Source organism: Sipha flava, unplaced genomic scaffold, assembly GCF_003268045.1.
Source record: "Sipha flava isolate LNK unplaced genomic scaffold, YSA_version1 88_pilon_pilon, whole genome shotgun sequence".
Lineage (NCBI taxonomy): Eukaryota > Metazoa > Arthropoda > Insecta > Hemiptera > Aphididae > Sipha > Sipha flava.
Window position 1 is genome coordinate 1795254 of NW_020273630.1, and position 60878 is coordinate 1856131.

General features: G+C 27.0%; 4 protein-coding genes, 1 long non-coding RNA gene and 1 pseudogene across 9 annotated transcripts; 4 read left to right on the top strand and 2 right to left on the bottom strand.

Moving 5' to 3' along the window:
* The first annotated feature begins 12078 nt into the window (after positions 1–12078).
* LOC112693558 (zinc transporter ZIP3-like) lies at positions 12079–15934 on the top strand. Of its 3 annotated transcripts, XM_025568674.1 has the most exons (6): positions 12079–12170; positions 12270–12453; positions 13109–13370; positions 13435–14050; positions 15317–15541; positions 15597–15934. In XM_025568674.1, exons 3-6 carry the CDS (start codon positions 13233–13235, stop codon positions 15671–15673), a joined length of 1056 nt encoding a protein of 351 aa, XP_025424459.1. In that variant the 5' UTR covers positions 12079–12170; positions 12270–12453; positions 13109–13232; the 3' UTR covers positions 15674–15934. The 3 variants fall into 3 exon arrangements, with proteins under 3 accessions (XP_025424459.1, XP_025424460.1, XP_025424461.1); XM_025568675.1 differs by lacking the exons at positions 12079–12170; positions 12270–12453 and adding an exon at positions 12547–12689; XM_025568676.1 differs by lacking the exons at positions 12079–12170; positions 12270–12453 and adding an exon at positions 12804–12886.
* Positions 15935–18321: 2387 nt separating this feature from the next.
* LOC112693595 lies at positions 18322–19429 on the bottom strand. Its single transcript, XM_025568726.1, has 3 exons — positions 18927–19429; positions 18657–18855; positions 18322–18583 (listed from the first exon to the last, which is right to left on the bottom strand). The coding sequence occupies exons 1-3, from the start codon at positions 19329–19331 to the stop codon at positions 18351–18353; spliced, it is 837 nt and encodes a 278-aa protein (XP_025424511.1). The 5' UTR covers positions 19332–19429; the 3' UTR covers positions 18322–18350.
* Positions 19430–19537: 108 nt separating this feature from the next.
* LOC112693594 (trafficking protein particle complex subunit 13) lies at positions 19538–22688 on the top strand. Its single transcript, XM_025568725.1, has 9 exons — positions 19538–19785; positions 19878–20046; positions 20110–20319; positions 20393–20501; positions 20583–20679; positions 20740–20966; positions 21486–21586; positions 22301–22454; positions 22518–22688. Exons 1-9 carry the CDS (start codon positions 19734–19736, stop codon positions 22611–22613), a joined length of 1215 nt encoding a protein of 404 aa, XP_025424510.1. The 5' UTR covers positions 19538–19733; the 3' UTR covers positions 22614–22688.
* Positions 22689–22969: 281 nt separating this feature from the next.
* Positions 22970–32775, bottom strand: LOC112693596 (kinesin-like protein KIF21A). 3 transcript variants are annotated; one of them, XM_025568728.1, is made up of 22 exons: positions 32297–32775; positions 31370–31592; positions 31051–31305; positions 30773–30991; positions 30418–30712; positions 30161–30363; positions 29592–30066; positions 29143–29385; positions 28515–29058; positions 28243–28447; positions 28021–28176; positions 27459–27625; positions 27210–27362; positions 26955–27092; positions 26610–26763; positions 26419–26524; positions 26178–26355; positions 25220–25366; positions 24870–25158; positions 24596–24795; positions 24375–24497; positions 22970–23457 (listed from the first exon to the last, which is right to left on the bottom strand). In XM_025568728.1, the coding sequence occupies exons 1-21, from the start codon at positions 32338–32340 to the stop codon at positions 24401–24403; spliced, it is 4491 nt and encodes a 1496-aa protein (XP_025424513.1). In that variant the 5' UTR covers positions 32341–32775; the 3' UTR covers positions 22970–23457; positions 24375–24400. The 3 variants fall into 3 exon arrangements, with proteins under 3 accessions (XP_025424513.1, XP_025424512.1, XP_025424514.1); XM_025568727.1 differs by having other exon boundaries at positions 27210–27365; XM_025568729.1 differs by lacking the exon at positions 24375–24497 and having other exon boundaries at positions 27210–27365.
* Positions 32776–44595: 11820 nt separating this feature from the next.
* LOC112693577 lies at positions 44596–47124 on the top strand. The gene is made up of 3 exons (XR_003149492.1): positions 44596–44805; positions 46742–46924; positions 47000–47124. It is a non-coding gene; the product is annotated as an uncharacterized LOC112693577 (long non-coding RNA).
* Positions 47125–51804: 4680 nt separating this feature from the next.
* Positions 51805–53159, top strand: LOC112693538 (annotated as a pseudogene).
* The last annotated feature ends 7719 nt before the right edge of the window (positions 53160–60878 follow it).

Here is a 60878-nt window from a genome sequence, read left to right on the forward strand (position 1 = left end):
AACCACGGGACCAATTTAGGTTGGTGAAAAAAAATCGCTTATAAGCTAGTATAAATATTGTTTAAATATTTGTATTCATTTAATATTGACTGTTGAAATAATTTATTTATTACTATAGTAAGTATATAATTCTAATATACATTTCTACACTTCCAGTAAAAAACTATAAGTCTCTATGGTTAATACTTTAGAGTAACAATAAAATATCTAATACTGTTCAATTAGAATTCATCAACATTTTCTAATATACTTAAAAAATAATTTTTGATTTTAGAGTAGGTACGTTTTTTTTTCTTGATAAGAAGAAAAATACAATTTCTCACGAATACTGTTAATAATTTTCAAGCCTTAAATATTAAAATAATTCATACTACTTTCTCTTTTTTTAGGTTTGTTGTCACTGATAGCTCTATATACCTTTTTTCGGTCGACTGTTCCTTCTACATCTCCGATCTTCATATTTTCCTATCGAGCAATTTTCTTCCGTCTGTCTGCTCCTACATTACTAAGTATTTTACCATTCTTGAAGCTCTCGAACTCATATCAACGCTAACTCCTAACAAATTTCTTATTGCCTTTGAATCCCTATCTTGCCTTCAAGAACTCACTTCTTATATACTGGTTTCACCCATCTTCTATTTCTTTTAGTATTAGACAATATGTTTATAATCTCAGTCTCTTCAGATTTTTGATTGAGTTTTCATAGATACTTGGTCACTCAAGTATCCAGGTCAACGAAATCACAGATCCACCATATCTCTAATCAGCCCCACACATTTTCCTATGTCTTGAACTAATTACTATCCAATGTTAAGGTTTCACGTTGACCAAATGTAGTTTAATCAATAGATAAAGATACTTCCTAATAATGCTATTTGGTATTAAAAAATCTATCCCACCATCTTTCGTACTTTGGTTTCATAATTTAAACCTTAGTTGGAAAAATATTTCCTCTTTCTCTCAACTAAGAGTTTTTGTAAGTTTTTCTTCAATGATTCTCTTCTTTATACCCTTCACTTCTAATCGTTTTACGATAATTTCCATATTATTTTTCACTATCATTTACTCTCTATTCTAATAAATTCTTACAATATTCCTTTTAATGTTTGATCGATCTTCTTCTCATAGTTAATTTTCAACATTTTAGCGACTATATTTCTTTTCGATCAGCCTGGTTTTCAATTTAATTCATTGTATTTTGTTTTATACTGTCTAAAATTAATTGTTATAAATAATTGTATTTTAAAAATAATTAAAATAAATATATTAAAATAAAAATTTTTATGGGTTTTTAACAACTACTTTCATCACTTTTTTTGATGTCCGTTAATTTTTCTTAATTATTAGAAACTGTGAAGCAAATTTTAATAAGTGCCTATATATTTAAATATCAACTAAACTAGAAAACAATTTATAAAATCTTATTTTGGTCTCCATGCACGAGTAGCCCATTTGATTCTTTTAGAGAATTCTTTATAAGGACATTTTGGATGTTTGGTCTGTTGAAAAGTTTTCTAATATTTGATTTTTAAGAATTTTTAATCTCTAAGATTATATTTAATAAAGCCAAATAATAGGATTATTATTATAAACATAGGAGATATTTAAATTATTAAATCTTTGTCGGACATCCGATATAATGCAAATTTTTCATGCAAACAGGTAGTTGTTAAGCCGCGTTTACACTATACCGAATGGTACCGATCGATAATTTCAAATGACACATTCAACTTTCAACTTGTCTTAACTAACCTTAATATATGTGGACTAGTCGACTGACATGATATCGAGTGGTTTTTTTTTTAGAATACGAATATAATTATTATTATTTTTGTTTAATTATTATCAATTATTGATTCGATTATTGTGCATAAAATTAGTAATTCAGAAGATATTGCAATAGTTGCTGATGCAAGTATCATAGTAGTTGTTAGAAGTCAACAATTTTATCACTGCCTAACCTGCGGGGATTTGGAATAAGGTCCAGTCTTGTCGGAAATAAAAAAAAATATAGTACGAATACCATGATCTCAGGTTTGATCGACATTTAACATTGAGCCCTCATATTAAAAATAAATATATCACTATAAAAATAAAAATTAAATAACTCTGCCAACTTCTAAGCCAGTGGTTTTCAACCATTTTAACAATGCGCCACACTTCATCTCCAACAAAATTTTCGCGGCATACCAATCCATATGTGAACCATATTTTATATATATATTTGTATACTATTTACAGTCTACTCTATTAGAGGGTTATTTATTGTGAAATATATTAATACAATCGATCGATCGAGACGGCTGCGATGGACATACTTACAATAAATAATATTATATGTATCTACGATTAGTTCGATCAATTTTCATTTCGAATATCAATAAGCTGGTAAATACATACTTATAAAACAATTTATAGATTTATCGCGGCACATTTAAAGGGCGCTCGGGGCACATTGGTTGGGAACCACTGTTCTAAGCCATTGGAAATGAAACCTAATTAATATACTTAACATCTATCAGTTATTAATTAAACCAGTTTGATCCTAAGGTGTATAAATTTAGGATTCTTCTAAATTATAAAATATAAAATGCTTATAAACACAAAGTTCAAATTCAAAACAAAAATATCATCAATTCTACTTATTATACATTTCAGTGTATATTATATACATCATATACAAAAAAAATTTTTTTTCGGTAGAATCTAAATATTAAAGATAGTAGTTTGTTAAAGATAGGCAACAATGATCTACATTATACATTTAAATGATGTAATGTAGAATTTATATTAAATATAATTATTAATCAATAATTAATTAATAATTCAACATCGTCAAACCTTTCTCCTTTCATGGGCCTTTTCATTTTTGGGAACAGAAAGAAGTCTGCTGGGGTCAGATATGGTAAATAGGGAGGCTAGGGAATTACAGTCATCGCATTTTTGGTGCAAAAATCTTGAATGACGAACGAAGAATGCACAGGGGCGTTGTCGTGGTGCAATACCCATATCCCGCTTGCCCACATTTCTGGTCTCTTCTTTCTCACAGCTTCATGCAAATGTCTCAAGTTTTCAAGGTAACGAAAAAGATTAATTGTCTCACCTCTAGGAAGGAATTCGTGGTATACAATGCTCTTGCAGTCAAAGAAAACTGTAAGCATGACCTTGACATTGGATTTCACTTGCCAAGCTTTTTTCGGTCATGGAGAAGTGTAAGTCTTCCATTGTGATGATTGGGCCTTTGTTTCCCCGTTGTACCAATACACCCATGTTTCATCGCCAGTAATTATGGTTCTTAAAAAGTTTTCATGAACTCTTCGTTGTTTTTGATCCTTGGTCATCAACCTCGGAATAAACTTTGCTGCCACTCGACGCAATTGCAGTTTTTCTGTTAAAATGCCTTGGCATGAACCAAATGAAATGTTGCATTCTTCTGCCATTTCACGAATTGTTAGACGTCGATTCGAATGCACGAGGTCATTCACTTGGGAAACATGCACGTCGTCAGTCGAAACTTATAGGCGCCCTGATCGAGGATCGTCTGCGATTAATGCCCGGCCTTCTTTGAACCTTTTAAACCGTTCGTGACACTTTGAACGACTCAAACATTCATCCTCAAAAGCTTTTTGTAACATCTAAAAAGTTTCAGTAAACGTTTTCCCCAACTTCACACAAAATTTGATGCAAACGCGTTCTTCTTCTTTCCCTTCCGTCACAAACAAAACTACGAAATCGCCAAACACGAGAAAGTCGATTTACTAATATAACTGTTATTCCACTTTAAAACGTCTTATCAACTATCTGAAAAAACAACTGTGCTCGGGAGAACTTCCTTTACACAGTGCTACTAATTGCATTTTTCTCTGACGCCCTATTGACACGTTATTCAAAAAATCCCGGAACTTTTTGATCAGACCTCGTATATTGTAAATTATAAATTATTAATAATAATATTTGAGTTATTATAGAACATAAGACGTATAATTTACGCATGGATCTACATGGAAATATAAGACATAAAGAGCTGGCTGTAATTTTCTTGCTTTTTATACTTGATATTTTCATATATTCATATAACTTATATGATTATGAATTTAATTTAAGCAATTTGGTGTTAAAATATATAAAAAATATTAACTTCTTATAAAAATATATGTGTACCTTTTTTATTATGCTAAAAAATTTTATTTTTCACTGCTCAGCCATCAAGCCATCGTCCGTGTCTAAATGTATCAAAGTTAGTATAATATGGCTATTGCTCAACCATAATTATATTATTATTGAAAACTTAAAAAATTTTATTACAAAAAAATTAAAATCTATGGTACAAAAAGAAAATATTAAATCATTTAAAATTATTTTCACCAACTTCTTAATTTATAATAGAAACAGAAATTTGAGTGAAAGATTTTAAGGTATTTTTTTTTTTTTTTTTAATACAAGTAATCCAGTATTTTAGTATATCTATATTAGTTAAAATTTTATATTCAAGTATCTAGTAAATTTGTTGTTAAAACTAGAAAATTACTAAAAATCAATATTTAAAACAAAAATTATTTACTTAATTAATTATCATGAATTATGTGCTTTTGTATAGAATATAGATCATGCGAAAGGCTATCTTAAAAATAGTAAAATAAGAAATCAAAAAAGTATATTATTTACGTAATTTCATATTTTTATATAACGATGTTTGTATAACCTATATAAATATCTGAAGCTAACGCACGCATAAAAATGTCGGATGATGTAACATTATCAGTTAACACTCCCCTATTGTTACCACATGTCAAAATCTGAGAGTTACTATGTATTATTGGAATAAACTTGTTTTCGATGTGGGGTACATATATACCTATTCGATTAGAGTATATAAGCTTCCATTTAAATGTTGCAGTACGTCAATATGTTTTAAGGTCCTAGGTATAGTTTATGACAGTGATTCATAACTTTTTTTGATTCAGCGCCCCTTTATCGTAATAACTTACTTATAAACGCCACCTCATTTAAAATTAAATTTTCTAACTATAAATATAAATATATATATTTACTTATTTCCCAGTATACTAAATTAAAGTAAAAACTCTTATTTTAAAAAATAGTAATGGTTATATTTTACTCCACTTAACAAAACAATTTGATTCTAAAAAAAGATTTTATTTAACTTTGAAAAAAAAAAATATAAAATATAAAAATTATGCCTATCATATTTTGACACTGATGATTTATTTATTGGCATTTGTTTTTAAGAAAAATGTTGTTTTGTTAATGCATTGTTTTATCAAAAAAAAAATAAAAACAATTATTTTTATTACGAATTGGTTAAATATTGCGTGATTTATTATAAAAAGTTTTTAAAAAAAGGCTCTGCTAAAACTTAGGACAGGTAGAAAAAATTAAGTTTAACAATATGTTCAAACCATAAAATATTGATTTTCTTGAATTTTTAAAATAATAATGACTCCATCATTAGACTCGAGGCGGACTGACATTGACTTTTACAGTTTACTAAACCATCAACAATTATTGATGGGCGTTAATTTGAATAGACTGGTAATTACACTTGGTAGCTAGTAGGATGTAGGTAATATGGACATGATAATTTGATAATTGTTTAATACTAACAATACATTATAAATGGAATTTATTAAATACCTATTTAATATTTTTTTATCATAAATTATACGTTTGATTCTGAGTGAAACGAGTAATATATTAATTTTAGTCATGTGTGTTTTTTTGGAGTCTGTCATCACGGTTTTGACCAGAAGGTTGGAAGTAATCATTAAACGGTGGGATGATTTTTGGTAGCAAATTTTATCTAGTTGGAACTTTCAGAGGTAATTTTTAAAATTATAAGGGTACAAATAAAAACTATTTTTAATATATTTTAGTAAATCAAACAAAAATAATTTTTTTTTAATTTTCTGGGTTTTGTAACAAGGACAAAAAATGTGATTCTATAAAAATCGTTATTGCGAGACTTCATTTACTAGGAGACAGTACCAATTTTTCATAAATTATATCTTCAAATACTCGAAGATAAAATTTTAAAGTTTTAAATTGAATCAATAAGTTCAATAGTAAATAGATTATTTTGTAATCCAGTTTTTATTAAAATTGTTTTAATGTATCCTTTTATATATACAAATACTATTTAATAAATTCAATTTCAGTAATTAACTGGGAACGCTTCTATCTTTTTTGAAGAGCAAACTGGTTTAACAATTCTTCGGAATTAACCGTAACATCTTTATGGGCACTTAATAGAGCTAGGCTAGTTAGTCTTTCTTGTCCTATAGTTTCGTAAAAATATCTTGATGCATTTAATGGTGAAAAAGTTCGTTCAAGAATTTTTGTAGAAACCGGCAGTGTAGCTTTTAATAAAAAATAAATATTTGGAAAAAGTTCAGGGTTACAATAATTTAATGATTCTATAGCTGCATTTGAACAATCTATGTCTTTAAATGTAATCAATTTTTTTTTCCACAATTTTATTTCTGAAGGTAATGCATCAGCATTTATAAATTCGAATATAAACTAAAATCTGGTTCTAAAATTGAAGATTTTATGCACATTTTTGATATTAATAAATACAAAGACGATAAAATTATCTTGTGTTTGGAAAATCGTTCTTTAAGTTGACTAATAAAATCATCATAGAAAGGAATTACAATAGAAATACGAAAATAATCTTCAGGAATTTTGGTATCTACATTAATTCTATATTTTGAACAAACGACTGACTAGTCTTGGTATATTCCTTTTCTTTTCATCATTCACGGATATGAATAATTGTTCTAATTTAATGAATATTTCTTTGAAATTGTCATCAATGGTTTTTCGTATATCTTTCACTTCACTTAAAACAGTTTCGATATGTTCTACTGCTTCACTAAAATCGCATTTTACTGACTGCAATATCTTACATAATAGCAAAGTTATGGAGAAAAGTGTTATCGCATTTATCATACTTATAATAAATCCATTAGTTGTTATACACTTATATAACTGTAAAGTTCTATACGATGTTTCAATGTCTACAAATAATTGTTCTACAAATAATAATTTATAATAGCTTACTAAGCTAAACATAATTTCTACGTATAAATATATAATATAAAGTAACATAAAATAAATAGTTTGAAATTTAAAATTTTCTTTCAAAATGGTCCCATTAGGTTTTACATAGTGTCATGAAAATAATTTCAAGGTTACTTAGCAATAAATTGAATAAATATCCCAATAAAATCATGCAATTGCAACATCTTCTGAGCCTTTTGTTATTATGAATACTGTTATCATTGAATATTAAATTATTACTATTAAAATCGGTAACCACATGTTCAAAAGTTGGATAAAATCAATTTCACGGTATCTTATGATTAGTGAGGTAACTTGTGATTTATTATACGGTATACCTTGATGTAACAATATGGTTCAACCAATCAGAGATAATTATTTAAGAAGACACGAGACGGCACAGTGTAGTGTGAACCCCCAGCTTAACGGTTAATATAGTTTTTGAAATAACCTTAAAGAAACGGTTACTGATTACCATAATATCAAAATTAAACGATAACCGGTTACCAGTTTTAAAAAATTTTCGGCTCCTACTGGAGCTGATTATCAACTTTATTAAGAACGGTTTTAAGCACTGATTAGAACCATGCTTTTTCAAGGTTTCGTATAAAGAAGAAGTGGTAACTTGACAAGATAAATCATTTATACTATCCCAATAATTAACAAAAAAATTAAAAAACCCATATTTTTTGAAGGAAATATATATTTTATTAGAATTTTTAACCCCATGACTGATATTTTATGGTTTTTTACTTAAATTTTTATTCAAACAGGTAATATATAAATTGTAATGTCAAAAAATCCATGGACATATAAAATATTCTGCTAAAAAAATCAGTCACCTTAGTTGCTTTTTTTTGATTGTAGTGAGTATAATTTTGTTTTTCTAAGAAAAAGCTTTGTAGATGTCTACTTGGAAAACTGTTTTTATCAACCTCTTACTTGCCAAAATTTGTTTAATAAGTAAAGTATTTTTAAATATTGTGTCACTGAATAAACATTATTGACTTATTTTTTAAGTATTTTATGAATCAAAATAGACTTTTAAAGATTTAAGCAAAACAAGCAAATATAAACTGCAAAAATATACAGCCACTTATGAGATATTCGATTCATTATATGGATGACTTTTACTCCATGTATTAGTTATTTCCACGCAAAAATATGTATGAGGTATATACAGGTATACACAGGTAGGTTAAAGTGGATGAAAAGAAGGTTAAAGCACAATATAAAAGTATTACTACCTATATGTATGCTATAAATATTATAAATAATATAATATGTGATAGTATATTTTTTTGTTTTAAAAATAATAATAATTATAAATCTATTGTTTTATAAAATCGGTATAGTTATAAAAATGCATTATTAAATTAAGACTATAAATTAAATAAATTCTTAAATATTATTAATTTTAATTAAATAATCAAGTGCAAAAAAAAAAAAATTTATAACTTATGACTAGGGCGCGGATTTTGATACCCTAAAAATGTTTGATTTTATTTGATCAATGCTTTCCAGCTGTTACTTGATTCTTTGTTTCTTGTATTTTTATAGTCACGTTGAACTGAAAATTAATTTTATACCAGTAAATTAAAAATAGTATTAAGTATAAACAGTTAAATTTTTAAAAAAAAAATAGTAATAATAATTAAGTATTTTTAACTTGTGAGATAGTATTTATTGATTAATGTGTTCAAATATCAGTGTTCTTCGGTTATTAGCTTATTTTGTTTATTAATCGAAAAACTTCGTTCGACATCTACAAAGGTAATTATATTATCAAACGTGGTCTTCAGGAACATTATCCGTATCTCGTGAAACAATGTTTCCTTCCAGTTCTTAATGTTTTTAATAACTTTATATCCGTTATTATTTTTTCAAACAATACAATATAGGTTGATGATAATGGAAGTATGGTGCCGTGGAAAGAAGGTGAGTATAGTAAGTATAAAAAGGAAAACCAGAAAGGAGTTGAGAATTTGGTGGAGTAAATTAATAGGAAACAAAGAAAAAGAATTTATAAAGAAAGTAAAAGAAAAAGCTGAGTGGAATTTTAAATGAGGTTTAGAAAAGAATGGTAATTTGTGTTAAGAATATAGTATGTTAAGTGTAAAGCAAAATAGGTTGTTGGTGAAACCAAGAGTAGTATGCCAGAAAACAAGTAATCGTAGTGGCGGGATAAGGAGAGTGGTAATAAATAAGAAAAATAAATTTATATTATGGCAGAAAAGCAGGAAGAGAGAAGATTGGATAGAGTATAAAAATAAATTTATAGACTGACTAAGGTTAGAGAAAAACGATACAGGGACTTCAAAATGTTTGGTAAATAAAAAAAAGAGGATAAGAGTGCTAAAAAACTATGGAGACGGAAAGAATATTTTCGGGTGATTACTGAACGAGAAGTATCCAAAAGTAGCTTTAGAGAGTATTTCATGGAATGAAGGATTGCTTGGTTTAGTTAGTGAGGAGGAAGTGAAGGTTGCGGTGAAGGCAATGACAGAGAAAAAAGCGGTAGGATCAGATGGAGTATCTCTAAAAGTGTGGAAAATTTTAGGAGATGTATACATTGGATGATTGAAAGAACTTTTTAATAAATTGTTATTAGATGGAAAATGCCAGAAGATTGAAGAAAGTGTTTTATTGTAATAATATTTAAAGGCAAAGGAGACATACAAGGATGGATTTAGAGGAATAAAGCTGAAGAGTCATGGTATGAAGATTTGGGAAAAGATTATAGAGAAGAGAATAAGAAGTGGGACATCAATATCAGAAAATCAGTTTAGTTTCATGGCAGAAAAATCAACAATTGAGTCATTATTTTTTGTTAGACAACTAGTAGAGAAGTTTAAGAAAAAAAAGAAAAAATTATGCATGGTGTTTATAAATTTAGAAAAGACGTATGGCAGAGTGCCGAGAGAAGTTTTAAAGTGGGCATTAATGAGAAATGCGATCTCAAAAATACATATAAATTTGATTCAAGATATGTAAGAAGTAGTGAAGTAGAACTAGTGTAAAGAGATTGTGTGGAGTAATAGAAGATTTTAATGTAGGAGTTGGTGTGTATCAAGGGTCGGCTCTAAGTCTTTGTTTGTTCTCTGTCGTAATGTATGAAGTTACGGAAGAAGATTTGCGATACTAAAAACATTTGGAACATAATTAACTTAAATTTAAATAATAAAAAAAAAAAATAATAAGTAAAAGTATAGGCAAAAATTCACTATTACGACATTAAAAGTTACAACAGTTCACAGTCATTTATTTGCATGTAACTAGTTATCGTCACAGCTTTTAAAATATTTTTTTATTTTTTTTTTTTAAACTTTTAGTAAAAGCTATTATAGCTCAACAGTTACATTATTTTATTAAATAAAATATACTTTTTAGTAGGTACATTATAAATGTATATTATAAAATTAATGGTATCGACAATTAGTAGACTGGAATTAAAAGTTTGAAATCTATTAAGATATATTGAAGTCCATAAAATATAGCCAATTAAAAATAAAACAACATATACATACACACATTTGGGGAAATTAAAATCTCTCGGCCTTCAATCCTGTTCCTGTATAAACTGGATATAATTGCGCAATGCATAAGTAACCTAACCTAACCTACTTAATCGTTTAAAATAGATACTTGTCATAGTGACAATGTTACTTAAAATCAGCAAAATATAAATATTGTACCTAGTATTAGCTGTAATGTTAACGACAAAGGCAAATTAAATAAAAATAAAAAAATACCTAGTATGCGACTTTCGCAACAAATGTTAATGTTAGTATAAATGTACCTTAGTCGTCGCTTTACAACCGCCATGAACATTTCGCCGCTTTTCTAATTTTACTGTACCTACTAAAAATTCTTGTAAATCATATATTAAATTAAATACTAACCTAATTGTTCTAGTGATGCTACAGACAGTCCTATGCATGTATAAAAATGTGAAGGAAATGAAGCTTAGAAAATATAATTTCATATCAAAAAAATGTTAAGTTATTATGTACTCAGACCGCAATTCGTATGTATCACAAAAATACTCAGACCGCAATTCGGAAGAAATTTTTACTGTCGCAACTATTACCTACCCAATTCAAATTTTGAATACAGAGTTAATTCAGACTTTCTATAAAAAAAAAAACTGAAAGTCTCTATAGATATACTCAGTTGCGTAAACTGGGTGGTGCAAACGTGGTACTTGCAACACTACATCTAAAATGTGGTAGTGCAAAAATTTGTTGTTACACCATCAGAAAATTATTGAAATTTTTGTATACCTGTAACATTATTTTCAAGAGCCAAAGAAATCAGCATACTAAAAACAAAATTTGATTGTTTTTTTTTTTTATTAATATTATGATAATAAAGGTTTTACAGCTAAAATAATTCAAAATGTATTTGTTATTTAAAGAAATATATGGGAAAATATATAGTTTATTGGAAAGAATTTTACTTAGAAAATTGGAAAATGTGTGTGTTGGAAATTATAAGTTGAGAATATGCCTCTGCACCACCAGAAATTGGATCCAATTTACGCCACCGGATATACTTTAAATTAAAATTCTCAGACCCACTCGACTTATTCCATTTCATCAAAAAAGTTCATCATGCAAAGCAAATACTTCATATTTCAAGAACCAACTAGATATAGCAGTTTAAAAGTTACTGGTACTATTGTATGTTTTGGAATATGGAACTTCTATGTACTTTCTTGTACTTACCGATTTTATAAAATTGTAATACCCCCTCTTCCTCATAAGTTCTTGAATACAATTCTGTATGATAATTTAACTTAATTGAAGTAATTTTCATTATTATTTTAAAATAAATACGTCAACGGGATGCGCGCTTTTATACTACCAGCAAGATACACGATGAAACACGCGTACACAAATGTAACAATATTTTTACGATAGCTGTTAAAGAATTTATGTAAAATGTTTATCTCACTTCACACGCGACAATTCAATGGCAACCACTCGTTCATCTACTAGCAAAGTGCTAACATAAATAATTGAAGACTGTAAGAGGTATACATAGTCTTCATGGTAGCAAGTAAGGATTAATTGCCAACATGTTTTGTAAGTTGTAACATTTTTAAACATTTTGTTATAATCTCGTTCCCCCGCGATTCGTAATAATAATAATAATAATAATAATAATAATAATAATTGTTGCAGTATTTATGTAATGCGGTTATTTTTAGAGTACCTAGAGATAAAATATTTCAACTTATGGGGATCTTGAATCGTGAATACGGCTTAATGCTAATATATCTAGCATTTGATATGGCATAGTATCGCTCCATTCGCCGATATCGTGTTCAACACCGATGTTTGACGATTTGATTTGCCGAGGATCGATGTAAGTGATAAAACATAATATTCTATTACAATTGGTACTCCAATTAATCACGTCGCGACGCGTCGGTCATCCCCACTAAGCTAGTTAGACTGTTGTCTTAGTATTAATTCAGTTGTGTTACGCGTAAATTATTGTTTAAGTAGTTATTTGGAAATCGTTTGTCTATACTTGAGATAAAACATTAAACAGATAATATATTATAAAAAAAAAAAAAAAAAACCAGTCTAAATAACCAGGTATGTAATGAATATTTTTATTTTTATTATAATGTATAATTTTAATGTAATACCGTTTTAATAATGTGTTTAAAATTAAAACGAATCGTTTAAATATCACCTCAGAATCTTTGTGCAATTTTGTGTTATATCTTCGGAATCTTCCTATTGTCTTTGGGTTTCTAAGAGAACCGACTTCCGAGATAACCTCAATTCGCGTAAATGCCTTTTATTTTAAAAATACCGAATCCCGTTCCTAATATCCGTTCCGACGTTCTGTTTGTAAATTAGTTACTTACATACACTTGGACTGCACATGTCTTATATTCAGATAATATTCCTGAACTCCGACAGTTCTGATTAATTTTTCGTCGGTGCTGGTTCCTTGTGGGAGACTTAATTAATTTTGATCGTAAACAATTATTTTGGATTTATTCTAGATGTAACACTAAATATTACTGCGTGATGGTGGTGGTCGCTGAATCGTGGTTTGTTTCCAAGTGATATCACTGGAAAACGAATAGGAAACAACTAGTTGGGAGACAGGAAATTATTAGATCAATCATGATGGACCAGTATTCTGCTAAGGCACTGATCATTGTACTATCGATTATTTCAAGACTGTTCTTCGGTTTCACTCCTCTACTTGTATCCAGAAAATTATTTTCTAACAAATCTGCTGATTCATTGAAATCGAAAACGGTAAAAATCAACACCAAAACTCATTTAAGTACAGTAGATTATGATGTTTCGTTAAATGTTTCAGTTGGACTATTTAGTTTCATTATGCTTGAATTTGGGTGGAGGTGTCTTGCTTGCTACCTGTTTTGTCCATTTAATACCTGAGGTAAGAGAAAGTCTTACCAACCATTTGGAACAATACCATCATTACCCGTTTGCTGAGCTGGTTGTTTGTATGGGATTTTTCCTCGTCTACTTTGTTGAAGAAACTGTAAAGCATTTTGTTAAAAAACATAATAACCGCAATAAAACAAAAAAAACACAACACTGTGATAGCTTATTGCCATGGGCTAACAGTCAGTCGACAGCAGTCAAATCTGCTGATGATGTGAATTCTGTAAGTGTTGATCAAGGAACTGGAACTCCAGATTGCCAAATTGAACAAAATAATAATGAAATGTCGCATGTACATAATCTAAGAAGTCTATTTGTTGTACTGGCATTATCTTTTCATTCAATTATGGAAGGATTAGCCATTGGTTTAGAACAAAATATGGACGATATGGGTTTCCTGTTTTTAGCCGTTTCTGTTCATGAATGTACTATATTATTTTGTATTGGCATCAAATTAGTGATTTCATGTTCATCATTAACAAATATTGTGTTGAATATCATTGTTCTTACTTTGGTATCACCTTTTGGTAAGTTTATGTCTTATATCTAATAAATTTTCTAATAGTTTCAAAATAAAATGTTAAAATATTTTAGAAAATGCATGCTATTATTCTAAACTAGTTAATCTAATTTAGGTTTTCAAATGTAGATTGGTTTTATTTTATAAAATAGATTAACTTCTCAAATATTTATGTTTTGACAAAAATTAAATTAATTATGAAGTTTATGATTAACTAATTTTAAAGTGATTAATATTATTGTAGTAGTATTTTTATATTTTATTTTATACAAAAAAATGATAATCATTTTTATAAATTTGTACTGATAACTATAGATTATTCTATAAAAGACTAACTATTAAAATTTTAATTTTAGTTATTAAAAAACATAATTGAATACAAAAAATGTTATGGTTTAAAATATTTATTATTTAAAATAATATTGAATATAATATCATGTATACCAATTTACTACAATTCTTACTAATTACAATTGCACCATAAAATATTTGTATTCATAGTGTTGAGTTTTGTAGTAATATCTATGTATAATGTTGTACATTATATAATGTATACTAATTTTCTGTAATTCTTACTAAATAACAATAATTACATCATAAATATATTTGTATTCATGTTGGTTAGTTTATCAAATAACTTTCTAAACATATTCATTAAATAATTGGTCTTAACCTTGTTAATAGTATTTTCTGTCCGTTTTTTTATCGTTTTTTCTTAATTTGTTGTTTAAGTTCAAAATATTATTATTATTAACCTACAGTTCCATTACATATTATATATCTTATGAACATTTCATTTGTTTTTAACACTTCTTCAAAAATTTGTTGATAAATCAAATTATAATTGAATCATTAAGTAAATTATATTTAAAAATTGGTATCAGTTTAAAATGTTTGTATGTTAAAAATTTGTATCTTTTGAAACCCTTGTTTACTTTGTCAAATTTTTAATTTTATGAATAAAATAAAATATATCACAAAATTGACAATAATCTATAAATTGTAAAAAATAAATAACTATAACATTTTTGTAAAACTAATCAAATATGCTCAATAAATGCTGTATAAATTGAATAATTTTTTGGTCTTCTTTTTATTGAAAATATTAAAAAAAATTGAAATATTGAAAGCCCTAATTTTTTTATTAATTTATTTTTCAAAAATATAAGGACATTTTCAATAATAATTGATTTAAGATATTGTCTATAAAATATTTAAATACTAAAATTATATAATGAATAATTTAATTAAAAAATGATTTATTATATTTTAGGTATCTTCTTGGGATCGTTATTAACATTAAATGTGTCAGAAGTGGAAAATAATTATCACACAGTAGGAAATGCAGTTTTACAAGGTTTAGCTGCTGGTACAATTTTATATGTTACATTTTTTGAAGTACTTGACCGGGAAAGAAAAAAAGGTGCAGCGCCTGGTTTGCTCAAATTGCTATTCACTATGATTGGATTTTTTTTGATGGTCATGTTGGAAGTTATAGGTAAATTTCGGATTAACTTAATTTATTTTTTAGTTTAAATTAATTTTTATTACAGGTGGCCATAGCCATAAAGAAAATCATATGAATCATGGGATAAATTGTTCATTAGCTATTCAAAATGATCATCCTTAACATGCACTTAAATAATCATTTCAGATCTATTTGTTACCAGATATTCAAATAATAATAAAATAACCATATCCTTTTACACTTGCATTTTGCTTGTGTTACTTAAAAAAAGATAAGCTCAAAAATACTTCTGAAATGATTTTTATTTAACTACTCGCCGGTATTAAGACTAAATTAAGTTGTAACATGAATCATTTTATCGATCTTCCATTTATTAATTTTATGTGTAAATAATTTAAACGAAATAATGTTCCATTATGGATTATTTTTTTTATCTTCATAAAATGTAAACTACATACAATTTATAATGTGTATTGACTTGATATTAGTTTTAATTTTGTCTTAGGGTTCCTCGTTTCAAAACTAACTGAAATAACTATATATTTGGTTTATTTTATTGTTTAATTAGTTACAATATTTTACATTATTTGTATTCATATTGTGGCTTAACAGTTTTAAACTTAATATATATTTGACTTGTAAAAATTTTTTAAACTAAATTTATGTGTTGTCAACTTAAACTAAACAAAATTATTAAATGGGTTTTTATATTATGCTGTCATAAATTAAATATGTGACATTTTATTTTTTCTTTTAAGTGAAAGTTATCATTATAACTTTTCTATGATCCTAATATTTTGTTATCAGAATCATGAAAATTGTATAGTATGTTCAAATAAACATTTATTAAATTAAAATGTCTGTTATCAATTTTTCAAAATTATAATGGTTTTTTATTGTCTAAACAGAGAACTACAAAATTTAAAATTGCATTTTTTACTAATTATGGTTATTACTTTATTTGATTTTTTAGTTGAAACTTAATTACCTAAGTTAAATTATTTAAAAAAAAAAAAAAAAATATTGTACCTACTTATTTTTTCTTATTATATATTTCAGTATTTGAAATATTCTTAAGGACTATATTATTAAGACCACTATTTATTTACATAGTGTCCACATTAAAATTATATTGATAATGGTTTCAATGTAATTTACTTCATGCTATAAGCATATCACTACTTGATTAGTCAATAATTATGTCTTTTAGTGTTAAATATATTTTATATCAATTATTCTAAATTGAAGTGGGTACGTTATGTTCTAATACTTCAAGCCCATTCCCAGAAGGGTTAGTACTTTTTTTGCAGAAATTATATTTTCCAATATTATTTGTTACTTATTGAAATGGATTTTGTTAAAATTATGAGTATGATATGATACACATTAAATGTATTGTTTTTCATGTGGTAAAATTTTAAAATAATTAAATTGTGATACTAAATTTAATGATCAAAGTATATTTCTTATTGTTTGTTTTATTATATTTAATGGTTCAATTTTTTATGGGTTATCATGTCAAATTGTTTTATAATAATTAAAAAGTTGAAAAGTTATTAATTTCATTATTTTTCAGAATTTTTCTACTGCATTTAGGAAATCAAAATTTATTTATTTTTTGAAATTATGTAACTAAATATTTGATAGTTTTTCTTTTTACTTAATGTATGCATTACATTAAATACTAAGCGACACTAAACTAGTTTAAGAAAATTGTTATCGTAAATTTGTCTTTTTGACAATAAATTATGTTATGTAGTAAGATGAAAATTATAAATACTGAAATATAACGAGTTATTTGTAAAATAAAGAATCAATGAATTCAGAATTTCAATCAAGAATTCAGTGGAGTATTTGTTATTTTAATATTTAATTTTTATATACAAATGCGTGTAATTATATTAATATCTCTTTATTATTTTTAATTATTTAGTTTAATATGAAATAATAAATTTGTAAAAAGTATTTTACTGAAAATGTAATATTATGTTTTGTATTATTATATTTTCTTTTGTGATTATTTAGAACGAATAAACAGTATTAAATTATTAGTTAATGAAATTAATGCATTTGCCTCATTTTAAAATTTATTTTACAAAATTAACTGAGTTTAGTATATTCAATAGTAATATTCAAAATCTATAGATCAATCATATTTCATCAATGATTATAATTAATATAATATTTTGTAATACTTGATTTAATACAGATTTGACTTCTTCAACCAATTTGCTAAGTTTAGCAGAATTTTGTATTTTATTTTACTTAAATCATTAGAGAAATAAAATTAAATTTATAATTGATATAGTAATCATCAAAGAATAATTCATAAAAATAAAATTTTTCCTTCCGATTTTCTAATTATGTAAAATATTGGATTTTTCAAAGTAAAAAAAAAATATATGAAAATAGTTAATATTTTAAATCAAATGATTTAATTATAATAAGTACTTTCATTTTAATTATATGTTATATATATCACATAATATATTACATAAAGTTCTTCATTGTACATTAAAAAATTAAGTTAATTCATATATTTTGAGCAATAAATTTACATTGTAGTATTCATTTTTATAGCGTCTATAGAAATTATTAGTATGAACTATGACTAATTATCTGAATAAGATTGCTTAACTAGTCATAGATATAGACAAATAGAAGGTGACATCAAAATGAAAATAATAGCTCATAGAATTAAACAGAAATGTTTTGTAGCAAGTTTAATAAATATTAATTGAATTTTTAATATAAAATGTTAAAATATTAACAAATTAAAAAAATTCTATAATTACAGATATCTAAGTAAACATTAATTAAGTAATTTATACAATTGTATTTACAAAATTGTTTTATCATGTTCCTCAGCTTTTAAATGATTTATAGCATTTACTGTCCATGCATCTTTTATTCCTTCTGTGTATTCTCTAATAAATCTATAGTTCAGTACATATATACTACTTTTTAATTCTTTTTGTATGTCTACAATTTCTTCAGACCTTTTTTTGATTTCTTCTAAATTGTGTATAGCATGGTAGCACATTGTTATTTCAACAAAACGTCTATTTTCAACTGAAACATTAACAATTATACCATATTAATAAGTAAGTGATCAAAATGTATATTAGAAAACAGCTATACTAACTTTTTGTATCATTTATTATGTCCAATTGGACTGGTAAAAATAAATAGATATCATCATTATCAAATCCCATGTTTTGTAACTCTTCTTCATTAAGATTTGAAACAATGGATTTCACTTGTTGCAATACATCATTGGTGACTAGTCCTTGTAGAGTAGAAAAGTCTTGTTTGGCAATACATTTGGAAACCACTTCAACAGCCTATAAAGTAAGCATAAAACAATATCATTGTAAACATAGAACTAGAAAGAGGTACAGATGATGAACAAAACCTTTCTTGAATTTTTTGAAAACTCCCCAAGACTGAAGTCCTGGTCGAATTGCGGTTTGATGATCAGATATGAATATAACAGTGCTTTGATGGATTTGAATAGATTAGGCCAGACCACGGGTGGAAACTCGGGTACTTGAGGAAAAGGCTTATAATCCTTGCAATAGTGCCGTTCAGGAGTAAAGATTGTACAGGTGGTGTCAGTAGTGCACTTGAGTTTGGGTCGTAGAGATGAGTATGGTCTATCCGATAGAACGGTAGTGCTGGTATGGAACATTCTTGTGCAGCTTGCTCCTAGGGCATTTTTACTCAACACACCAATCGCGTCAGTGTTCAAAGATCTGCTCAAGTCGCATATTATCGCTGTGCTGGTCGTGAATTTTTTATATAGAATAGTTGAATACATCGTTACGTCTACTTATGCTCGTCGGACATGAATCAATAATGGACAACTGTCGTTGTTAACTTAATTTTTTTAATTTTAGAAACATAACAAAACGTTGTCCCTTTGCTGATAACAATTAACAATCATTTTTCCATATCATGATGTTCCACGATAAATTGGATGATAACCGAAGTCAATTTGGTTTTTGTTTTTTTACATCAATATTCAAACGACACATTATTGAGAATTGAAATCGTTCGAGATGTGAATACCACCTCGTATGTCCTATTAGTATTATTTTTTTTAATAGTAAACATTTGTATACGTTCAGTTCACGAGTAACGGTTGACGTTTAGTTGTCACCATTATTCACTCAGTATTATTATTCGTCTTTTAAGATTAATATTATAATAAAACTTCAATATGACTTCGATGGAAGTAAAAGAAGTGGTCGATCATCCCATTAAATTAAGAGGTACCTGTATGAAAATTATCATTCTAGATTTCTGGATAAAATGTTTAGAATTTAGAATTAAATTTTTTTCATTTGTTTTTCATTTGCAATAGTGATGCGCCTTGGTAAACCCGCTATGGTTAATTCAAAAGTGGTCACATGCGATTCTAAAGATTTACCTGGAAATGCATTGAATGCCCATTTGAAAAAAGAGGTGACTACCTTAGCTAATGCTGAAACGTTAGCAGCTGGATCGTTTCTCATGGTCCCAAATGTTCTTGAGTAAACAAGTTTTTAGAAATTCATTGATTTGTCAATTAACAATTATGTATCTTTGTTTTCTAGAAACTTGTATCTTGGCGAAACATTTTTGTGCTATATTTATTTGAAGAATGAAAGTTCCCAAACAATTCATGATATAATATTGAAAGCAGAAATAGATACTGCTACATCACACATACCAATTTTAGGGCCTAAGGCTTTTCCTAAGTTGGATCCATATGCTTCTATCGACGTTATAGTAAAGCATGAAGTCAAAGAACATGGAAGTGTCAAGTATGTGTCAAGAATTATTTGCTTGTTTTTAAAGCCTCATTATTGTATAATGTATTATAACTTTTGATTTTAGTAAATTGATTTGTCAAGTGGAATATGATCGAAAACATTCATTTGAAACAATATTCAGCTATAGAGTTCCAAAACCTTTAGATCTCAAAACCAAATTTTACAATACTGTGGTAAACTATTACTACCTATATTTTTCAAACACAATTTAAGTCGGTATATTGCATTAAATTGCATTTTTCTTTATATTTTAGACTGATGAAGTATACCTAGAAGTTCAAGTTCAAAATATAATGTCGACTCCAATCACGTTAGAAAAGTTTATCTTAGAGCCATCAGTTGGATATGATGGTAATTTGATATTATTTTTTGATGAAAATATTTGAGTAAAATGTATTATTTTATTAACAGTCAATTTAATGAATCATTTACTTACAAGCTCTGAAAATAAATCCGTATTTGGCGATTTTGATATACTAGACGTAAAAGAAACACGTCAGTACATGTATAGATTAAGTTTAGATCAAACTTCTGAAAAAAATCCACCAAGAACGAATAATCTCGGGAAGTTGGATATTTTATGGCGATCTAATATGGGAACAAAAGGACAAATACAATCCAGTCCATTAGTGAGACAGGTAATCATTGGTATTACAGTTCTGTAATAGGTTATATTCTTATTAGGTCCAGTCATAAGATGGGACTTACAATTATTTCATAAAATATTTTATTATACTCTTACCAAGTTTTCTTAAAATATAAACGTAATCACATTAATGTATTTATGAAAGATTAATTAAATTATACGCCATTAGTATTTAAGTAGATAGTAAACATATTTTTTTTAAATGTTTTATAAGAATTGATTTCCAGCATACATAAGCTTCTATATGTTAGTCTTAAAAACATATTATTAATAAACATTTCAATTTTATTCATACAAGTTTTTTACTAATATTGATATAAAATTTAGAACTTTAATAAATTAAAAAACTAAGTAGTTTGTTGATATAGGTTTGAAAATGTTTAATAAAATAAAATAGTACTATATGCAATTGCAGTATCAAGGTGACTTGTTCACGATCATTTAATTAATCTAAATGAGCTTAATTTTTTTTTTAAATAAATTAAAAAAAATTAATTTATGTATTTTATAGATTCCAGAATTAGATGACATTACATTTTCCATAACTTATTTACCCGATATGGTCTTTTGTGAAGAACAATTTGACTTCACATGCTCAATTAAAAATAACAGGTAATTTAAATATATTAAAATATATGTATATATATATTTAAAATAAACATGAAATATTTTGTATAATAACCAGTGATGGGAATTATTCGAGAATTCGAATAGGTCTAGAGTAAATAATTCGAATATCAGTATTTGATGCTACAGTACAATACATAACGAAAATTATTCGTTTAAGTTTTCGTGTAACACAAAACGTTTAATAATAATAGGTATTGTAGCATCGAATACTGATATTCGAATGTTCAATTATTCAAATAGAAATTTCTAATAATAACCTAACCATTAATAAGTATCAAATTTGTTAAAAATGAAAAAATAATAGTAACATAAGTTAAGTATAAATAGTCTAATACTCAATTAATTAGGTAAAAATATCTGGATGGCCTTATATTTGAAGCAAAAACTGGTGAATAATCAAAGTTGAATTAAATTAATTTCAGACAATAGGTCTGGAATTAATATCCAGGTCTTATTAGAAATCACCCTTATTCAGAAATAATTACATATGTATTAACTTAACTCATTTGTTTATGTCAATTCAGTATGATATAAAAATAAAAGCAAGTCATCAAAATCTTATTTATTATTCATAACTATGATTATTAATGAAATATGTATTTGTATACAATTATATAATAAATTATAATTTAATTAAAATTGTTATGAGAAATATATTTGTTATATTTTATGTAATAATTCGGATGATATTTTAAGAAACCGTGACATGCAACTAGTTGTTGAAGTCAGTGATGAAGAAGATAGCAATCTTGCTTGGACAATGATATCTGGTATACATTTAAGACTTTTACCTCCATATTCAACAATCAAAACAGTATTTTCGATGGTTGCTCTTAATCATGGATTACAAGTAATAATAATTTTATCAAATTTCTATAATAATATTTTACATTTTTTTTAAACAATTTTTTAGGTTATATCTGGTATAAAATTAAAAGAACTAATACTCAATCGAACATACACTTACAATAACTTTGGTCATGTCTTTGTCACTCAAAACCATAGTTAACTAGTTCAATGTAATTTGCATTTGTTATTTTTGTGATATTTTAAAAATAAACTAAATATCTTATTACAGTTAATACTTACTTTTAATTTAATGTGTAATTATCTATAAGCAAAAGTGGTTTATTTTTATTTATTTATTATAGTTTAATTTGTAGGTAGGTTAATCAAATTATGTGTGAAAATAATTAAATAGACATGTAGTTATAATAATTTAAATATATTTAACATTATTTTTATCAAAATGAATAATACAAATAAAATGTTTGATCATTATAATTAATTAAAATACAGTTTTTATTAAAAATCAAAATATTTAACGTGTTCTACATAGATAAAATTAATAAATAAAACATTGTAAGTAATAATCAGTACCAAATACCATTAAAATAATACTAGATGGTTATTTGTTTTAATAATAAAATTGAGCATTTAATTTCCTAAGTATAAGCATGCAATTAGTTGTTCAGTTTATTGTGCTCCAAAAACACCCACTATTTAATGGATGTGAACCAATGAAGTGCATAAATGATAATAAATACCCTACCCATAATAAAAATTGTTTTTTCTGTTAAAATACATCTTTGGAGCCAGGAACGTTGATATAATTATTCAGTAAAGATTCTCAAAATAAATAAATAAATATCACAGATTGCTATAAATATTTTGTTTGCTTTGGCTTGTAACAAAATATGGTATGCACCGAAGATATCAGATCAACAATCAATACGAACATGATTAATATAAGTATACCGATGTATTGGAGTATTGCAGCAACGCATAAAATTGTCCGTCAAGCCATTGCCTCTAAACGGCTCTTAACACGCCATAACTTCACTGTTCCATCACTGTAAATATTAAACATGGACTAGTAATAAGTTATACACATCAAATATTCAATACACACACAAAACATGCAGATTTCATGCAATATACATAATGGATAAAAGGTTTTTAAAATAATGATCACAACATATATATTTATATAATATATAATGATACATTATATATTAATATAGAATATAGAATAAAAACAAATACTAAAATAATTATAGATTAGACTAAAAAAAAGTGATTGTTAATTTGTTTATAAAAATCTCAACAATTTTCTACAATTATAAAACAAAATAGTTATGTACATTATAACAAGTAATTACATAAAGTAAGGTGGTTAGGTGTAGGTAGGTGGGTAAAATCACTTCAAATGATAACTATGTTTATCAGTGGTGTGACGAGTTGTTAAAATATTTATTTTATAATACATTTATCTTACTACTCAGTTATATATAATTTATCACTTTCAGCTTTTACACATATTAAATGTTAATGTATAATGTAGTATTTAAATTTTTTTGACACCATCAAAATAAATTAATTTGATAAAATATGAACATTTTATTAAAAAGATAATAAATAAAATTATATTAATAAATTAATACCAACCCTCAAATTAAATTGTACAACCTAAAATCAAACTAAAATTTTAACCATTTCCAACTTATAAATAGTTGAACATTTAAAATAATAATAAATAATGTGAAACAACAATATAATAAAAGCATAATAATAATGAATAAATAAAAAACATGCATTCATGCAATATAAAGTGTTTTGTGTACATGCAAACATAAATATAAACAAAGTAATTATTTAGCTTATATGAACTAAAACTTAATAAAATTTAAAAGAAGAAAAACAAATAATACAAATGTAAAAAATTAATTGTAAGATAACATTATAGTTGTATATAAAATTAATCCCATACATAATATTTTCAAGTGGTACAAAGATTCACATGTTCAGGTTGAACATACGTCCTGTTGACATGGTCATGGTTGATGGAAATAAGATATTTTGAGCCATTCGCCACATCTTCACTTCTCCGCGGCTGAAATCATCGCATACACACACCACATGCAAAATTGTCCCGCCACCATACCACCACTAAATATTGTATACACTAATATAATAACAATTAACACATACTGAGCTGCTGTAAAGACGTGTGTTGAATTTGTAGCAATTGCATTAATTGGAGAATCATGTGCTTTTATTTCACCAAGAAGTGAGCAAGATGACTCTGACCATAATTTTAAAGACCCGCTACGACAAACACTTAATAAAAATGGTTGGTCAGGAACAACAGCCAATCCACATATCCAATCTTTGTGAGCATTATTTATTGACTAAAGGTACATACATATGGTTCATTAATAATTATTACATAAATATTAATAATAGTAATGGCTAAGTTACTCACAGTAACTAATTCTTGTTTATCTAGATCCCATTTCTTGATAGCATAATCTCTTGAGCCAGAAAACAATATTTGATTACGTATTGCAAGAGTTTGTATACCGTCATAATGAGGGGGTTCTAGGTTGACAGTAGGATTATAAGTTCCAACAGCTTCCTCATCAACTTCAAACATTTTAATATAATGGTCTTTAGATCCAGTAACTATAATATCCTTGTTATCAAACCGCCCAACTGCTAAACACATAACAGCAGCTGTGTGACCACTACTTAATTTTCCCCTAACCGTAAATCTTTAAAATAAAATTATGTTATAAAATAAACACATAAATATTTTTCAAAAAATAATTTTACTTTCTCATATCCCAAATTTTCACTTTATCACTCGTTGTCATATATAATGTTCGTCCATAGTTATTAAGGGCTATATCATTCAACAAAATTTCTCCAACTGGAATTTGTGATGACATAACTGATCCATTGTTTACAATGCCTGATGAGCTAAACAAATTAATATCAATTAATTAATAATTAAGTTAAAAAAATATTCTAATATTTAAGCTTAATACTATACAACTAGAAGCTATCCTAATAAAATTATATAAAAATATAATTTTTTTAAAAAAATGAATAACAAATTAGGGGTTAAATTATTTTTATTTTTAATGTAATAAATATTTTTGACTTATTTGTTTTGCTTTTTATTAGATTCAGTTAAATTATATAACTAAATTTGATTTCACAAAAAAAGAGGACTATGTCATAATTAACTTTAAATTCAAATTTTAATCCAGTTCCTTTCATATTTTGTTAAATATATTACATACTTATATATTAGTGCAGTGCTTGCCAAACTTTTTTGACTCAAGGCACCCTTTTTGATCCAAGGTTTTTCCAGGGCGCCTTTCTCTAAGTTATAGCATGACTAATCATAAAGAAAATGTTAGACCCAATAGTATTTCATGAAGGCATGGCGTCTTTAAACACACATCGCGGCACATACTTTGGGAAGCTATGTATTAGTGTATATTTGATTTTTTTTTAGACTAGTTTTATAAATACTGTAAATTATTTGGTGTTCAGTCAATTATGAAAATGTTAATATTATAATTAACAGGTAAAAATTTAAGTCTATTGTAATTGCTTTGCTATAATTATTTCTAATAAAAAGTAAGTTGATTCAAAAAAAAAAAAATTTAAGTATGGGATATTAGTTACAATCCTCAAATCTGGATAATAATAACTCAATCTAGACTTTTATTCTTAAAATTGAACTAAATTAAAGTAAAAAATAACCAGCACTAAATATTACCTTAATGTTTTAATGCATTTTGATAGTCGCATATCCCAAACTCTTACATATGAAGAAGTTACACTTAATACGAGTTGTGCATATTCATCATATTTTATTGCAACAACACTATTTGGATGGCCTGATAGCGTTTGAATTTCTTTACCATTATTAAGATCCCAAATTTTAACAGTCTTATCTAATAATAATAAAAAAACATTAAAACAAAAATCTAGTCCGAAATAAAAATTATGAAATTAACCTTTTGATGCACTAAACATCATGTCGTTAGTAGCATACACAGCTAGAACTGCTCTAGAATGGCCTTCTGTAACATGAGTACACACCAAAGGTGTTTTGGGTGAAATCTAAAAACATTTCTTAGTTACAGATATGGATAAATTATAATAATAATATACAATATTATTATGACAATTGTTATTTAAAATTTACTTTTCCTTGGTAAGGTTGAATCACTCCTTTGGATCGATGCAGTTCAGTTGATTGAGGTATACTTGACGTAAGGCGAGAAAAAACATCTTCATCACGACTAATTGCTCGGCGATAAGAAGGCGGAGAATTTGGAGGGCTTTTGTTAAGTCGGTCCCTTTTAGATTGAAAAAAAAGCACCAACACCAATGAGTTAGTTAGTAGTTAATTTATTTATTGAGTATATGATAAGTCAAGCTGATAAAATTCATTAATATAATACATACATACATTTATTATATTATACGTATAATTATAGTAAAAATGTGATTAGAAATTAAAAAGTTAATAGTTAGTGAGAGCACTCACATAGAACCAGGTTTGCCCAGTAAATTTGTGTTAGGAGCAATAATAAATGTGCCTCGTCTAATAGGGCGAGGTGATACTGATTCTTGCCTTTCAATTTGTTTTCGACCCATCACTGGTGAAGGCTTATATTTATCAGGTCTGAAATTCAACATTCATAAGATATAATAACATTTAAGAGTTACAAATTCAATGAATAATGAATTAAAAATGAATATTATTCAAATCAAATACTATTAATAGTTAATATAAATATACCTTAAAAAAGAAGAAGCACTTGGCACACGTGTAAGAGGTACTCGTTGTGGTTGTTGTTGGTCAACATTTTTGGAAGCATAAAGCAATTCTTGAGCTTGAGCAGCTCTGCGTCTATGTTTGCTTGCTCCAACATCATTTTTAGAGTGTGTACTACTTCTGAAATTGTAATGAAATCAAAATACAAATCATAATAATAGAAGTTATATTTGAAAATATAAATTGACATTCTTAAGTGATAGTATTACTTACGCCATGTCTGAAGGAGAAGTGGAACGTGATGAAGATGTTGAACTCACAACCGATCTGATGTCTCTGTCACTACTGGTAGTCATACTTGTAGGCATTTCATTTATGCGTTCTCGACTGGACAACATATGTTCAATTAATTGTTTTTGTATTTCATTCTCTTTTTCAAGCTTGAAATAGGAATAAAACAAGAACTTAAATAAACATAAATACTTCAGAATTAAAATTAAAAGCATAATACATGCATTATTTACAGTGTTTTATATAGCTTCTAATATCCTCATATTTTACAGTATACGAGAATATAATAGTTGCAGTACTTAAAATAAAAACATAAAAAATCACAATTTAAACAACTAAAGTTTTTAACAAACGCTTCTATATATTTTGTGAATAAAATTAGAATTTTTTATTTCTAACCTTAATTTAAACAATATTTAATTAAAATATAATGAGAATCAAGAAGATTAATCAAAATGTCATTAATTGTTTAATATTGGACTTTAACATATATTATATATATAATAAACATAAATTAAAATTTAATATATTCCAAAAATATTACTTGTTGCATTTTAGTTTCTAATTCTTTTACATTTAAGTCTCTTTGGGCTGCCAAACAAGAATTATGTAAAGACATCTGAAAGAGTTTGTCCAATACATATATAGCATCTGGTAAACTATTAATATGGCCATTTAGTTCCAAACTTTCAGTTACAGTCTGAAAATAGTTATGTTTATTACATCAAGTGAATTATAATGAAAAATAAAATGAACAGTTATAAACCTTAGAATCTTCAACTTGCAATATATTTTCTTGGAGTTCTTTAATACTGTCATCAACATAATCTAAATTAGCTCTAATTGCTTCAATTTCGTCTTCGAAATCACGGTGTAAATTACTATCACGAGGCTGTTGAACTTGTGCTTCAGCTAACTTTTTTAGTTTGAAATCTAAATCTGAATGTAATTTCTTTCTTTCTTGAAGTAGTCTAGAATTCAATAATTTTATATAAAATAAAATGTTTAAAAAATAGCTGAATAATTTAAATTATTTACCTTTCCATGTCTTTTTCTAAAGAATATAATGTCTGTTTATTTAATGTTAAAGCAGAAATATTTTTTTCTAAATTGATCCATGTTTGCTTGGAATTCTTTCGAATGGCTTGAGTGCCAATAATACCAGTTCGATTATTTACAGTTCTTGCAGCGCGACGAAGTGCAGTCACTTCTTCTTGTTTTCTCTTCAGTACAGCATCACGAACACGAGATTTTGATTCAAGATTCCTCATTCTAATTTCAGCTCGTCTAGACTCTTTTCTAAGTTGAGCAATTTCTTTGGCTTTTTTCATTTCTACCTCATGATGTCTAGTTGTTTCTTCTTTTATTTTATTCATTAATTTTACTTTAGTACGTTTCATGTCATTTACTTCATATTTAAGAGTTCGTACTTGATTTTCATACTGAGATTGATCTCTTAAAAGTTTGGCATGTTCTTTTTTAGCAGACTGTAAAGATTTTAATTCTTTTTGCATAGTACCAAGTCTTTTTTCATAATCATCTTTTACTTTTTTAACTTTTTCAGACTGATTATTATTATTACCTAAATATTAATACATTTTTACAAATTTTTAATAATTAACTATCTAAATTTATTGAAATTAATAGAATAAAACTAAATAATTACCACCAAGAGAAGTAAGAACTGTATCTCGTTCATCTTGAGTTAATTTAATTTTTGTTTGTAACTGTTGTAGTTTGTCTTCATAATGCTGTCTTAGGTTAGCTAATCTACGTTGGGATAGTTCCAATTCTTCAATAAGCTTTTGCTTTAAATTTATTTCAGATGTCAAGTTAGCTAACTCTTGACTATATTGACTATCTACACTTGCTCGTTCATTTTCATCATCAGATGAATTTACATCACTATCTGAATATTAAATAAATAATAAATCAGTTAAATTGTATTTTAATAAATTAACATATAACTTACAAAAAATACATTAACATCTAATCAGTTAATAATTATTTTAAGATTTTAAAATATTTTAAGGAAAAATTAACAATAATTGTACAAGTTTGTATTAAAATAAATTATATGAAATGAATGTAATAAACATTTATTCAAATAAATACCATCAGAGTCAGAAGGTTCACTTTCTGTTTCTTGTAACTTCACTGATTTTAATCTTTCCAATGTTTGTTTTTCATTTTCTAACTCTTGTTTAGCTTTTGCAATTAATTCTTTTGAATTGTAATCTTCATTAGAACAACTGACGTAATGATTTTTTGGAAGTGAAGAAGTATTCTTACGTAATTGACCACACATATGTTCTGATTCTAATAATTTTGCTCGTAACTCTTCTATTTCTTTTAAATAACCTTGTACCACATCAGTCATATTAGATTCTATACCAGCATCTGTGTTTAACCATGCCCCTGTAGCTTTTTCAGCTAATAGCTGTGTATTCTTAATGGTTAAAGAATCAATAGTTTCTTGCATAGCTTTTATACGAGTTCTCATGTTACTTAATTCAGTTTGCAACATTGTATTCTCAAGATATGTATCATTTACACATTCCTCTCCATTTTCATTTACAGTTCTCTTACCCTGAAGAAAAAACAATATGTAATTAATTAAAAGCACATAATTGTAAGTAATAATGAAGTTAATAGCAAAAAACTTATACTGTATTCTAATATACCTGTTTATATTCCATAATTTCTAGTTGAAGTTGTTGTATCTCTTGTCGCAAAAACTGTATAGTTCTTGAAGATTTGTCTTGGTTCACTACAACCTTATTTTGAATATTACGTGCCCTATTAGCATATTTTAAGGTATTTAATGTTTCCATAAAATCTCTATCACTAGGCGAGACACATGCAATCATTACAGTACGACTGTTACCTGCACAACATACAAATTGTATTATAGTGTTTTTATTGAAAATTTAATAATTACCTCCTAGTGAGTCTTGAAGTAACCTTGTCAGTTTTGAATCTCTATAAGGCACATGTAGAGCTTTTCTAGACCTATCTCCCAGAGCTGATATAACATTTCCTAATGCTAATAAACCACAATTAATTGATATCCCTTCTTTGGCTCTATCTCCAGTAGCACCAGTTCGTTTCAATCTCTCAGACCCAGCCAGATCCACAAAATGAAATTTAGCAGTAAGTGTTTCAAATTCACCAGGATTACGAGTATTACTAGAATTTGTACCACATTCTTCCAAAGTAGATTCAGTGCCTTCATCCTAATAACAATTTTTTTGCTTAAATATTTTTAATAAAATACAGAGAAGTAATAAATATACCTCATGTTTAACAAATCGTTTTTGTTGAATATTAATAGTAAAGACTGCATGACTTCTGGATGATTGAGAATTCATCGCAGTAGCTGCAGTTGTACGAGATAAAGCGCCTTGACGTAAATTTGACAATGCTTCAGAAGCTGAATTTATAGGTTTCCAGGAAACACCAGTCACGTAAATATTGTGCTGCATATCCTCATGAATACGAATACCACTTTTTGTCTAACAAAATACAATAAAAAAATAAATTGATTATAGTTAATAAATTACAATTAATATACTTTAGCTATAGAATAATCATTAGCAGTATCGAATAAATCAATAATTTCTTCATTATATAATTCTAAAAATTGTGCAGTAACAGCAAAATGAGGCGGAGGATCTCCAGAATCTAAGGACTGTTGTTTTATAGTTTGTATTCCATCAAATAGTTGATGAATGGCTCGTGGTATAATGCCTACGGCGGATGGATCAGTATCATCAATATTCTCCAAATCAAAACCTGTACCCATGGTATAGGTTTTGCCAGATCCAGTCTAAACAATAACACATATTTTGGTTAAAATTGAAGATTTATATAATATTATTTTTGTTAAATACCTGGCCATAAGCAAGGACTGTTGCATTATAACCCTGTAAGGCACCAGCGACAAGATTAGAAGCACAGTTCTCATATACAGTCTGTTGGTTCTCGTGTGTATCAAACACAAAGTCATAAGTAAATGATTTATCAGAACCCAGAGTTACTTGTGGTTCTCCAGGAGTCACATTTGTACAAATACGACAGCCATCGATCACTTCACGGGCAATTTGAGGCCGTATTCTAAAAATATCACCATCCTATTAGTATAATGTTATAGATGAGACACTTCATGAAAAGTGTTTCACAAGAGGAAAGCAGATGGTACAAAAAGAGAATGTACAACATAAACAAATTATAAAAATAAAGAGCTCATTGTAGTTTTTATTATGGTTGAAAAAAAAATAAAAAAATAATAATAGTAATATTGACTTCAGGTCGACTCGTCGTTGTTGAATAACAAAACGTAAACAAAAACAAAAAAAATGAACGGACCAACTATTCGGTCATTCCCATATATGGAAAAACCGCTCGTTGCCCCCACATGGAAATTTACTTTTCCGCCACTCCTCGTCTGTCGTCATTCCCCGGAGACGCTCGACGGATTCTTGCCTGTTTCTCGACCTGTATGTGTCACGTTCCGTCACAGAGAATTACGAAGGCCGTGCGGCCCGTTAAGGATTTTTAATTTATTACACGTTACACACACGCACAACAATATTAATGACAATATAATGAAATGCCCACAATTATGGACACAGAAAGTACGACGGCTATATTATTAATAATATAATAAAGAGACACGAAGGCCGCGTGAAAAACATTGTCCGGTAAGGTCATGATTAGGTCCACGGGGGTGGAGCTACGAAGCTCCGATCTTAAACGTCTATAGGAAAACGGTTTCCACACGCTTGAAATATCAACCGTATTATGTATTTACTACTTACCTCACGGCCACTTTAACGGACGATTCGTCCTCGGAAAAAGACATGACGATGAGGCAGGGAACGTGGTAGAAGCGTCAGTGGTGTACGGCGGGATCACCGGACATCGTCGAGTGGACGGACTATTGTTGTCTCACAAGTATTCTACGGAAGCCCGCGGCGCGTACATCCGGAATTCGAGAGAAAAACCATTTCCGAGTGATGGGTCATCATCGTCGCACGCACACGCGCGCTACACACATCGTTGATGACGGAAAAAAAAAAAAATCGAAACCCGTCTTTTCGACGGACCGATAACAACATTTAATTATGATCAATGTTTGATAAAATAATAATAATACAGCAACAATAATAGAATTGAAGAAAACGGCGTCCAATATCGAGTATATGCGGTCGGACAGATTTACAGCGGGGACGACGAGCACCTATCAGACACCTGGCGTCGGCGGCGGCTGGTGACTGTCCGTTCGCTGCCGCAGCTGGAGGTTCGGTCACGGCACACTGATAACGAAAAAATAATAATAATAATAACATCGTTGGGAGGGAGTGAAGGGGCAACGGTTTCGGTCGGTTCGCTGGTCGGCGGTGCGGTGGTGGTAGGTAGCGCGCGCCGCCCATCGGCGCTGACCGTTTTCTCCATACCGACGTGTGTCCTCCCACGGATCGCGGTCTTCGACCGTTAAACAACCGAAACTGATCTGTGTTTGATAGACTTGGTGGCCTAACCGAACTAACGTACGATCAATAACAATAAATATCTCTTGCATCCGTCTCGTGTGCTGGTTCGTTTCGATCTCGTTGTTCTGAGTTCGGGGCCGAGCCTCTTTGTTGTTGTACTTGCTGCTCTTGCTGCTGCTGCTGCTGCTGTCATTTGTTTTCAACCTATACCTGATTGTATTGTTACCTACACGTTCATTGTCCGAAAATCATTTCAAACACTACACCTGCCGATGGTACCGTGCCACGAGGATACTGACGACGACGCCGTAGATGATGTACGACGAAATATTTTGTCAAAAACACCAAATATCGTACGGTACTGTGGCATATTTATTAGGGTTGCCATACGTCCCGGAAAACCGGGATTGTCACTGGTTTTGGACTTCGTGTCCCGGTGTCCCGAAAAATGTTTTCGGGACGTCCATATGTCCCGGCTTAGACGTCTAAAGGAAATGTAGTATTGTTTATTTTTTTAATTTCGACCAGTTTATTTCAAAGTACATTTTTAATCGTAATCGATTAACAATATATAATAAAAACATTATTTGTAATTTACACATATAATATATTTTATTTTACAAAAATATTTTTAAATATTATATTGCCGGCATAGACGTACGCACGAGGGTAATCGGGTGGGCCGTGGCCCCCATGTGGACTCTGGATTTTTCTTATTAAGGTGTATATCTATATTATACAAGATGGCGAACATTTTTACATTTTACATGAATAAAGTAAAGCCTGTTTTAATTATATAGTATAGAATTTATATCTGTGAATAAATGTAATAAAGTTATTAGTTATTAATCAGACTAATCAGAACTTGAATATAATATAAAAATTGAAGATGTAATTCATGCATTCAAAAACCTTACTCTCGTTGACAGAAGGATGGAGTTTTAAATAGTATAATAATATGTAAATAAGGATTTCTTAGACATAAATTGTGTAAGTTTAAAGAGTATTTATTTTTATATTTGTATTTTGAATAAAATAAATAATTTATAAAATTTAAAATATTTAATTATACTGTATTTAGTACAAGAATCTTTGGTTCGTTTTTTTTAAGGGCCCCCCCTGCGGACAAAGTTTGCGCACGCCAATGATTGCCGGCCATTAATGGTCTTTTTCAGTGACGTATACATAACTTGTATGGAGGAGGGGGGGGGGTGATGATTTGCAAACAAATCATAATTTTTATTTTATTATTATTTTCTTTTTTTACGTTTTTAACACTCTTACACTAAGAACATTATTTTATAACATTTAAAAAAAGGCCTAGGGGAACTGACCTCCACAACCCTCCTTGTATACGTCACTGGTCCTCCCAATATATTAAAAGTATATTACTCAATAATTTGTTTGTTTTGTCCCGGTTTCGCCTTATAAATTTATGGCAACCCTAATATTTATGAAGAAGAGATGAGGGTGAAATTTCAAAAAAAAAGTCTGCTTTTACTCTAAAAACATAAATTGTAGAAGTTCATATTATCATTGTTTTATGAATTATAAATTCAAATTGTTCATGTTATGAAGTGTACCTATTAATTTTCTAATATTATGTCAGTATTTTATTTCATTAATTTTGTAAATAATAATTATAATTATGTAGGTACCAATACAAATTAAAATTTGTTTTTAATAGGTTAAATTTTAAAATTGCATTTAGGGAAAATTCGATAGCATCTTCCACATAAGCGCAATTTGGGGGAGGGGCTTGGGTGTGCTTAGCACCTGCAAATGTGTTCATGTTGATTTACATTTAAATACTCATTATTTATTATGTAAAGAAAAACAGAGTTTTTATTGTATAAATATATAAATTTATTATTCAAATTGTGGTGGTGGAAGTTCGTCCTTCGTTTCTTGGGTCCTTGAACTGGATAATAGTAATAGGTAGGGTTGCTAAATTTTGAAATTCCTAAACTTAAACTATTATTGAATGACTATTTTTTTATTTTGATATGAAAACAAAATAAGTATACAATTTTGTAATTTAAATATTTATTGGCTAATACATTATTACTGTATATAACCATACCAATTAGATTACCATAATATATTAATATTATCCACAATATTATTCTATGTTTTTATTATTAAATAATATAATATTAAATGTTATTTTCCCTCAGCTTCTATTAATAGGGATAAACTGAATGATTGGCCGGGACACCGGGATGAGTGGAAAGCCTAGTAGTAAATATACTGTAAATAGTATTTAGTATACTAAAGTATATTATGGTGTATTATACTGTATATTAATAGTATATTATACTGATTTTTAAAGAAATGATAAGTCATTTCTTTATCAAAACGGTTTTGAGCAAAGGTTCAGTATAAAAATTAACAATTTATAAGTTATTTTACCATTTTTAGTATAATTATCGGTAGGTTCTTTTTTTTATCAACCTGTTTAACATTTTATTGTTTGACGAAGAAAAATTTTTTTTTATACAAATATTTATCTGTGTAATCAAAGTTTCATTATTTGGATGGACCAAATTTTTTAATAAACATTTAATGTTAAAAATGTATGTAAAAACAGTAAAATCCGTAAAAATCGTAGGTATTATAATTTTCTTAAATGCTAATGAAAATGACTAACAATTTTTAAAATGTTTTCAATATCGATAAATAAGTACTCGTTTACGAGTAAAGTGATATTAAATTTTCACTTAATATTCAAAAATAAAAATTTTATTACACAAACATTTTCAAAAATTGGGTATTTTTAAAGTTCTGTATTTAAATCAAAAGCACTTTTTGAAAATGTTGTCGAATTCAAAAAAAATATCTATTCTATAGTTTAAAAGTTTCAAGTTAGTTAGCCACATTGCTTTTGGAATTATGACTAAATAACTAAAATCTAAAAAGTTAAAGTCTTATTTACAGCGTATTTTTACCATTTCAGGACAGTTTTTTCCTCACGTCTGGAAAAACTCTTAAGATTTAAAAATATGAACTATTAAATATACCATCACATGCCAATTTAAAATCTAAAAAGTTTCTAGAAAAAACTTTTGGACCAGTATTTTTATCCGAAAAAGTGTTAAAAAAAATAACAAAAACATTATAAAACCAAAATATCCTTCGCTTTAGTCAGAATCTAAAAGTTGATGATCATGTGATGAAACATTTGTGTTTACAGACGGGTAATTCGTTCAGTGTTGGGAATAGATAATTCAAAATTTATCTAGATAAAGATGAAAGATAATACATAAAAATTCATATAGATAAAGATAAAAGGTAATTTCATTTTTATCTAGATAAAAAAAAGATATTTTCAAAATTTTTTATTTTTTGGTCAATATTTCATATTTGTTACAATATCTATGAAAACTCAATTATAATCATTATTATCAATAGGTACCTAGTTTAGTATTTTATTTCTATTTTAGTAATTTTGTGTACCATTAAGCAGTATTTATATATAATGTAGGTACAATATTTAATGATAGTAAATCACTAAAATGGTAACAAAAAAAAAAAAAATAATGAAAATTGCTCTATACGTATCAGGATGAATACTAGATGAATAGGAAATTATTTTATGTTGACAATATTGTTTTCCATATAATCTTAATTTCATGATTTTAATTATTCTGTAAGTAGTTACGACTTTACGGGTCCCAAGAGTGAAGTATTGACTATTCAACGTATGAGTTACAAGTGTATACTAAAATCGAATACCTACTATATTTGGAACTTCCATGGAAAAATAAGAAATTAAGTTTAAAAATACCAAAAATATTTTCCTGACATGAAAATACAAACAAAATGTCATACCAAGAAATAATAATTACTTATTAATAATACGCGAATAATGATTATGAATACAAAATCTATATATATATATATAAAAGGAAGTCGGGTTAGTTACAGAATTTATAATTCAAGAACGTCTGAACCGATTTTTATAATCTCTGATTTGTTGGATTCGTCTCCGTACAAGAATAAAAATAATTCTAATCTTGGCAAGAATACAGACAATTATCTAGATAAGTAAAAATGTCATCTTGGATAAGTAATTAGATAACTTAGCGTTATTTATCTAGATAAGATAAAAGATGACAAAAAATCTATCTAGGTAAGTCCCAACACTAAATTCTTTTTACGCTCAATAAAAATATAAAATCAAAGTGAACAATTTAAATTTAGAAATATTCAAATGTTTACCAGATATTTTAATAACTGTTGAATTGTACGGGTAACGGGTATCTATAACCGTTAAGGAATATGAAAAAGATAGAAGGGCTTCAGCACACCCAGTTTTTTCATTGAAATTGCGCTCCTGCTCTTCCAAAAAAATCAAAATACGCTCCTGATACGGTTAGGTTAGTAGACTTATTTGATCGCGAATACTTCCTCTTATGGTTTATTTTATACCAATTTTTATCAATGCACAAATAGTTCTTTACACACAGGGCCGGCGAGAACTTTTGAGGGCCCCGAGGTTTATCGGTTATAGGCATCATTTACTAATACTTGATTGGCCAAAATATACCTAATATGTACTTGTACATACTTTAGTAAAGTAAAAATATTCAAATTTACATCTTATGTTACGGCGTATGAGAATATAAAATAATTTTGTATAAAAGGCTGAGACGATGGGCCCTTTGGGAGGTAAGGGCCCCGGGGCTCTAGCTCTTCTTGTCTCACCCTCTCGTCGGCCCTGTCTACTTCCGGATCGTAATTTTACTCCGTTTGGTATTAACACACATTACGTGTTGTCGATGTATTATTATTAAAAATGTTGATGATTTACTAATTTTTATTCTTCCTTTAAAAATGCTAACCGAATCATAAATTGTATTCAATTTTCATTGATTCATAGTCAACGTGAACACATTTAATAATACATAATGTTATTGTTGTACTTAGAGGCTTTTTTTTTAGTTTAAAATGCTGATAATAGTTCTTAAACGTGATTTAGAAATATTTTAAATAGTACATAGACATAATTGGAATGTTTAATAATTAATAGTCGCGAAAATATAATGAAAAGTTATAAAAAAATAGCAATATTTATGGCATACCGATTTTCAACATTCGAATTTTTGTTTATTATATTATTATTTTATTATGCATAGATAACATATTTTTTATTTACAATTTTACATAACATATTTTTTACTGACAATCGACAAATATACTATCCCAAATATCTGATTCTGTGTTATTATTTTAATTTTAATTTTTTCGTAACTTGATATTAATTGACCACGAATGATTGATCGTGTACAGTGGACAATAATATGATCAATGTTCAATAATATTTATTTTTAAGGCTTCAAATACATGATTTATTTACTTACAATATTGTACAACACTTAAAGTTACGTTTTATTTAATATTTATTATTTAATTTCTGTTTCCATCTATACAGTGTGTAAACGTTAGTTGAAAACACTCAATATCTTTTCGTATAGCCCTGGAATTTAAATTCTGTTTTTTAGTTGGTTGTTACAACATAAAGGTATAAATTGACCTTTGAATTTTTTTAATTTAAGTAGACAAGCGCATGCTCAGTAAAACTTTTTTTCGTAAATAGAAACCACCTATTTTAACTGCAAATTATTTTTTTTCCTAATTTTTTAATGAATTTTGGTCGTTCAATCAACTTTCTAAGTTCAAAATTAATCTAGTTACAGCAATTTAATTTAAAACGAAAAAATGGGTGGGATTTTCAAATTTTTACTGTTACTCTGAAAATAATTATTCTAGGATTGTTTAGACTTTAAATTTTCATCCCTATTTATAAAGGTGATGTTTACACATAATTATAATTTTAACTACTGTTAATTTTCACTTTAATTTTATCCTTAATTTTAGAATAATAATTTTCAGAGTTACAGTCAAAACACAGAAAGTCGCATGCATTTCAACATTTTATTTTTTTTAATTGTTGTAACTTGGTCAATTTTGAACTTAGAAAGTTTATTTAACTACCAAAATTCATTAAAAAATTAGGAAAAAATAATTAGTGGTTTCTATTTAAGAAAAGAGTTGCAGTGCGCATGTGCTTGTTTAATTAAATTAAAAAAATTCAAAGGTCATAAAAATTTGTATTTTATGTTATAACAACCAATTAAAAAACAGAATTAAAATTGCAGGTCTCTACGCAAAAATATTGAGTGTTCTCAATCAGTGTTTTCACTCTGTATATGCATATATAGAAAAATTGAAATTATTAAATTCAAATTTTTCATCAGCGTTTAAAAGCCTGACGGCAGAACTAACCGCAGTTAAAAATGAACAAGTCGCATTATCAGCTAATTTTGATACTTTCAAATCTCGTCTTGAATCACTTGAAAAATGCTTTAATACACCGGTGACTACTAATTTTGAAGTAATTGATGAAGTCTAAGATAGATTATCCAGGGCTAATTAACTACTAGTATTCAATGTTGTAGAAATTTCTATTAATTCAAATAACGAACCCTTGGGAATCGTTAATGCTATTATCAAAGACTTGTCATTAAATTCGATGGTCTATAACGCAAGAAGGATCGGTAAACTAGGTGTAAAACCACGTCCCATTTTGGTAGAGTTCAAGTCATCTTCAGATGTAAAAGATATTCTTAAATCTAAGTCGAAATTAAAAAATGATGTACGTTGGCGTTCGATTTGGATCGAAGAGGATCTTACAAAAACTCAACGGGACCATTTATTTCTATTGAGGTCCGAATTAAGACTGAAGAGAGAATCGGGCGATGTTGGATGGTTCATTCGATTCGAAAAAAGTACCCCTTCTTTGGTTAAAAAAAACTAATTACCCACTGCAAGAGAAGTAACTACATTATTAATATGTCATGTAATAATGTAACTCATAATCGCAATGTAAATAACTTTTCATTTTCCACTTATTACCAGAATGTTCGTGGTCTGCAGACTAAATTAGATTTAGTAAAAAGAAATTAATTTTGTCTAAATTACAGTGCTTTTATGCTTACTGAAACTTGGTTGCAAGCGGATATTTCAGACTCTGAATTGAGAATGTCTGGATATAATATTTTTAGGTTAGACCGTAATTCTTATACGAGTAACTAAGTTAGGGGAGGTAGAGTCTTGATCAGCGTAAACAATAAATTCAAGTCTAGTCGCGTTGATATACCCCATAACGATGTAGAACAATTATATGTGAAAGTTAACCTTAATAAGAATTTTGTTTTAAATTATTTGTACTTGTTATTTAGCCCCAAATAGTTCTATAGAGATGTATTCCCATTTCGTTGAATCCTTTCAGCATGTTTTATCTAAATACAGTGGTAATTCTATAAAATATTTATTATTAGGTGATTTTAATTTACCAAGCGTGTTTTTCTCATCAGAGATTGATAGTTTAAAGTTGAATGGATTACAAACTCCCAAATCCCAAATTATTTATGATACTATGGTATTTAATGATTTTCAACAATGCAATACATTTAAAAACATTTTCGGATCACAATTAAACTTAATATTTTCAAATATATTAAAATTATCTGTTTCTATTTCAGACGAGGTCCTTGTCCCTCCTGATAAGTACCATCCTGTTTTGAGCGTTACATATAATTATTATGATTTAATAGTAAATATACCTACAGATAATGTCTTAGATTATAATTTAAAAAAATGCAAATTATGAGATAATCTCTTGAATGTTACATAATGCTGACTGGAGTTATTTATATAATGAATCTAACATTAACAAGGCAATAGAATTCTTCTATAAGAGTGTGTTTGACATTATTAAGGTAAATATAACACAGAAAAATAAGCGAAGATGCTTTACACCCTCTTGGTTTTCCTTGGAACTCCGTGAGTTATTAAAAAAGAAGAAAGTAGCACATAGAAAGTTTAAAAATTCTGGCAACAACAAAGATCGTATTCATTTTTCTTATTTGCGAGCACTTTGTAAAAAAAAAAAATCAAGATTATGTTACTTACTATACTTAACCAATATTCAAAATTCACTCATTAAAAATCCTCGCTCATTTTGGAATTATATTAAAAATTCTAAAACAAGTAGTGACCTTCCAAATAGCAGTGGTGTATCCAGGGGTGGGGTTAGGGGGTTATAACCCCCCTCAAAAATGTTTAATGTATGTATATTGTCTATTAATTATAATAAAAATACACAAAATTAAAAAAAAAATTGAATGTTACATTTTTTATAACCCCTCCCAAAAAAAAATTCTGAATAAGCCACTGCCAAATAGTATGTCATATGAGGGTAAGCTTTCCGATGAACCATTAAATATTGCAAATTTGTTTTCTAATTGTTTTAGCTCTGTTTACAAAAAACTAAATTTTGAAAATCCATCCTCATTACATCATATTGAAGACTTAGTACATTGTTCTAATATTACAATTTCTGTTGAAGAAGTATTTGATGCTTTAAGTAATCTAGGATTTGAAACATATTCAGGACCAGATATGTTGCCACCTATTTTAATTAACAGCTGTCGTTATGCCTTATCTAAACCTATTCATTATCTTTTTTCTCTGTCTTTAAAAACTGGCAAATTTTCTCTAAAATGGAAATCTAGTTTTATTACTTCGATCTGGAAATCTGGAGACCGCTCAAAAATATCAAAAATTATAGACCAATATCAAAATTAAGTACTTTACCAAAATTATTTGAAAAACTTATTGTCCCTAAGATGTCAAAGATTTTTAGTAATATACTAATGAATGAACAACACGGATTTCGAAATAAAAATCAATTACTACTAGTCTTTTAGTATATTACACAATTTTAGTTAAAGAAGTGTCATGTGGTAATCAAGTCGACGTATTGTATACAGACTTAAAAAAAGCATTTGATACTGTTTATCAGTATATTCTTATCAGTAAGCTTAAGAAAATTGGTATAAGTGACCCGTTTTTATCTTGGCTTCAATCTTATTTGACTGACCGCGTCCAAATGGTAAAAATTAACAGTTCAATTTCTAATATAGTGTCTATTTCATCAGGAGTACCCCAAGGAGGTCATTTATCGCCATTACTCTTTTTAATTTTTATAAATGACGTTGGAAAGGTTTTTAAGTACTGTAAGTTTTCACTTTTTGCTGATGATTTTAAGATGTATTTGCCTCTGTCTTCAATTTCTGATGCTAAAAACTTACAATCAGATTTGGAGCAACTAGTTGTTTGGTGTGTAGAAAATGGTTTCTCTATTAATATATCAAAATGTGTTCACATTTCTTTTCATCGCCATAGTTCTGCAATTAATTTTTAGTTCTATATTAACAATGAAGAAATTATTCAAAGGAATAATGTACGAGACTTGGGCATTATTTTTTCAAATGACTGTAATTTCAATGCACATATAGATTCCGTCTATAATAAAGCATTGAGAGTTCTTAGTTTTATGAAAAGAAATTGTGCCGAATTTAAGGAAATAAATGTTTTACTACACTTTACCATGTATTATTTTGGTCTATATTGGAATTTGGGTCTATGATTTGGAATCCGTCACAGTCTGGTCAAATTGAAAAGCTTGACCAACTACAAAGACATTTCATACATATTTTTAGATATAAAATGTGATTTTTAAACATGTCTTCTTCTAATATTGCAAACCGTATTGGTCTTAAGCCATTAGCTATTAAGCTGCCCATCGTAAGTAAAATGATATAGTGTTTATGTATAAGTTATTAAATGGTATGATAGATTGTCCAGAATTTTTATCATTAATTGGTTTTAAAGTCCCTACTTTTAACACTAGAAACATATTAAGTTTTCATGTCCTCCCCAACTACTCGAAATCATGTTATTAATAGTCCAATATCCCACTTGCCTAAGTCATGTAATGAAGTTACCAATTTTGATTTTAATTCTGATTCGTTGTATAAGTTAAAATTATGTATATTTAAATAACTGTATTACCTGTATGTTTATTATTATATAATGATAAAATTAATATTATACCACTGTACTTTTACTCCTTGCGGGTGTTAATAAATAAATAAATATATATATATTGTAATTTTAAATAGTATTCCTTGTATAAAAATATGATACTCTATGAAGCTAATAATATTAATTCAATATTTATGCCGCTTATGCCGTTTATGCCCATGTAAACTATAAGACGAGCACTATTCAGCATTGTTGCGTAGGTATCTTCAATCTACACCTATAATATGAACGACAAGAGAATTCGAAAGCAATAAGCAGTAAACAATGATTTTCGAAACGTTATATTATTAAAGTAGAAGAAACCAAGAGATAACTTAACTTGAATAGCATGTAATATGGACGAATTATTCGAAAAATATGATATAATAATATTTATTTATTTTTATTTGAGAGGAATAAAATGTTATCTCTGAACCTTTCTTACATATTTATACTTTTTAGTGGGTATATAGACTAGAGTAGTAATACTTCTTTATAAATACCTATGGTATTTTGTAATGAAACATATATTAAAAAAATTGCTTTTGTTCTTAACAATAAATAATTTGCAAAAAAATGTAAGAAGTGAATAATTTTACATAAAATAATTAAACATTTTTTTTAAAATTATATTTTTTGAAACATGTAACAATACAGATGTTGTACTACTTTTTTCTGACATGTTAATAATTTATTTATTACAAACATACATAAACAATTTATATTATTTTCTTTTATAACATATAACTCATTAGAGTTAACTGTAAAGAGACTCATCAAATTACAGCGTTTGGAGCTTTAGTCTAATAAAACTCACGTACTTACATGGCTTATCAATTATCTATTCCCTATACAATGGATGATTGCAGAGAAACAAGTACTTATATGGTTGTATTTAAGGGATGGTTCAGGGAGGCAATAGCCCCCTCTAAAGTATTTAAAGGGGTAACATTTTTACAGTTATTCAAAATAAAAACAAATCGATTTTTTCTTCGATTCGTATTCTCAAAGGAAAAATACTTATGAATGATAAATAAATAAAATTATAACTATTTACAAAATAAATGTAATATTGTAAAATTATTTCTATTATTTAGTAGCATATAAAATGTATATCTATTTTAGAGTATTTTATTTTACACGGTGTTTAATTGAGATATAGATGTTGGTTTAATCTTGATTTGATTTGTTGGGGAATGGAATATTTAGACCGAAGTGTACCACCAATCAATCTTATAATAGACATTTACTATAACTTTATTTAGGTAATTAAAACTCAGTTTTAGAATTTTATTTATTAATTATAAATATTGTGGAATAGCGTACTGAAATGGAGATAGTTAATTGCAACCATAGTGAGTGGCTTTTAAATGAATGATTGAAGACACTTGTTTACAGTTTTGCACTTTAAAGAAGAGGGGTAGCAAAATGTTGTTGCCCCTGGACGGAAAATATCTTTAATACAGCCCTGAGTACAAACAGCGCACTCGATGATGAGGGTTCGTTCAGTTCAGGTGATGACGACTTCAAACAAAACTCGTTATCCAATTATTCTGTCGATAGTCGTGAGCGCCATCATCAACGGTGTAACGCTTAACTAAATTGATACCCAATGGCTCACCAAGTGAACACCATAGAGTGCGCTATATCGCTACCATTATTTGTAACACCGTCTTTATTAATCAATTATAACCGTATTGCTAATTAAAACCGTAATTTATATATGTTCATATAATTATGTACAGTGATTCCCGATTTTACCCAAATGCAATGATTCTAATTCTAAAGGTAAATGCCTAGTGTCTTAACACAGAAAGTAGACAAGACCAACGCAAAAAACGCGAAAAAAGTCTTATCATGAGTTACCACTAAATTTAATAAGACTACCAACGAAAACTATGGTAACTCGAATACTATAATTTATAATATTCTATTTTTGGATTTCTGCTTGCTTACCTTTGTGGGTTTTAACTTTTATAAATATTACGTTATTAATTGTTAGAATATTAAAAATATTTTGTTTTTTTTACTTTTGCGATGGATTACACAATGAATAATATTAAATTAATGAATGCGAACAAAATGTAAGTATTATTAAAATTTCTCAGATAGTTAAAACTATAATACATTAAGTAATGTATCATTATATGCCATTTTCTAAACCTGCCTACTTTCTTCATTTTAAATTATATACAATATATGGTTTTATGATTTATGAATATTATAAAATATTATATATATTATAACTATATTGAGTTGTCATAATAAATATTATTTTGATTAATAAGACATTACAATGGTTATTACGTCTTGACTTATTTTTTTAATTTATTTTTCAACGAAAACTGTCGTAACTTGACTTCCGTTTTTATTTTTATCTTATTTTTTCCAGCGAAAATAGTCGTAACTCATAATTTTTTTTAACCTATTTTTTATTTTCAACAAATAGAGTTAGCTGAAAATATAACACCTGAAACCTGGAACCTGAAAGATAACAAAAATAATTTTTAGATTTACAATTTTTGAAAACCAAAATAAGATTTTATTTTTAAATATTATACTGTGTTTCCTGAACATTTTGTAAAAGTGAGTTACGACACTTCGTTGGAGACGTCCTTATATTCGTATTTCTATAAAACTACCTAAATATATAAGTAAAATAGTTATTCTTGCTATGAAAATACTTAGTTTAATATATTTTTAGGTATTTGTTATTGTTAGTTTTCTTAATTTATGTAATTATTCAATGTATTATTCTAAAAAAAAATGTTGGATGCCAATTCGTTTTTAGATATAAGCCTGTATAATTTAAAAAAGGGCCTCGCTATAAAAAAAAAATATGTATATCCTTCGTACAACGTTGAAACATGGATACATCATGTACTTAGTAATTTATATACTTAAAACTTAAGTGTTGAATCATTTAATTAATTAATGTAACATTATTTAAAGGAAATATGCCAATTTTCTTGTTGTAAGAACTCATGTATTTACTAACATAAAGTAAATTTACTTGAAATATATTTTATGTTGTTTAAAGCTAATTATACCAGCATATGATATAACAGCTAAATAAACATTTTGGGCATAATGTTTGTTATACGTTTTAATATATTAACCGTTTGAATAATTTATAATTGATTCATAATGGCATTTAATTTATATTATTATTGCTATTATTATTAAATTAGGTTAGTAGGGCTTTCAACTTTTTTATAAAAAAGTCGAAAAAATGTTGATTAAAAAAATAAAATTTAATTACTTTTGTGTTTTAATGTTAATTTTTTTATTTAGATAATAATACAATCTCATACGGAAAAATGTAAATGGTACATATTTAACTCATCAGTTTAATTTATTAACGAAAAATATATACTATTAATATAGTCAATGCTAACATATGGATTATATTAATTTTTTATGTATAAAAACCATCATTTTTACCGTTAGTTTAAAATCTATTTCAATCATTGATGTTTCTTTATAATATTTTCAAGAATCTTGGATTTAATTGAATCTTGAATTTCGAAAAGGGCTCGTATCTGAAATTAAAATTGTTCACGAAACTATAAAAACTGATTTTCTTTTGAACTATTTTCTTTATTTTAGCAATTAACAATAATTAATTAACTCATTTAATTAATTAACTCATTTATCTCAATAGTAAAGAATTGTAAGCCCTTCTCGCTCATAAAATATCGGTTTATATGTGTAGATAAAAAAAAATGTAGGAAAGTCTATTGTATAGAAACTCGAGATGGGCCTTTTTCGAAATTTACGATTTAATTATAATGCATTACGGTTATATACAATTTTACTATGTGAACATTATTATAGGTGTTAAACACTGATCATCAAGTCAAACAATAAACAATACGTAAAATGATGCTCAATACAATATTTATACAATGTATGAATGATAAACATATATAAATGTTATTAATTAATACAGGAGTACCCAACCTAGGTTAAAGTTATAGCTATAACTCAATAAGGACAACCGCCTCCCCCTTTTTATCGGTCAGTTGAGCTAGATTGTTATCCAAAAAATCTATTTATGTATTAACTACTTTATATGTTTCTATGGTGTTGTAGGTGGCAAGAAATAACTTTTGTCCCACTTCCCTCATTCAATTTAAGTTTAGTGCCACTGTATGTATACATAATATACTTAATTAATTAATAATTCTATTTTATCACACAGAGCAAATTTATGGATGTTATAGTGGTATCGAATATAAAAAATGAATGATAAATGTTTGTACTTATTTTTGAAAACTATTGATCATTTTTGTTTATTGGTATGTTTTAAGTCTAATTTTTCGGTATTAAAAATAAAATCAATATATTTTTTTGAAAATAGTCGAAAAATATACATTTTAAACTAATATTAAAATGTCTTGTTTTAGGTACCTACTAATACAAAAGTATTATTATTTTCGGATTTATTTTGAAGGTCGATTAATTTAAATGCTTAATACCGATACATTTTTAATGTTACCGGATAATGATTTAAAAAAACTATTTAACTGTTTAAATATTTTTCTAATAATTAAAAGTATTAATAACAGTATTAAATAATATTATATATATATATATATATATATATATATATATATATATATATATATCTTCAATATTTTCGGAAATAATGATTGTACGTAAGTAAGTATTTTTAATTTTATATTGCTTCAATAACTGCTAAGTTATACATTTATTTTCAATACTTACATAGATTTATAACTCTAATTGCAATATTTTTGGACTACTGATTGTTGTTTAGTAATAGCTGTTTATATTTTGTACCGACATACCTAATATATATTATAATATTAATAAACATACTTTTATTTCGAATAAATAACAATTTTTTTTTTATTTATTACACACGTTTAAGGAAGTTTTGGATTTAATAATAAAATTAATAGTATATATTTGATCATAACTTTATAGATTTTTTTGTAAGGTATATATGTTCGAAGTGAAGAAAATGTGTCTAACAATTATCCTTGGCGTCTTTGACGGTTTTACTGTAATTTATTATATTTAATGATATACATAATATAATAATAATATAATATATACATAGAGAAAATAAATCAATAAAGTAATATAGAATGTGATAGGATTATGTACTTACTCTCTTTAAATGTTTGTTTAAATTCATTGTGATCTTTTAAAATACTATTAAGTAAATGTCGAAGATATCTCGTTGAAATATTTTATTTACCAAAGCAAAAATAATTATTTTATTTTAATGCCCAAAATTGTTAGCAAACTATTTAATCCACCTTCATTAATTGTATTATAATTATATATTTATAAACTATTATATTATGAATTGCAGTATAATCTTATATAAAAAATAATTATAAGTAATTATGTACTCAATAATTATATAACTTATATCCATGATAACTTTTCTTAACCTAACATATTAACATAAGTAATTTTAGTCCTTAATTACTTAATATTATATATTAATAGGAAAAAAAAAATATAATTTATTAACTATCAATCGATTGTTTTTTTATGTGAAACTTTTCGATCAAACTGCTGATGATAATTTCATGTGGTCGTCACTATTTGTATTAGATTAGAAAACTCAAAGAGATAGTTTTTAATAGAATTTAATATCTAGTTACATTTATCTATATTTATTTATAGTATAATGATAATATTCAAAAATACATAGAACTAAAGAGCATGGTTTAATGTGACGAAAATAGGTGGTAAGTGGATTACAAACCATATACTTTTTGGAGCGTCTAACATCACCTATAATTACATAGCTAACACAATTTATGTTGGAGATAATTTATAAATTAATCATTTTTAAGTGAGGTAATTAGGTAAGAGTTAGATAAGAGAATTAATTACTCTAGCTGATCTTTTACATTTTAATTCCTGTTAGGGCGCAGGGACACAAAATTAGAATGTGTATACACTAAGGAGATATAGCCCAGTCAAATTAGACCAAAAATCGACTAAGTTCGGAACTAATTCCACGAAAGCAGGATTTTGGTTTTTTTTTTAGTTTATACCTCACTGATGAACATACTAAAAGTCCTGACACCTACCCCCTGTGCGTAGCTCTCCACCCCTCTTCAAAACCAACAAACCGACAATAAAAAAAATTCGACCCACATAATTTAATTAATAAGGTACAGTATGATTTTAATAATTCAATACATAATATAATATAAATATGAAAATATTAAGTATATTAATTAATTTTGTTTCAGGACTTACAACCCCATTAAACCATTCCAGGACCAACACCATTTTTTAAATTTAATTTCATAACTTATAGTCTGAAAAAATAAAAATAAATGTATAATTTTCAATTTTTGTATTTATTTTAAAAATGATTGTAATTAATAATTATTTCATAATTCAATTTTTCTTTAAATTTCACTTTTATTAATATGTATGTCAAATAAAATAATGTATTATTATTGTAAATTTTATGGTCTTTAATTTTGGTCATTGGTATTTTTATTGTAACTTGTAAAACTGACGAGTTATAAGCGAAAACAGTGAAAGGGGCGCGCCACCCTTTGAAGAGGGGTGGAGAGCTACGCACAAGGTGTAGGTGTCAGGACGTTTGGTATGTTTATAAGTAAAGTATAAACTACTCACATACCAAAATTCAGCTTTCGGCAATTTTTTTTTAGTAGATTGTAATTAAATTTCTGATTCTTGTATTTTGTAATTGTCAACAAATTGTTCAATTATATCGCTACTACTGATATAAAAAACATTATTACTTACGGTAATTGAAATTTTTAAAATAATTTAACGTTTTATTATGTAAAATTATCTGCTCGTTAACTTTTGTCATAGGTCATTTCAGCGTATCATTGACGGTTTTTGCTCAAACACAATAAAAAAAAGATAAAAAATTTTTATTTTTTATATTTTTTTAATGTATAACACTTATCGCAACATATATATACAAAAAGTACATTAAGTCTATGGTAAATTTTATGGTCTTTAATTTTAGTCATAGGTATTTTTAATGTAAATTGAAAAGCTGACGAGTTATAAGCGAAAATAGTGAAAAGGGCGCGCCACCCTTTGAAGAGGGGTGGAGAGCTACGCACAGGGGGTAGGTGTCAGGACTTTTAGTATGTTTATCAGTGAGGTATAAACTAAAAAAAAAACTAAAATCCTGCTTTCGTGGAATTAGTTCCGAACTTTTTTCTAATTTGACTGGACTAATATATATTGTAGTCTAGTAGGAATTCGTCATTTGAATTAACTTGAACTTCAATTTTGTAATAATCTGAAGTAGGTACTAAAATTTATTTTGTCTACAACAACTAAAACGAAGCAAATGATTCACCCGTTTCTATTAAGTTCTAATAAAACTTATATATATATATATACAAATACATTTTGTTATTGTTGCTATTATAGACTAAAAATAAAAGTATTAAATTATTTATTGTTTTTCAAAATTTTTTCTAATATCTCAATTAATTGATTTCTATAGATATATTTTCTAGAGAAATATACTTATAAAAATCTATCAAATAAGTAAGTAAATGACAATTTTGTATTTGATTTACATAAATAAACTATATTTTATTCAGTTTATTTATTTAGATATTATAAAATTCTGATGAATCATATATTTTTCTGTTATATATATATATATATATATATATATATATATAGAGTGTATAAACATTGATAAAATTGATATAACACTAATACTTGGGGAACTACAGGGATTTTAAGAAATTATTTTTTGCGTTCCCATATGGGTGTGCTAGAACATAATGGATTAAAACAAATAATAATTATTTGAAAAAATAAAAAATAAAATTATTTTTAGTATACTTACTAATTTATTGTTATTTATACATTATTTATTTAATTATGTTACCTTTTAAAAATATTTATAAATATTATTTAGTATTATAACTTAACTAAAATGATTACATCCAAGGAATTTTTATAATAGCGATATTTTTTGAAAAGTCTATGTAATAAATTTTCATTTTCTGTTATCCGATAGTGAAAAAGAGTCCATTTTGTGCAATACTATTTTGATTTTGGTATAAATATTATTTATTCGTCATTAAGCAAGCACAAAAGACTACATAAATCAAACAAGTTGATCAAATAAATGTTATGGAACATAATTTACGCTAGATAATACATAATACATCACCTATACTTAATATTATATTATAAATAAAAATGTATTTCGACACATATTATTCAATACTTATTCCAACAAACCCTAATTTTTTTTGAATATTAAATTTCCAATCTATGTATATTTTTGTAGTTTCTTTTTATACCTAATATATATATACAAATTACCACATAAAAATAATACACTTTCTACCGTTATATGAGCTTAAATGTATTTATTGTTTTGGAAAATTAAATTTCCTTAATAGTAATTTTATGTAGTTTACCTATGTGAATTATGCTATTGAATAATTTAACGTACGTAAAATACATCTTAAATATTTAAATAAACGTTTCGTTACAATTCAGCTGAACTAAAAAATAAAAACAAAATAATTAATAGTTAATCATATAAAATTATACAAAAATCAATGAACTTAAAAAAAATACCATGTTCAAATGTTAATATTTTAATATAATTTTTTTGTTAGAAAATATTTTATTAAATCAATTTATAATATTAATGTTATATTATTTCAGATGTTATTAAAATAAATTAAACTAAATACGTATTATAATAAGGTACTATAACAATATAATATTATATAATATATAATATATTGTATTACAACTTATGTTTTTTTTGGAAATGTAACCATATTATATAATTAAGTAAAATGTTAGTTCAAGGCATTTTATTTATTTTTATTAAAGTTAATAATTTTATTACATCAGAAGAGTTTCAATTTTCGCATAACAAAATGTTCGCTCATAATTTTGTATTAAAATTAGTAATGGGTCAAACCCTTTTTTTTTTAAATCGATCCAAACTTGAACCGAACTTTAAATTATTTTTTCGAACTCGAACTGAATCGAACCTTGCATATACAGTCCAGAAAAACAACCTTAATGCGTGCCCAATCGGAGATAAATAGAACCATTAGAATTTTAGAAAGTCTGAAAGCTGAACCTGGAAAAAAAGAAAAGGAAATTATAGAAGCTATTCGGAAAGGGATTCATAAAGATGTCAATATTATAATAAAAAAATCAGGAGGAATCAACAGGCTACAATTTTTGCAGAATTTAGTTGACAGAATGCGGCATCGCTTATTTGATGACTCAAAAGATAGCACAATGCTAGAAGATCTTCAAGTAATGAAAATTGCAAATTATAATAATATTAAATTTAAATTTTACAATTATTTAAACAGCATAAATGGCATTTAAATTAAATGTTTTTTAGGTGTTTGATGAAGTGTTCAAAACAGCAACTAATGATGCCAAGGAAGAAGATGAAGTTAAAATAGTATCACGGAAATTAGGTTTATCCAAATTTGAAAGTGTAGTTGACTTCCGTTTGAGAAATGCTTCATCAAGTTTCATGAAGGCGTTAACTATACTCCCGACTTCAACAGCTGATTGCGAACGAGGATTTTCAGATATGAACTTGACAATAACTGATTTGAGGACTAGTTTAAACATCAAAAATGTGTTTTGAGATTTGATGTTCATCTCTACTAATGGCCCTTCAGTTGCAGATTTCAATCCACGACCTTATGTGAAGATTTGGTTGAAAGATCACCGTTCAGCAGTTTCAGCTCCACGAGGTAAGGAACGACAAGAATCAAACGATGAAAATAAGTTGCAGAAAATGTTTTTTTACCAATGTATTTTCTTAACCTTTTTAATATTTGTAAAGATTGACGAAATAATATACGTAATATAAAGAAGATATATAAAAAATCTGGTTTAAAATTTGATGATACGTGTATAGTATACCAGGGGTGACTAGCGAGAAGCGAGAAGAGACTCGCGAGCTAGAAAATATATTAAGTAATATGGAAGAGCCAAAATGTAAAAAAAAAAAAAGGTTATAGTATGGTCGCGGTTTGATCACCTCTGTAATTATACAATAAACTCTTAAAAAAATTAATGGGAACACCTCTAGATACACTACCTCTATTGGCGATAAACAACTTATTAATGTTTTGGTCGGCGGAGGGTGGATGTGTAACATGCGACTGGAAAAATAACATTATTATTATTATTATAAATAATGCATAACGCGCTCTTTACAGATTATTACTTTCTATCGCCAATAGTCTAATTATTTCTAAACAATCATTATTAATTTTTATTTTTCAAAAATAACTTTTGAAGAATTGTACAAATATTTGGTTTTGGAACTATTGTGGCCAATAAGTCTGGTTCGATAAATATTTTCAATTTCGATTTTCGAACAGTAAAAGATGCTTGATAGTTCGGTTTGATTTTTTTTTCATGCTGAGTTCGAATTTCAAACCGAACCAAACATCAAGGGTTCGGTTTGAGATTCAAACAGTTTGACCCATCATTAATTAAAATCTATGAAAAATTACCACTTTTTTTTTAATTATATCATATCAACCATCAATAAATCCTACTAAGATGACTACAAAAAAAAACTATATCCAAATAATATATTCATACATTTTTATTTGTTTAAAAAAAATATACCTTGACCAGGACCCGAAATATTTGTTCTAATTATTTTGCGTAGAATATTATGTTTTATGATTCTAAATATGTTTTAATTAATGCTAATGGCAAATAACAATCACTGTTGTATTATATTTTCACAAGGTTGTTTAATTCTGAATAAAATTAACGCATGTAATACCTCAACATCGTCATTTATTTACAACATACTAATGCACGTGATTGAATTTTATATGTAAGCAAGCAAGCAAGTTATAAATATTAACAATATTTTTCAACTCTCGTGCATTAAATTTACAAGACATTCATTGTTTTGCTCCTTCCCAAAATAATCGAATGCATTATGATCTCACACAAATAATTTAAATGACTGTTAAATGGAATATAAACTTTGGAATCAATAAAGCATAAATAGTTATGATATATAAGACGTACTTACATACACTTTATTTGTGTGCTATATACCAGCTATATAACATATACATCTATACATATTTACATTGACGCACGAAGGATTCTCAAGAGCACATGCACCTTTACCCATCTATCTTTTACCATCAACCATTTAGCCAGGCATTGAGAACACGTACATTCTCTTATAATTAAAAAGATAATTAATAATTATTAAATTTATCATACGGTTCTCTGTGAGCCTCGTCAATATATGTAAGACCTAACCTCTAATGATAAATTGAAAACACTTGAGGTTCCTTTTACTTATTCAGCTCTATAGGTGACATTTTTTATATTTAAATAAACAGTTTTTATAATATAATAAATATAAATTATAAAGTATGAAAAATAAACAATACGAAATTATATGTATTAAAACCAACATTAATTCAACAATATAGTTATAAAATATTGTATTCTAAACAAAATTGGCAAAAAGTAATTTAAGTCTAAGCAAATTAGTTGAATAATTTGTAGAAGGTGAGCTTAAAACTTAATCGCTTAAAAATTTTTTTAAGAAGCACCATGTCGGAAAACAGACTGAATGGGTTAGCTATGGCTAATATAAATAAAAAAGAGCAATTCGATGAAAGTAAAATAATAACTGAATTTGTCAGAAATTCACCTAAGAGAATGCAGCTGTCAGAGTAGAGCAAGTGACTGAACACTGAAACCAAAATTATTATTATTATTATAAATTATATATTAATAAATATTTTTAAAACTATACTAAAATGCTTGAATTACGTTTAGAAACTTGGTGGTAGATGGTGAGGGGGGATTAAGGGTGAATTCTCATATCCTCTTTTACCTTACTTATCCAAAAAAAAGTGGTTAGCCCCCCCATTTAAAAATCCTGGCTACGCTACTGATTGGATACTATTATCATATGATTATAATTGTAACTAAATAATTTTCATAGAAACTACATAAGTAATTTTCATTAAAATGCTTTGATATTATATAAATTTTTTTATAGATTTTATAAGCTAAATAAATACAGTAAAAAATAATAAACATTGTATGGAAATAAAATCTTAAAAAAATGACTACTAGTCTTTTAGATAATTTTTAATTTGCAATCCGAAAAAAGAAAGATGTGTTTTTCGGCAGTTTCAACTCTAAAAACAATGGTTCAAACATGGAAAACTTTCTTTAAGAATTCCATAACTACACTCTATTAATCGACGTTTAAATTTGTGTTTGCGGTTGAACCGTTGTTCGGTTTCATCATTCGAATTTTGATGCCGTGACGGAATAAGCCATTCTTTCAATGGATATGCATTATATCCTAATGGGACTGCCCCAGGAAATGGTCGCCAACCACTCTCAAAAGGAACAAATATATTAGTATTTCTTAATACTCTGGCATCGTGTACGCTTCCAGGCCAGTTTGCATCTACTGCATAAAATACATGGTTTGGACCACAAACCATTGTCACATTGATTGATTGGTTGTCATGTCTATCTATAAATTGTTCTTTGTTTATACTTGGTGCATCAATATTTATTAACGTGCCATTAATACAGCCTGATATACATGGAAAACTACCTTTGTCAAGGAATATCGTAGGTATTTTAATGGGATTTTAGGCCACTTAATAATATTTGAAAACATGTGGGTAAAAACTGCACTATCAACCCTTTAAACACATCTACTGACAGATAAAGTTGATATTCCATGTGTAGCTCCCATACCATGTTGTGCACCATTTCCGTGCCAGTTAATGTCGTCAATAGTTCAACATTCGTCAAATGTGCTGCGGTGATTGCTTTATTCCGTTTACTCGTATGAGTTAGAATATGTTCAATCTTACTTAAAATAAACGCTATTTGATTTTTTGTTAGTCTGAAACATTGACGGTACTGACAGTCACATAATTCGAAATATACTCGATTTCTAAATACTCGCTGAGATTGCCTTTCATCATAAATATCATCATTTATCAGCCATTCTAATCGTAACATAATTGACAATACTACTTAATCTTAGTTAAGATTAACTACTACTAAAGACTTGAGTGAATCTTGATAAATTTATATATTAAAAAAAAAAAATTATAACTGCAAATTTTTATAGAGTAAAATTTCTGTCAGCATTTTTTATCAATATTTAATTAAAAGTCTTAAAGCTTTTCATCAAAAAATATAATTGTGGAATAAAAACTTAGAAAACATAATGAAAAGTGGTAAACATTTCATTTTTCAGTTTGCATTTTTCATTTTTCATTCTCATTTTTTAGTAGAACAAAAATACAAATGAAAAGTACAAAGTGCAAAATGAAAAGTTGCAAAGTGTATTGGTGGAACAGGCCCCTGGTAATAATTACATTATATTGTATACGTAAATTATATTATATCTTTGTTTTATCCCCTCCCTGGAATTTCGTAAATTGATAATTTTGTTAACTAACCAGCTATTCAATGACTGTCAATCAATGCTTTACGATGACTCTAAAAATATTTGTTTAAATCCGATACATTTTAGCATTACACAATATGCCTTCAAACGAGAGTATAGCGTTGGGATATTATTGGAATTTGACGTACTTTCATGTTTCTTAGAAAGCTATATTTATTGTTTCTTATAATGCATGTATCTCAAATTTGAGGGAAAAAATATTATTAACAATTTTTTCTAACTTAGTGATCCTTTAAGTTTTCCCATATATCTATAATAATTTATGAATGACATATTTTATTAAAAATCCTATAAGTAAAAATAAAAACACCCTAGGAATTTAGAAATAAATAAATCAATGAAAAATAACAATTGCTGCCGAGCACAATTAACAAAACCTATAATAATTAATATAATATTGTTTGTCGTATCTAGAAAATAATAAATAACTATTTTCAACTATTTTAGATGTTGAGCAAAATTAGAAATAAAATATTGATTTTACATTCATTTTTTAGTTGTTCTTTTTCTTCGGCCTAATTTTCGGTACCAACTTTGTTATATAGTGTCTCATTCGATTGAAAATTCAAACAAAAAATGTGTCATAAAAATAAAGGTTTTAATGTATAAGCAAAAAAATATTTTTATTTAAACAACTCTTATTACAATTGACATACTCATATATACACAGCATCGTGTTTAGCATAATTATCGCTCAGTGCCAAAATCATTTTTAGCGCCCTCACTCCTCTACAAAATATTTTTAAACCTATAATTATAGCTAAGATTCAGCTATAAGGAGACTACTTATGAATAGGGGGTTTTATATAACTACTTATTTTGTATTTATTAAATTAATAAAATAAATAATCAACGACTAAAGAACAATATAAGAAATATAACTCTAACTGATTCTTCGACGCCATGTTTTTTCACCTTGGTCTACCTACTTGAACGAGTTACCCGCAAATTTCGCCTCTAGATATAAATCTATAGTTCCAGTTATACTAGACAAAGTATGGTTCAATGATCTTATTCAATCCAGATCCCTCATAATCATCTCTTAGGAAATCATCTTTTACCTTCTTGCTCGCAAATTAAATCTTAATGATTTCCTTCCAGTGGTGCAATTATCGGAAGTATTAGGTGTATAATTCACAGAGACCCCCGGTTTTGGGGCGCCACGAGATCTCTTCTGATATTACCTTTATCCCTTACAATATTATTTCTATAATCTGTAATATACACATATTATATTATTTGTTTTAATAACAATAAATAATAATATAAGTCTAGACATTTTCACATGGGACCCTTATCATCAAGTTGGGCCATTGTTTCTTTCCCTGCACACTTTATTTAGCAGAAAAAAAATCCTACCAAACGCAATATCTTAGTTAGTCTCCCAATAACCCATTCGATACTTTCAGCTCTCTAAATTTCAAAATCTACTCTCATTCTAACTATTTTCTTTATTCACGATGCTGATTTCTGTATATAATCTTTTATTATTTTTATGTCATATGTTTTATCTATTGTATTTTAATTAATTAATCGATGTATTTTATTAAAATAGTCAAGCTTAATAGTATTACTAATAGCTCTTCAAATAAAAAAAAAATAAAAACTCTATAAAAAATAACTTTATTGATAGAAATAAACATGTAGATAATAACTTATCGTTCTAAACCGGTATAATTTATTTGATTGCACAAAAATGGCTTACATTTTTAAATAATAGCCGATGAAAAATAATTAGGTATCTATGCAATTTCTACGTTCATGAACTATGATGTGAACACTATCATATACGGCTTTAAAATAAAATCGTACAACTTGATCAAGTCGATGTTTTTTTATGTTATTAATGTTATTAAATTAATTATATCATGTAATAATAATTATAGAATATAAATTGTATATTTTTTTTTTTTTTTATTAAAAGGAAACTTTGTTAACAATTAGTTTCAACAATTATGTTTACAAAAATATTACATAAAGGTATATAAAATTAACGACAGAAGATATATTACAAATAAATTGTATATTATTGTTAATTATCATCCCGCCGATTTCTGGACAAAAATAAATACCAATACTAAAAATAAACTAGCAACACTCCGGATTAAGATAATGTTAATGATATCGACAACGCGTCGAGACCATGGCGTTAAAAGTGTTAAATATTTTGAATTAAGTATTATGGTTAACTTTCAGTAATATTTATTAGTTTATGAAAAAGCTTTTGGCGCCCGGTGCACATGCACCTCTGTTACCCTCCTAGGTACGGCCCTGTATATACATGATAAGATACTTTAATTACTTTCGTATCTTCGTTCAGAATTGTGTTTTGAGTATAAAGATTTATATCAATGCTTTTATAGTTTTTTATTAATATGATTTTTTTTCATCATAATAATAAGTAATAATAAGTATATTTTAATATAGTTTAATACGTGGTATGTATGCACTAATGCATTGTGCACATAATTCATTATTATGATTTTTAACTTGAAAATATATCTCTAATCATGATTATGTCCTATTTAATTTCTAATTATACACGATTATGTAAAAAAAAAAATAATATTTCGGAAACCCGATTGATTTTAACAAAATAAAATTTTTATTTTATATGTAATATATTATTGTATTATTAATTCGAATCACTATTTAGTTATACAATCGGAATTTAAAAACTCAATTTTGAATTATTATAGAGTGAATTTTTATTAAATCATCATAAATTTCTTTGGTTTCTAGAGTAAATAAAATATTTTAACTGTAAATTCAATTTTTTAAAAACGAAATCAATTTATAATAGTACAATACATATTAGTAGACATTAATTCCTAAATATATTTTAATTATGACCATGTGTATTTAGTTAATAGCAGAACATTTGTATATTTTAAGTATGAAAGTAATTAAGGATTTTGAATTTGCATATTAAGAGGATTATACAATAGACATAGGTTGATTGTATATTATTAATATTATTGGATATTGGGACGATCGTACGTGTTTTTGGAATAATTTATCAAGATATTAATTTCATGTCATTTTTCGTATTTGAAGGATTAATAGTGTTATGTTTAGAATATTGCTAAAATTGAATTTATAATTACGTTGATTATTGTTTTAATCAATGTTTCAAAAGATAATGCTGAGTAAATATTTATCTAGATAAAATTTCGTTTAAATACATCTTATACTCAGTGGCGGATTAGGGGGCAGGCTAAAAGGCTTATAGCCTAGGGCGGCTTTTTTGGGAGGGCGGCTTTTTTTCATAGAATTAAGTGTTATTATTGACTTATTAGGTATATTTATTTTAATATATTTTTTTTTATATTTGTCATATAAACACGAATAAAAATAATTTGAAAAAGTTATAATAATATATTAATATGTACTTTGTATGATGCGTACCTATAGGTTATAGTAAGAATAATACAATTTTTATTACAATTATAAAATATTTCATTTATAATAAAATAATTACAGTTAGTTATTAGTTATTATTAATAACTTAGTACCTATGTGCTTATTGGGAACATCCGACTATCCGAGTGTAGGTATTTTCATATCTGACTTTTATATTTCCGTTATGTGACTGTATAAGCATTTTTTATTTGTACAGGTAATAATTATATCTGAAGTAAAATAATAGACATGAAATATTTTATTTTTAGAAGTTTTCTATTTTAAAGATTTTATATTTTTTTTTTTATGAACAAACTGAATAAAATTTGAAGAGAAGGGTTTAGACCAAATATTGTTGGTTCTTTAGTAGAGTTATAGGGGAGGGGAGCAGAGTGATTATGCCTAGGGGCGCCAAAACGCTAAATCCGATACTGCTTATACTTCAAGTTTTTAATTTACATTTAATAAATAGTTCTTCATTTTAAGTGTATCGTTAAAATTTTGAATAACATTTGATTTGATTTTTAAAAATTGTTTTAATTTAAACATTTAAAAAAGAGTTTTACTATATACGTTACATTATATTATATTTATATTTATGTTATTTGTTTATTAAATAAGCTATACATAATATATAATACACGGTATATATCACTTTATTGTACATTATTTAAGCTCCATTAACTTTGAAGAAGGTTAATCACCCCCCCCCCCCCAAGTCTAATTACTCCCCCTAAAATAAGCATCTATTTAAGTGTTTGAATTAAATATTTGTGGAAATTATTATTTATAGAAATTACTTAACAAAAGCATTTAATAACGTTTAAATGTGTTGACGGTAACAACAATTACGCGTAATTGTTGCCAAATCAGTAATTTTAGTTATAACCATATTTTAATAGTTTTTCGTACGTTTACATTAATATTAATAAAATAATAATAAAATAATAAAAGATGGATAAATGAAATATCACAAACAAAAAATACTGATCTAAAGATACCAAGGTACCTCTTTAAAAAAAAATTTTAAATAAAGATATTGAAGTCATAATTATTATCTTATTTTTTTAA

Excerpts from the sequence above, each read along its gene's own strand:
- LOC112693594 (XM_025568725.1), top strand. The coding sequence starts at position 19,734 with ATGACTTCGATGGAAGTAAAAGAAGTGGTCGATCATCCCATTAAATTA. Across the intron at positions 19,786-19,877 it reads TCATCCCATTAAATTAAGAG|TGATGCGCCTTGGTAAACCC; the intron begins GTACCTGTATGA and ends CATTTGCAATAG. Across the intron at positions 20,320-20,392 it reads AAAGAACATGGAAGTGTCAA|TAAATTGATTTGTCAAGTGG; the intron begins GTATGTGTCAAG and ends TTTTGATTTTAG.
- LOC112693596 (XM_025568727.1), bottom strand. The coding sequence starts at position 32,340 with ATGTCTTTTTCCGAGGACGAATCGTCCGTTAAAGTGGCCGTGAG. Across the intron at positions 27,366-27,458 it reads ACTTCTCCTTCAGACATGGC|AAGTAGTACACACTCTAAAA; the intron begins GTAAGTAATACT and ends TTACAATTTCAG. Across the intron at positions 27,093-27,209 it reads AGTGCTTCTTCTTTTTTAAG|ACCTGATAAATATAAGCCTT; the intron begins GTATATTTATAT and ends GTTGAATTTCAG.
- LOC112693558 (XM_025568674.1), top strand. The coding sequence starts at position 13,233 with ATGATGGACCAGTATTCTGCTAAGGCACTGATCATTGTACTATCGATT. Across the intron at positions 13,371-13,434 it reads ATTCATTGAAATCGAAAACG|TTGGACTATTTAGTTTCATT; the intron begins GTAAAAATCAAC and ends TAAATGTTTCAG. Across the intron at positions 14,051-15,316 it reads TACTTTGGTATCACCTTTTG|GTATCTTCTTGGGATCGTTA; the intron begins GTAAGTTTATGT and ends ATTATATTTTAG.
- LOC112693595 (XM_025568726.1), bottom strand. The coding sequence starts at position 19,331 with ATGTATTCAACTATTCTATATAAAAAATTCACGACCAGCACAGCGATA. Across the intron at positions 18,856-18,926 it reads TTTCAAAAAATTCAAGAAAG|GCTGTTGAAGTGGTTTCCAA; the intron begins GTTTTGTTCATC and ends CTTACTTTATAG. Across the intron at positions 18,584-18,656 it reads CATAATAAATGATACAAAAA|TTGAAAATAGACGTTTTGTT; the intron begins GTTAGTATAGCT and ends TTAATGTTTCAG.